Raw genomic sequence first — 57,417 nt, forward strand, 5'->3', positions numbered from 1 at the left:
CATAATCAATAATACTGATGAATGGAAGGGTTAGCCTTTTCTTCTCTCATGTGGTAGCTTGTTTATTACATAGACATTTTTATCAGCCTATGGCAAGACACAGATCAAGAAGGCAAGATTAAGAGTTTCTAAAGGCAAAGTTGAGTTCCAAACTTCACCTGACAAGTAAAAAACTAGATATAAAAAAGTTCACAAAAAGCATCATTTTAAGCCACAACAGCGATCATTCAACTGATCATAATATTAGATACTACAAAGTATCTAGAAATATAATCTGGGGCTAGCCAGATATCTAAAGTGCTTGGAGTGATTCTCAAAAGCAACTACTTACAATTAAACCCAACTCATGTCTAATGTTTAACACCAGTCTTTAGGGCTGTTTTTAAATTTTAAGTAGGAACATGCCATGTAGTATTTAGCAATATTTTCCCAATAGCCAAAAAACTTGTTCCTCCAGATAAGCCCTGATAGCTAAAAAAAATTCATAACTGGTTGTTTATCAAGACAAAGATGTAGACAATGATCCCATGTCACTCACCCCAACTGTAAACAAGATGCAGAGTCCCTGACTTGTCCTGTTTCAGTAATATCTCTTAAATAAAACATTGCTAAATTGTCAATGCACATTTAAAAGTATCACCATTTTCTTTTTTTAAACATAATGTCTACTACAGGTTAGCAGATTAAGATAGGACAATTTTAAAAGTGGCTGTGCGCTGAATATAGACCTTTGGCTCCTTTGTCATCTCTTGGAATTTTTGACACCAAGACCCATCTGCTGAATAGATATTGATGTTTCACAAATCAAACAGCGATGAATTTGGCAGATGGACAATCCCTTCCGCAATGGTAGTTATTTTCCTCCCTTCTAAAAAGCTTATTCCTTTAGGTGGCTCCTTTGAAGTGTAGAAAGTCCATGTTAACTTGCATCTTCTGAAACTTTGTTCTTTGAGCAATATGGAAAGTCTCTCCCAAAAACAGAGTCAGATTCCCAAGTTGGTCTTTTTCTTATTAAATATTAAATAGATTGTACACAGCTAATATGCAGCCAATATACATTCTGAAATACTCTGAAATCAGTATAAAAGCCAGGATTTTGACAAAGTGAAAATTACTCCAGTTTCTTCTGAACTCATTTGCTGCATTTGTCTTTGGTTAGGAAATTTTTCCAACAATTGGATTTTCTCTGTAAAAAACAAACACAAGTTGCACTTGACTCTTAGGCAAACAGCAGCTTAAAAATTAGAACAGATGGCCTGACTTTTCATTCACAAAATTGCTCAGTGATAGATGAACTCCCCAAACTTGAATTGTTAATTAAAAGCGTCCTCTTGGAACACACTTGAAAAAAGCTGATTTTTTAAATCAAGCCTTTTAAACTGATTCACAATGTAAATCAAGTTCTGCGCATGTGCAAAATGTGCCATTAAAGACTGCTGTTACTCTAGTCATGGGCACTAGTTGTTTGCAGCTGCGGCAGAGCCTAACAAATGCTCCCCAAGGGGCAATTATGGCTCCACAGACTGGTGGAAAGTCCAGAAAGTCCTCTTCTTGCCTGACCACACTCAGAGAAGCTTCTCAAACCAAAAGCTAATGGTTTATGCAAAGGCTTTATTTATTGTATTAGTCCCCCACCAAGCCGATATTTTATTTGACCTTTCTAATTTATGATGAAATTACATTTAAAATTAAATTAAATCAAAAAATTAAAGTTGCTCTCAAATGCCAGTCTGAAATCCCACTCTCTCATTGTAAGCTCTACAAACATGGAGCTTTATGGGAGCAGGTCATGAGCGGATAGCATTAGACATGCTCTAAGTATGTACGTAATAGAAAGCAACTTAGAATCAACCATTCCGATTGAGTAATATCATGAATGACTCCAGTAGCTGAGATGAAGCACTCACATGAACTGCCCAAGATTCAAGCAAGAATTTTTTAAATTACCTTTTATACAAAATTCACCCCACATAAAAACATTTGCCATGCCATATTAAAAAGATTATTTCAGCCCTTGCCTCTGATGTTATACATTGTTTTACACGAGGACCATTTTCATCTGGGCACGTTTTTCAAATCAATTCTTTTCCATGTCAGATTTGAGGTGACACAGTCCATGTGATGAATATTAAAGCACATGTGAACTGCCCTCAAGTTCCTTAATATGGGGAATTGATCTTCCTTTAGGTATTGCGCCTGACCCTCTTTACCCAAATAAAACTAAACAACACACATTAAGTGCAGGGCTTTACACTTCAGCACTTCATAAAAAGAGTTGTATGGAAACTCATAGGCGGAGGCATTTGGCACGATTTGGATAGAATGACCCAATGAGGTGTTGTGGTTAAACTGTCTTATCAGAACTCAGGTTCATATCTCCACTCAGCCATGGAGCTAGCTGAGTGTTCTTGGGCCAGTTGCTCACGCTCATCGTAACTCATCTCACAGGTTTGTTGTGAAGATAAGATGGAGAAGGGGGAAACCAGGCATGTTGCCTAAGCTCCTTAAGGAAGGGCAAGATAAGAAAGCAACAGACAGATAACAGGCAATACACAAAATGCCAATAGAAATGTAAACTTTTTTGAAATTTTTGAAGCCAGTTAACCACCTTTCCCTGGGAAAAATGGAAATGTTAGGGAAAACAAATACTAATCAAACTTAAAATTTATTTTACTTCTTTAACTGCATAAAATGCAAAATATACGATTTTACATGCTAATGAAGGTATACTAGTTGGCACATTTATGGAATTTAGAATTACAAATGCCTTCAATTTCTACATGCAGAATTGTGAACATAACCAATACTTGAGAGGACAAGCTGAAAGTTGATGTATCTTATACTACCTCTGCACACAAATATTAGTTTTTGCTATCTGAGAAGCAGGAAAAAATGGCAGTTGGAAAAGGAAAAACAAATTATGAATTAAACAAAAGGAAGTGCATTATAAAAACTGAAAGTTTCATACAGTCCCACCAGGACTAACAGAATAATGTGTGTTGAAGTTAAAGGACAAACGTTTCAATAGAGTATCATACACAGATGGTATATTAATTGTGGACATAACCGGTCATGTTTAAATAAACATTTTTGAAAACATGTTGCATATGCTTATAGTGAACACAAGATTATCTAATGTTGTCATATATAACAATTTTCACATACATTCTGATTTTAAAAATCCCACCTTAAAAACCATTTCGCTAACTGAAAGAGAAAATATTTCATAGAAGTTTTTTCCCCAGAGTGGTAAAGGCTTCAGAAAAAAATTCCCTCCCCAAATTTTTCTTAGGCCTTCATCTGTATCTAAGAGTGAAACATTTGGGTTTTATTCAGCCATTTCTTTTCACAAGCCACAATCATGTATGTGCAATGGCAAGAATTTTTGAGTGATCTTTTAGAATATGGTGGGTGAGGGACAGCACCAGGATATATCCTCAAGTTGTCAAGAGCTGTATTACTCCGAGGGTGAAATACTTACTCACTGCCATACTTAGCACTAGATGACCTCTTCTTCTGATATTTGTCATGATGTTCAGACAACTTATCTATTACAGATATTATTTGTTGAAGTGTCTGAAAAGTTGCTACGGAGTCCTCAATTGTGAAATTTGAATAGTCATCTGGTTCTTTCCGTGGACCCTGATAGACTGCTATGCTTCCACAAGCCTCTAAAAATAAGAAAAAACTATTAGAGAACTTTTCACTTTCATTAAACAATGCTTCTCCATTCAAAAGTGGAACTTTAACGAAACAAAATATTTTTAAAAGTAAATAAAGGAAGAAGCGTATTTACTGAGCATATTTCCCATTTACTCTGTATTTAATTCTCACAGATTTAACAATTTTCTAAATAAAATTGTACCACTACTAAGGCACCCATGGGAAATAAACCACTAACTTCTTCTGTCAGAGCAATAAGATTTAAGTATGTTCCGTTAACAAGCATGTAAAACCAGAAGAAATGTTAAATACAAGCTGTGTTCACATTTACAATCTGATTTAATGCAGCAAGTGGGATATACACCTGTGGAGTGCTTTGAGAAGCAGAGCCTAAAACAGCTGAAGGGGGGACTGTTTGGTTTTTCATGTAATATTAGAACAGAATTTTGTCCAAACTTTATTTTAGAATAAGCTGGACATAGGAAATATATCATAGGACTTATTTTTCACCAGTACTATTTTTAAGAAGCTGTTGTTGCATTAATGAATTGCTATATCAGTACCTTGCATCTTCTGCAGCTTTGGCATGTTGACAGCAAAAAGCGAGTAGATTCTCTCAGTTTCTCTGTCTCCATCAATCTCTATTTGAATATCAGCAGGTGAACCTCTACAATTAAAAGGTATAAAAGGAACAGACTATTCTGTAATGGAGTTTAAATATCTTAATACCAATGTTCAAACCAGACATTATACAGGAGACTAAAAAAATAATTTTGACAAAAGTGACAAATATACAGCATAATTATCAACTTGCTTCCAGAGGGCTGTAATACTGCTATAGAAAGTAAATGACGTTAAAGAAGTGAGGTGGGAACACCCCAAGGAACAAGTCACAATGGGTAAACGTTTTGGGGGACAAAATTACTAATGTAACACTGGCAACCCATGGAAAATTCCTGCTAACTGAAGTGGGTCATGGTTTTTGCTGATTACCACTACTACTGCAGACCAACATTCCCATGCTTATCCTGTCCCCCAGGAGCAGCATTTCAGGGGCATTTTGGGCTGTAGCAGCAGGGGAGGAAATACCCACTCCAATGATGAAAATCCTTTCCATTAGCAGATATTTTCCACAAGAGTCAAGCCTAAGACATAATATTGCAGTTGTTATCCTGCAAGTTAAAAAAGATCCAAGGCGAGAGTAGTGAAGACTGATCCATGTGTCTAGGAAGGCTGATCTCCCCACCCCCCGGAATTCTGCCAGTTCTGCTTTATTCTCTTCAATGCAAGTATCATAAAGGGAGCTACATTGCTGTCTTAAATTGGGAAAACCAAGAGAATCCATTCTTGAGAGCTAACTGAATTCCCCATCTCAGGGATGACTGGGAATTCAAACAGCACAGGGGCTCACGGGGAGCAATCAGCACTGCTTGGGTCAACTGCAGGTTCTCACCTAAGCAGTGGAAAGGGGGCTCTGACAATTAAGAGTTGTCAACCACTCACTGAACCCGTTTGTGCTCTTTGCCAAGACGTTTCTGTGTAAAACAAGACAAGATGCTTTTACTCCATACAACAGCAATGAAGTTAAGCTCAGAGCCCACTGGCACTTTGTTAAGGAAACCATCGTGGGCAGACCTTACACAATGGACTACAGATCTGCTTTCCACACTTCTTTTAATATCCTATAGCAGCTAAGCCTGATGAAGATTCCTGGTGGGCCAGTATGGTTGGTCCTAATAAAAAGAACTACATGGCTTTCATTCTGCAGAAAACATCCATTACTCCTTATTTAATTCTGGAAAATCAGGCCCACATAGAATTTTGTCATGGACAGGCTGTAGGAGGGAATAGTGTTTGTATTGCTGTAAGAATTCCATCTCTGTTTTCTGATAACTTTCTACACCCCCAAAAAAATGCAGGCTAAGAGATTTGGAGGTGTACCTTGCTATACAACAGGCTCCCTGGTTTTGGAGGTAGTTCTGAGAACTCTGGGTGATTACAGCATTCATACTGAGGTCACACTTAGAGATGCATGCCAAATGTTTGTGGCAGTTGTGATAAACAATCTATCCTTAACCAGGCCAACCCATGTTGGTGATCATATTATTGCTATAATGTTTAGTTATGAGTAGATGGAGGCTGCTCTGTGGGTGTAGACACCTAGGTTGTTTCCACTTTCACGAATATCACCATTCATAGTTGTTCTTATGGTTTGCATCTGGATCCGACAACAAGTGGGTGCTCAACACACCAGGGCACAGGGGCTAATGAAGGAGAGACGAAAGTTTTTAAACCCAGAAGCAAAACTGAGAAGTGGCCTCCAAACATACTAACATTTCCTTATTAGGTCTGGAATCACCAACTTAGACGTCACTGCAAAATAAAGTGGATCTTAAGACATGTATACATCTCTTTCTTTGAAGAAAGTACTTACGCGGTGCATGGTGTACAACCCACTGTGTTCTCTGATGTGGCCTTACAGCAAAGCCAGTTCCCATTCAAGAAAGCAGAGGGATGGTAAACACTCAGTCTCCTTTGGTTGCATCTGCTTACCCGGCAGAGAGCTTCAATCCACTCACTAGCTTCCACACAATTATTTGCTTGCACATAAAGTGTCTTCTCAACATGTATCACTTGAAACATCTGAAAAAAGCCAAGATCCTTTTTTATTAAGCTACTAGCTGAGTTTAGTTAGGAGATATCAATGCGAAGAAACAGAACAATTTTTCCTGCATAACTGTTTTATTTTACAGCTTTAGGAACTTCATTCTCTCAGTATCAAGCTGGAAGGCACCACCACACATTCCCGTTACTCTCCTCTGGTCTCACCGAACAGCTATTTGTCACACTGCCCTTTTCCTTGTCCAGAAATCTATTTCAAAATCTGGGAACAGTTAATCAGAGTGCCCAGACAGACATTCATTATCCTAATGCTTAAGAAGCTCCTTGAAGAATAATTGGAAGCAACAACAGCAGCATCTTCAACTGTGCTACACCTACCAATTAAGCACCTCTTCAAGAGAAGCTTGAAAGTAAAAAAAGGATCCCGAACTCCCAGAAACAAACCAAGACTTCAAAACATGTTTTTGTTTGCTGGGGTTAAGCTGGCTGTTAGTTTTTACAGGAGACATTTTAAGTGTTCTTCATATTTTAAAGGACTTTCCAATGTATGTGTATATATTTCATGCAATGTATGTATTTTTAGCTAGTATTTCAAAAACAGAACTTACGTTTTTTTTGTTAAAGGAGCTCTCATCAAGTTTTTCCACTGCAAGGATGTTTCTAACTGGAACGCTGTAAATTGGTTCCTTATCTGTGTAAAGAATTAAAAAATTGGTGTAAGCCAGCAAAACATCATTTCCTGTGCTAATGATCTTGCATTAGATAAATGATTAGCATAATATGCAGGACCTCTGTGAAAGACCCTGGAGAGCTGCTGTCTGTCAGGTAGACAATAATGACCTTGATATAATGTCAGACCCACTGGTCAAAGGTATTTTCATACAGAACCATACCGTAATGAACTCAGTTACCTTGAAACAGAAGAACACAGTTTGCACAAATCTAAAGAGACCATATTGTATAACTTGGAATGCTAACATCACAAAAAGCAGTATTACTACCTTGTTGCTTGTGATATGTAAGCTCTCTACTGGTAAGACAGAACCAGCGTTTCTTGAAATTTTTTTTCCCAATACGAGTTCTTCCTTGTGCTCTTTTGTACATTTCCCTGTAAAAAGAACACAAAGGAGTCACATGTGGATGCTTTCTTTTGTGTAAAAGAATTTTGAGAGTTTCCAAATATGGCTAAACACATCCAAATTAAAGGGATGCAATTTAAAGGGTGCAATTTCTATATGTATGAGAAGGAAACCTTGCCCAGGAAATTACATGGACAACATATGCAAGCATTTAAGTAGTATCTGGAATAAGGAACTGACAGATGCTGAAGGATACCTAGGAATATTAACTGAAAGTGTATATAGCCACGGATGCATGATGACATGTGAATACCAGCCATACATGAAATAGAACTATCTTCAATTAAAAGTTTAATTCATTTGAAGTATTTATATGATGATATTCTCCTAATGCAGCATTAAAAGCAGCATAGAAAATGACCAATTAAAATGAAGTTATAATAATACAGCAAGCAAGCTGTATGGCAGCAAACAGCAGCTGAATGGTCCCAGACTGTCCTAGTTAGCCTTCTGAAGTCTGGGACAGCAGGATGCAAAGCTTTCAAATCGATTTAGTTTACATGAGACACTGCTCTTTCTGGGTATAAAGGAATAGGTTTGCCCATACTGTTCCATTTCCCCGGCAGTTTTAAAAAAGGATGCATCGAAAACATTGCAACTCTGAGCAACTGTAGTCTCTTTCCATCCTTTAATCTACAGAAAGTGTGGTAGAGAATGGGCAATGACAATACAAGAAAGGTTGTCAATATACAGTGTTTCATGTTTCAGTTACCCTTCTTTTAGATGCACTGGCTGACTCATGACATTTGGCTCTTTACTCTCCGTAGATGATACTTCATCTAAAAACTGAACATGGAGAACATAAGAATGTGAGTTATTTTTCAGAATTATAAAGCATCCTTTATTAAACCCTAAAGTACGCTCTTATTCATTTATGCTTTCAAACTGTTTTCGTATTTTCCCTTGTAATTTGTAATTTTAACTATACAGAGCATTATATTTAAGACATACCTCAACAATATATTTTGTTGGAGTTAGTGGGGTTTAGTTAACAGGGTATAAACCGCCGTCATCTTGTGGGAGGAAGGGGCATCTCGGTTACATCTATTGGCTATAAATTGTTGGGTTAAAAGGTGGCAGCGGTGGCCAGAGGTGCCTTTCACCATTTGGCCCTTCCTGGATGGAAAAAGATCTTTCCACTGTGGTGCATGCCCTAGTAACATCTAGATTAGATTACTGCAATACAATCTATGTGCGGCTGCCCTTGAAGATTGTCTAGAAACTGCAGTTGGGACAGAAAGCTCTGGCCGGAGTGTTGACTGAAGTGGTTTTTAGGGATCATATCATTCCTGTCTTGTTCTCTCTTCAAGGTGCTGGTATTGACCTTTAAAGCCCTGTATGGCCTAGAATCAGCATACCTTAAAGACCACCTTCTCCCATATGAACCTACACATTCACTCTGGTCATCTTCAGAGGCCCTGCTTGGTTGCCCACACCATCTGAGGATAGATGGGAGGTGATCTGAGAAAGGGCTTTCTGGGTCATGGCACCAAAACTTTGGTACTCCTTCCCCAGGGAGATTTGTCTTTCTTCTTCCACCAGCGGCTTATGACTTCTTTTTTCATTTGGCATCCCTCCAGTAACATTTACTGGCCCTCTTCCCTGGTTCTGGTAGGGTTTGTTTTTACAGAATTATTTTATAATTTTAAATGTTTTTTTAACTGTTCAAATGTTTGTATGTTTGCTACCTTGGGGGCCCTAAATCAGGTGGAAAGGCAGCATAAAGATATTTTAAATAAATAGAAATGTATTAACTGTTGACATAAGTGCCTTGAGCCACAAAGAAAGGTGGGATATAAACACATTAATAATTAAATTTAATAAATTGTAGAAAGAATGCTAGACCTGGGCAGATGTGGATTCCAATTCTATCCTGCCATTAAACCTGCTGCGTGACATTTGAGCCACTCACTCTTTGCCTAGTCTACCTCACAGCTGTTATGAAAACCAAGTGGGTTAACCCTTACACACACTGCTCTGAGTCCCCTGGATGAAGTGCGGCATAAATAAAAGTATCCTTCAAAAAAAAAAAACTACATATGCACAGGTAAAATACCTTTTTGACAGCTTCAGTATATTCCTCGTCCTGAAACATTCTGAAAAATTCACACATAAATGTTTCCTTGAAGCTTGACTGAAGAGAGAAGATGTATATCAGTAAGTCTCAACAGTACAACACCAGAAGCAAGAGAAAAAAAAGAGGGAAAGGAATAATTATGCACTTACTAGCTTGCTTTTGGACAAACTTCCCCAGCTCCCCAGTGTTTGGATGGCTTTCGATATGAGGGTTAACGTTCTAGATGTCTGTGCATCCTGGAAGCAGCATTAGGGAAAGCCGTAAGTTAAATGGATAGTTTACAGTAGATAGTAAAGTTCAACTATACTGAAGAATGCGGCCAACAAATATACTTTAACTGACATCATACTGTTACAATGAAAGTAGTATCTGCCAAGCACATAGTCTACATGCCAGTAGGATACACATGGAGCTCTCACATAAAGCCTCACTGAGATGAACATAGCAGTGGTTTGTAGACTGCATCCAAAATTGCCTCAAAAATATATATAATGCAAGACAAATTCATACATTTATATTTGCTAAATCCCTTTCTACAAAAAAAAAAGTAAACTAACTGCACAAAACAATAAGCTTTTTAAAGACAGCTCAAAGTCTTATATGTGATCAAGGCATTAACAGTATGTGCTGGTTTAATGGCATCCAGAGCTAGTATTTGACATTTAAAAGTTTAATCTGAGTAATCAAGTTTATTATGCTTTAATGTAACATTTAAAGAACACATTAGATTTTTCTTATACTGCATACACAATTCCAAGTATTCATTACAGAACATACTATATTTCATTATTTTTCTTAACATGCCATTATGAATTTATGTCATATCAATGGAATGAATATTAAATACAGCTTCTAATGCAGCAATTGATACTACACACTTAAAATTACCGTCTCTTCAAACTAATTAGCTAACTAGAGTTACCAAGTGTCTTGCTAACAAAGGACAGAAACCTAAGCAGAGGCATGAGGGCCAAGAGTGAGCAGAGACAGTGGTGCAATAGGTGAAAATGAGTCAATAGGCACAGGCATATGTGTGTTGAGCTGAGAGCATTGAAAGTACACTGCTCCAAGATTCTAGAGCTACACACTAAACAAAGGAGCAGTTGGTACTATTCAATGTCATTTAATTTAAGGACAGTCATTGCTATATTGAGTATATAACAATTTGTCCAAATGTAATATCTTGGGCCCCAAAACTTTTAAATTCTGCTACGAAACATTCTTCATAGCTATGCTGCAGGAATTGTGATGACCAAAGAAATTCGCACCAAGAGTTCAACAACTATTACCCCCCTCCTTAAAAAAAAGGATTTTGGAACATTTTCCCTTTAGGGATTATTAGTGCAGCCTTCTTGTTCTAGCCTTGACCATTTTTATAATGCATTTACACTGGAATATGTAATTAAATTTTGGTGAGAATAGTCCATAATGGAAAAAAAAGATCCTGATCCTGAAAGGCTACTTCATGTATTATGCACCTGCGTGCAGGAAAAGTCATAACATATGCAGACTTTCACAACTATAATTTTCTATATAGTTCTTAGCAAGGCTATCAGACAAAATCAATTGTCAAAAATAAAAGCCACACAGCTTCTTATACTCTCCTTCAGCCTAAGCTCAGCTTTCCCCTTTAAGATTTGCTGTCAATATTTTTCTTTTAAAATAAATGGAAAATGCTTACAAATAATTGTGTTAAAATGATCACTGTCATCTGTCAACTTGATATTTTCAGCTAAACAGGATGCCACCTAGTGGCAAGTGCTTTCAAACATGAAGATGGCACAGTGCAATGTTGATATAGTTATCTGGAGTTAACTTAGTAAATCTTGGCGGCCTGCAAGCAATTAGTCTTTCCCCTTCATCTTACAATGATAAATTAACTCCCATGTTAATCTTCCTAAACTACCTACAAAGGTTCAACAGAACGTCATCAAAACTTACTGGATGGTGAGGTCGTAAATGGAAAGTATGAGGCGATACTACAGCTACAGCAAAGAAACGAAGAAACACAAAGCTGCTCACTGCAGAATACTGTACATGAGGGTCATCTGCAGAGAAAAACCATGAAATGTAAAATGTACTACAACTTAGTACGAAATGAAGACAGTGAAAGCCATAGCAGGACATCGGACTGGATCCAAAGCTTGTTCTCCACTGGTGGAATAGCATTCCACGGATTTTTTGCCAGTTCTCATTCATACTCCAGATGGTGCCCAGAACTTTTCTGGGAGATTCCCCTGTCTCTTGGGGAGCAGCATTCTAGAGGGTGTAGTGGGCTGTAGCCAGAGGGAAGAGGCAGGAAAACTGTGTTCTGCAAGCAGAACTCAGTTTGCGATATAGCTTGGATCCAACTCAATGTCAATAGGCAAGAATTAGCAATTAGCATGAAATGACAATATGGTTATGATGGAAGATGTGCCATGTGTCAGCCATTATTTTTCAAGAAATACATTGTTCTAGTGGCTTTCAAAGCAGAGGTATTTGCTTTCATCTATAAAAAGGGCAATCCCGTTTGGTGATTTAATACAGTATATGCAGAAGCATTGCTTTACTTTTTCTATAGACAAAACTACTTGTTATTCACAGCTGCAAGTCACAAATGTCAATAAATGATCAGTTATATAGCAGCAGTTCAAAATATTACTCACTACAATATCTTAAAGCACCATCTATTTTTCTGTAGTCCTTCTCTTGTGCATCGTTCTTTTCGAGTCTGCCCTTTTGCATATAGGTGCTTCAATTCAGTAAGGATGCAGATTCTACTATACCCAAGACTACTGAATGATAAAACACATGTGTGGTTTGTGTATAGTCTAAGTAAGGCTAGCAGTGTTTACTGTGCATAGTAACTCCAAGAGAGTTGCAAAATACAAGCTAATTTTTCAGCCATTCCCGGACTCAATTCAATGGTAACATTTCCATGGACTTCAAGAGACTTTAATAAGTCTTATGTCAGTTCTAAACAAAAAAAAATGCACACTTACTGGGGAATCTTTCAGCAGCCAGACTTCTCAGAGAGCAGAATACGTCACACATTAATGTAGGGCAACTTATACTTGACTGTACAATTGTACCGAATACTTTGTCGACATAGTTGCGTAGGTTTTCCTGCAAAAACAATTTCAGAAAGCCATGACCACAGAAAACCTATGAGTTTTACCACATAAAGTAGTATGGATTGTATTCTATTTCCATCAATAACTTTCACTTGGGTTTGGATCCAGACTGAATTTTCAGTTGGCAGAATGGACCTTCCCTGCCTCCCCCTTCCCACTGCAGCACACTAATCACCATGAAATGCTGCTCCTGGGGGACAGGGAACCCTGAGCAATGACATGAAGGGGGTCTGCAGTAGAAAGGGGGAAATCAGTAGAAATAGCCACCTTAGTCTGGATCCAACCCATGGTCCCCTTCTCCAATAAAGACCTGTGAAAAAACTGACAAAGTAAATCAGGCACCCATTTATAGAAAGAGAGCCCTAAAGGACTTTAAAAATGAACAGAAACTATCAGGCATAGACATATATACAAAGATTTGTCCACTCTAGAGTGCTATACCAGCTGCAGTATTCCCTAAGCACCATGATTTGGCGACAATTATCCATGCAATTATCATATTCAGATTACTGCAATTGGCTCTACATGGAGCTGCTCTTGAAAGCAGGTTGAAAGCTCCAATTAGTACAAAATGTGGCAGTCAGATTATCTGGACCTCATTAAAGAAACTACTTTTGCCAATATTGAAGGAATCTCATTGGCTACCTATTTACTTCTAGGCACAATTCAAGATGCTTATTATTGACTTTAAGCCCCTAACTCAGTGGTGTCACATATAAGGCCCGGGGGCTGGATTCAGCCCCTTGAGAGCTCTTATCTGGCCCATAAGCCAGCTGAGGCAGCCACCCATTCCAAACCAGATGGTGAGCCTGCTGCAGTCTTGCCTCCAAGGAAGCCACCACCACCCCTGCTCCTGAAGTGTCAATTATCAAAGACTGTTAAATAAAAGAAAATACTGTAAGAGTGTTATTGTTTTAAGCATGTTTGTAAGTTAAGTAAAAAATAATATCATGAATTGGCTTTGCCTGTGTCGGCCCAACCAAATGACATTTATGTCATATCCAGCCCTCATAACGAATGAGTTCTACACCCCTGCCCTAACTGGTCTGGGACCAAGATCTCCTTCTACAAGATCTTCTGAACAGGATCTTCCTTCTGTGTGCCCATGCCTTTTCAAGAAAAGTGTTTGCCCACTAGTGAGAGGGCTTTTCCTTTGGCACTGCCCCATTTCTGGAACCACTCCCTCTGTAGACTCTCCTGGAAACTAGCACAGATAGTCTTAGTTGCCAGGCCAAAATGGTATATCTTGGCCAGGCCTTTAATTGCTTTTTTAAAGTGGTTCATCTGTTTGTGGAGCCAACTAGATGGCATCCCTGAATTTTAATTTCGATCTTAACTGGGTTAGAAGCTAATATTTTATTGTTGATTCTTGCATATTAAATTACCATTTAGCAAAACTTTATGAGATGGAGACTATTTGTCAATGTTTTCCACTTACAGTGCAGTTAGAGTATATTAACTTGCCAGGGAAGACCAAATACATCAATAATGACAGATACTACACATCCATAGTACTTTTAGGGTACAATGAGGTATATAATTTATCTCTTTGAGCTCATTAGTATCCCCACTTTATCAAAGAAGAAGTAAGACTGAGTAGTAGCAACTTGTAAGGCCACTTAATGGATTGCTTGCTGCTGGGATTTGACCATAAATGTATAAGGTTTATCTACCATTCCATCCTAGTTCTGTTATTAATGCAGAGTTCTACACAATGAAGTTAAAACAGAACATATTGGTAGACAGAAAGCAATGCAGCAAGGGGAAGAAAAGTTTCTTAGTAATCTTATTTGTTACCAACAGCAACCATTATAATTTCCAAGTAAGCCATTGATTCCAGCTTCTAAGTATAAACAAAAAATCTGTTACCTTGTGAATTTCAGCAGAATCAGCTTCTTTCAATTTCAGGGGATCGATTTCACAAGGCTTAGAATTCTCACATATCTGAAACAAAAATACAGTTTTGCTTGGTTATGACAGTCGAATTATCCAAACCCCTTCTCTCTTATTGGGCTGGAGATGAGAAGAAAAACAATCCCCAACCAATGACAACTGTGCCAAGACCTTTTGGTGAGGCAGGCTACAGGCATTTGCCCCAATATTTTCATGGACTCTGCCAAGTAAATTTTTCATGACCCACACAGTAATCCCCTTTATGTATAACAGAAACCCCAGATTTTCTGTGTTATGATAATCAGACACTTTCTCCAATATATGAAGCAGCCTTTAGACACAAAAATGCATGGCTCTTGTCACTGCCTGACAAATAAGAAATAACCTTGTACTGAATAGCTGAGCAAGACAGCTGAAAGTATAGTGTTTATAAAGGTCCTCAAACTGCTGTTGAGAATTCATCCCTTCAAACTGATTTTGTTAGTAGGGAAAGCGTAGTAAGGACAGCATAGAGACGGGAGAAAACTATGCTCTCAACAGAAGCTGTAAGAGTATACAGGAAGGAGAAAGCAGCTGTGATGGAAAAGGTGATATATATATATATATACACACACACACACACTTGAGATTTTTCCAGCATACTCAATAAACCACCAAGCATTTCAAGCATAATATTCCATACCTCATCTAGGACTGATTTTAAGGTAACCTTCAGGTAGTGCTTTCCCACTATTTTCATCATCTCATCCAGGCATCGAGTAACTAAGGAATTTCCTCTGAAGATTGTATTTGCTTCCCTTTAATACAAATTGAAGAAATGCTCAGGACAGAAGAAGTTTTAAAATCATAAAATGAGAATTTCTGCTGAGAAGTTTCTAGAAACTTTTATACAGTATTAGAAATATTTTTAAATTAATGTTTAATATTGCAAAGCTATATTCAGACAGTGTCAAATGACCACCTAGCTATCTAGCTTCAAGTTATCCCTATGTTGAACTATATGCAAAAAGCCGTCCTGTGCAACATCTACACAACTGACTATAATCAATAGGAAAAGCAGATCTATTCACTATTAAAGCAAGTTTTAAAAAACAATTCCTACAATAGCTCCCATTCTCTTGAGCTGTGCAATCAACCTCCAGCAAGTCATTTTAAAAAATGAATTACAATTTTTTAAAAAGACATAAATTTCCTTATACATAGATACTTAAAATATCAGATCAAAGTGAAGATGACAAACAATGCTGGATCAAGAAAAATTACCTATAGTTATGGGGAAAACAAACATACTTGTTAATCTACTGCCAAAGACTTACAACTCCTATTGGCAAAATTTCATAGAAAAGATTGTATGACAAGTTTCATGCAGATTTGTACACACTGCAGAATCAAATATTGAGAGGAGTTGAGGCAAGAGAAAAAAATCAAACACTTACTGGGTATCCTTCAGTTCTAATTCTGCAACTGCGGTGATAAACTGTACTAGTTTATGATGATGAAGCAACAATCGTACAAGAGGTATAATGGTATCATATTTATCACGACATACTTCAGCCAAAATGTAAGCAGTAGAAGCAGATATTGGCTACAAAAATGGGAAAAGAATTACAAATATCTGAGAACAGTAATAAGCAGTAAGAATTTCAATCAATCTTAAAATACAGAAATTCAATTTTGTAAGTTGGCACTGAAGTTACTTCTACAGAACACTCTTGAAATTGAATCTAGGACATTTGCCATGCATTAGCAACTACCCCAAAGTCCTTCCAAAGTCACAAAATACATTTACGTTCTAGATCTGCCTGATGTCAGAATAAGAAGTCTGGCTTACCCTTTTGTTCAGCTGAAAGAAGAACTAGTAGAAAGTTTCTGTCACTAAGAAAAAAAATCTAGGCAAAACCCAATTTCAAACAACCAAACAAGGGTGAAAAGCAACCGTGATCTCACAAAAATTACAGCATAATGGGAGCACCTGAAAGTACCTGGCAGATGAGCCATCCACAGAGGAAAGAGTCTATTCTGAAAACACTTATTAATGCAAAGACTGTGGTCTAAGAGATAGCCTTACTAGTGTCCTTGGAAGAGTGTTTGATGCTCAAAAGCAACCTAAGTGGCGACAAAACTGGCACAATAACTGAAGGGCAATGCATTCTGTGACCTCTTTGACAACTGTTGATCCAATAACTTTGGCCCTTTGGTAACCAGTCTTGTAGGATGAAAGAATGTCTTTAAAAATGCCTGAATTTGTGTGACCTTATGTAAAGCCAGGAGGACATGCCACAAGCTTCTGCCACAATTTCTCTTTTATGCAGTGAAGACTGGGGCAGAAATTCGGTAAAATTAGTTCAAATCCAGTGGATAAAATAAATGTATCTCTGGAATAAACAGGCCAATATGCAAACCATTGCTGTCCACCTTCATAGAAATCACATAGTTCTTTTCATCCAAAGTGTTCCAATTTCACAAAACCAGCAACACTGCCTTTCAGGTATGATCTATAAACAGAATGGGTTTCAGAGCAATGAACAGGAATCCTTTAAGTATCATGGGAATCTGATTAATAATGGATGACGTAAGGGAACTCCCCTTAGAAAAATTAAATATTTAAATGTTATAACAGAGAAAACTCTTCTGACTGTTGTAGTATGGCTGTAGCTTGATTCTTGAATGACACCCTAATCCACAATTCACAAATTCTAGACTTGTCTGGCTAAGCCTGAGTGAACTGTCCCCAGGAAGAAGAGATCAGCTTGGATCTGAAGTGGCCAGGGGCTAAGCATTTTAAGATCTAATTTGAAAGCCAAGGGTTCTTTGTTCCTCTCTGACTGAAAATTATTTATTTACCAAATTTGTATCCTGCCTTTTGGCCCTTACAAAGGTCCACCAAGACAGCTAACTTTTAAACAGACATAATTAAAACAAATTAAAAACAGAATTAAAATACACACAAAGCATAAAAACAGTAATTAAAGCATTGGTTAGGAAGGAGGGATCACTTCTACCATTGGAACCTTATTCCTTTCACACGGCTTTTGCTGATAGGTGAAGACAAGGACTTCCTTGTCTAAAACTTGCCAATTATTTTCAAGGATCTGAGAGGTAAGTAAGGCAGCGGCCCTAGCTTTTAGAATAAACAGCTTCAGGGGACAGCCCTTCAGAAGCATTTCGAGCACCATGAATGGTGACAAGTCCTTGGTTTTGTCTCCTTCAATGTTTGCTCCTGGTTTAAGGCCTGAAATGTAAGCTTAAGAAGAGAGAATCCAAGGACAGCCACCACCAATTCCCATGTCTGTGGACTTTATCCTTCTAGTTCTGGGACAATACTGCAGCCATATCTTTTATAACTTTGTAGCTAATTCACTGTAAAAATCCTGGGTGGATTTGCTCTCTCCAATAATAGGGATAAGGTGGGTCTAATCTGGTCAGTCCATCAGTGTGATACATAGAGAACATGAAGAAGCAAGCAGGTGGCTGACCATTACTGTAGGTCCTATTTTATCAGGAACTGGGTTTTGAAGTTACAACACACTTGTCAGAGTACAAAATAAAGCAGTTCCATGACTAGTAATATCCAGAACTACTTTTAGGCACACAAGTGCTGATGAGGGCCTATAATACACTGCCTTGGAAAATGTATCTGGAAAGATGGAATATAAGCATATATTACACGGTGTATTTTGTACTGCACCTTCCATGTCTCAGCCACATCACAAATGGATTTTGAAACACACAACAGCCTGCTTTTCAAAACAGTTAATCTCTCCCATAAGTATGTAGTATTCATACAATTCCCTGGACTCAGTTGCTCATCTGGATAACCTTTTAGACATTTTAAAAGCAATGAATGCAAAGTATACTTGGGATACTGCTAAAACAGGTAAATGTGGCATGAGAAGTGGCAGATTTGCATGCACTTCCTCAAGCACCAGGCAACCCTCCAAAAAGCACTACTCGACTACCTCAACTTCTGTTGACTTTAGCAGCAAGTTCCTGAGGGGGGTATAATACTCAGATGGAAGCACGCAGTCTTCACTATAACATATATTCAGTCTAAGTGATCCAAGATCTTCACTTTTAGAGGACTTATTTCCATTATCTCTTGGTTGTAGAAGGTACCTTAAAAAAACACAAAGTAAAATGCAAGGCTCGAGTCACATTCACTTACAATCTGTTACATATTTGTCCCATCCTATGTCCTAGTAGCAGAAATGCCCACTCCCCACCATTTTACCATTACATCAGTTCTACCAGTCCAAGTCTGACACCAATCGCTATACCATGCTGCCACGCTAGGCCAGTTGGGAATCTCTAGTCAGGACATACACACATTTAGCATTTACTGGCATGACAGTTATTCTATAAACATTACTGTTTCAGTTTTGAAATATTTACGCTCACCTCCATGTATTTATGCTATACACCAGGGGCAGAAGATACTGCGATCCACTGGTGGGCCACCTACAACCTGCTAGTTGATGAGATTCTTGAAAAGAAAAGAATACTGGACAAGGTCAACTTTTATATTTCACTGCTGAAGCAAAAACAACAAAAAACTTTTCCAGGGTAACTTGTGCTTTTAAATTTAAACACATAGTGGAACACAGAGGTTCAAGTCAGCTTGTTAGGTACTACCTGGCTGCTGTCCCTTTCTTTTGATTTGCCAATGTACACTGAGTAGCTGCTTACCAAGCTTGGAAGGAATCACTCCCCAATGTCTTCACAGGAATCTTAACTTCTCCCAGGAAAAGGTCTTGCACCAAGTTCCCATTGTTCCATAAATCAACCCTGAAAGTTAAATCATAGTTAATCATTGATTTTGTTACCTTATGACTTCTATATCATTTTAATCACAGGTCATACTTAATGGAAATCATGTACAGCACCACAACAAATCAGCATGCACACAAGGTTAGACACACACCCAATGTTTCTTCTACCCCGAGAGATAGAAAATGTCTTCCGTAACAGGCAACCAATGCAATAAGTCAGTGTATTGGCTAAAATGTGAGGCTGTGTCAGTAAAAGAAAAGCAATAATGGATGGTACTTATGCATTCAAAGAAAAACAGTGACACAACCATATTCCTCTCAGGCATCTATAATTAATTTTTACTCTTACATTTCCTATTTATTAATTACTCTGTCATATCTGTAGCACTTCACTGACACATGCTTTTTTAAAATATAAAACATCTCAAGTTCTCACAGCCTAAGAAGCTACTGCAGACTTTCAGAGGCATGCACTCTGAGTTCTTGAATCTTACCTCACCAACATTTCTGCTAAGACGGCACATATATTAAGAAGAAGAAAATAAAATCCAGATGTGTTGTAGTATGACTGTTTGCTTACCTCACAAGAGATGTATCTATTGTGATATATTATTAACTGGAATGTCCCAAAGTCTATGACATTCAGTTGAAGGCAAATTAACAAATAAGCTATTCTTTACATTCAGATGATCTTTTAGATCACAGCTATGCTAGCATACAAGAAACAAACACAAGCTGAGTCGGTTCAGACGTAACACAAAACAATTATTTTAGCTATAATGGAATGGCCCATGCTTAGGCCAGTCACGCTAAATGCAGTTAGCTTAATTAAACCATGATTTTGTGCAGTGTCTGAACTAAGTAAGTGCCTTTTGCAATTATATCTCATTAAGAAGTTATCCTCCTTCCTAGACACAGCCAATCTGTCCACACTGAATCATGATCCCATTAGCCTCTAGGCTGGATTACTACTATGTCCTCTATTTTGGTTGCCCCTGAAGACAATGTGAAAGATTCAGATAGTGCAAAATGAGGCTACCTGACTTGTTGCTGTGCACAAATTACATTGTATCTCAAACTACATTGGTCACCAATTAACTTCTGTGTTTACCTGAAGCTTTACAGCCCATCACAACCTGAGGCAGACATAAATGAAGAACTGCCCCTTTTAGTATGAGCATGCACATCCTCTCAGGTTTGTCCATCATTTCTTGCTAAATGTCCTTTCACTACATGATGTACATTTGGCCTCTGCTCAAAATCAGCCACCTCTACTACTATTCCGGTTTTGTTGATGGCTTTCCAGAGGCCATGTGCAATATCCCTTTCATGATGGACTTCAGTTGTGTTTTTCAAGCCATTCTAAAGTCATCTTGGAAAGGACATCTTGAAACTGCCAAGACAGTTGATACAGTGTTTAACAGAATGAGCCTGTGATGTTTTAATGATGATGCATTTGCTTTTATTTATGCATTACAATTCTTAAAAGTTCTGTTAGCCTCCTCAGGCCTGAGTGGAAAAGGTGATTTTAAAAAAAGTAAAGCAAGTAGGAGACTGGGAATGAAGCTTCTGGTTACTCACTCCTTCTCTCCCCACCCCAAGAAGAACCTAAGAGCTAACAGCAGATCCCCAGTATCTTTGCCCACTCCCTTTATTGTGGGGCTAAGAAACCACTCAAGTCTTGGGCTGATCCATAAGTAAGTATGCAAGGCAATATATTCTCTTTTTGTCAAATATACTACACTTGCCATATCACAATCCGATTGTGTCAACTGAACTATCAAAGTTCAAAAACATTTTAATGAGTTCAAGCAGTTAAAAAAATTAGAGGATTTCTTTCCCCAAAATGGAGGACTGTCTCAAGTTTTCAGCAATTATTTGGTAACTTCTATTTTTACTATAAAACAGCACTGACTGTCTCATATAATATACTAAAGAATGTACCTGACTTCCAGCTTCTCAATATCTTCTTCTTCCACTTGAAACTGTGACTTTTTGGTGTAACTACTGGACCTGGTTACCTGTAAGTAAAACTCAGAGTAATTTGTTTCTCCTTTTGCAATACCCATTTTGAAATCTATACCTTCCTAAACCTAGTTATGTTCTAGAAAAGCCTTCCCATATCACCTGAAATATAAGAAAGCAGCCAAGCTAACATAAGAGTTTTAGAACCATCTTCTTAGTAATGGTCTGATCTATGATCTTGTTCTGGATTAGTAAGCCTTGTAGGATTTACATGAGCAGCTAGAAGCCAGTGAAGGAGAGCAACTGGCATTTGTTCCCCAAACGACATACAAATTACATATTAAGAGCCATCAGCAGTGGTGTTTTGATGGCTGCCCTGTAGCTCTGATGTCTAAAGGACGTTTGCCTTTTAACTCAAAGGGTAATTTCCATAACTCTTGCATGACATTCTAAAGGGCGACAACATTGAAATCAAATTCAAGCGCCTTTTAAGGAGATATTTTGGGTTTGTTTTTTTGGCCAGATAGGGGGCAAAGCCCAATATTGTGCTGCCATCACTACCATATTTTAGTGTAATCAGAACCTTTAACTTTTAATTTGATTTTAGTTACTGCAGCAATCCACCATAAAGAATTCCTGAAATGACTCAAGAGAACATTACCTGCATCTGATCTCCAATGGCTTTCCCTAAACTCAGGTATCTGATCCTAGAAAAGAACTAGAAGTTTTTTAATATTTAGGTAGACCTCCCAACTTACACATTTCTGAAGTAGCATGTCTACATGCAGATACACTGCAAGGCCTAAAATACATGTTACGACAGGAAGGCCGTGGAAGGGTCAAAATTATCCCCTGCCTCTTGCTCTTATACTGGCTTTGGCAGTAGACAGTGCATATAGGAGACAGAGCATGCAAACACTAGCAGGAAGGGATGGTGCTAATTTTAGAAGTGTAACTCACTCCCACCAATAGTTGCCTCAAGTGTAAAACAGTTTATCATTTGGCATATTGTGTCTGGTCCCAAATCTCTCACCCTTCAAATTGTTTTAGGACAGAGACTTTGGAGCAATTGTTATTGGATAGGGTTTGGGAACTAAGCGGGAAGAAACACAAAGGTATATTACTTTGCCCTCCTTTCTTCTCCTCATAGTTCATTTACCTTAAAAACTTTTGATCATGTCATTGCAACACATTTTTAAATCAGATTTGGCAGGTGGTCCACTTATTTTGTAAATTTTTAATATGTTTCAGTGAAATTTAATGAACAGAGTAATCCCGAGGAAGCTACACTGTGCAAGGAAGCAAGGACTCTCACACTTCAGTCATATTAAGAACTGCATTTCAAGCCATAACAGAACATTTCCACGAATTTCTAATTATCGTTTTGTTGGGCAAGACAGCTGGACCCAAAAAATATGAAGCAAAAAACATTTTCAGCAGTGGAAAACAAAATAAAATGTATGACAAAAGAGTGGGGAAAGGGCAACACATTGAGCCATAGTTAGTTCACCAGGGAAAAGTTAAACCCCCCCTCGTGAATTACACACAACTCAAACAGCTTCAGATTTTTATGGACTTTAAAAAGTTCTTTATGTTATGTTGTGCAACAGAATGGCCTCTGCACTTAATTCCCAATCATATTAGGAATTCACTTCTCCCATTTGCCTTCAACCTCCTAGAGGCCACTGTTCACTTTCTTGGTTTTTCCCAACCCTTGATCACCTAAAATCTATTCTCTGTACTCCACTGGAACTACCTTTGTTCAAATCAGACAATTTCCACTTCCAAACTAACAAACAAACCTATCCTTTCTATTTTTATTCTTCATGACTTCTCTGTTGCCTTTGATACAACCAACAATCCTAGCTTCTTCAGCCCCTTAATTTTCCATGACTGTTAACTAGTTCTCTTGCCCTCTACTGCATACTCTTGTCAACAATACTTCTGTGGAAGTGCCTCCTCCGGCTTCCCCTGACCTGGTTCCCTGATGTTTTTATTACTTTCTCCTCATCTGTGATCTCACTGAATTTCATGACTTTCAATGCCACTGCTCTGCTGATTTGTACACAAAACACAATTGCCCATGCATTGAATAATGCTACAAAGAAATAACAACGCTCTGGCTCATTCAAACTCAATTTGTCCAAGACTAACTACACATCTCCCCAATTCTTCCTGCTTTTAGTTACACCTATCAACATTACTATTTACCTTGTTGACCACAAACATAGTCTTCTTGGCTAGGTTTGAATCTTCTTCCTCAGGTTCAGTCAGTTGCAACCTATACATCTCTAGAAAAATCAATTTCTCTCTCCACCCCTCCCCCAACTTAAACCGTTAGTTCATGCTCTGGTTTTCTGACTACTGCAACCTTCTCTGTGCCCTTCTTTCACAATCAGCCTTCCCACTTCTACCCAAAGGCGTACAGTCAAAATGATTACCCTCTCCTCTGGCTCAAACCACGTAAAGCTCTTCCTTAAATCCATTCACCAGTTTCCCTTCCTCTTCTGCATCCCCATTGACTCGTCTTGACCTCTGAGGCTCTCCATGACCTTGCCCCACATTAGTTTTTGGACCTTGTTCCTCTTTATACCCTCCCCACCTGTAGCATTCACTCATCCATTTTATCAATCTCAGCTGTCTCAAAGGTCTCCTATAGTGCAATTCTATGCAGAGTTGGAATCAATGGGCTTGGGCTGGTGTTACTCTACACATATTGCACTGTTAGTCTCTATCTCCACTCATTCGCCCCGCTGCCTCTTTTGTATGGAATTCCTTCCCTCAATATGTATTAAGCACCCCTTTTCCTTACTTAATAAGGCCTTTGACTAAGCATCTAAACCTTGCTTCCAACTATAATTAAGTTCAGTAAATGATTCTGCTGACATTCATCACATGCCACCCTTTTCCTTCCATCCCCTCCCCTTGTTGCTTTCCTCAGTGTCTGCTCTGGATTGGGTCCTATTTCTTGCCTACAATATTCTTAGGTGCCATGCACATCAATTATGCTGCACAATCAAGATGTTTTTTGCTTCACAGTTAGCATTTCAACAGCTTGGGAGAAGCTTAAAACAGCACAAATAGGCAACACACCAACAGGTTGATAGGAAATTAGTTACCTCAAAATAAAATGTTTCATTAAATTGTGGGTTGCTTGTTTTCTTCTTTACTTTTGTCTTCTTTTGGTCATTCCTGTTCCAATATGGTACAGTTTTACCATACAGAACTTAAACACACAGTCATAAAATACTGTATTTACATGAAGGCACTATGCAGTTTAACAATATTTTTGAAGACAGATCTTTCATCAAAGAGGAATGCATTCTTGGTAAACTGAAGAGTGCATTACTGGCTACTTGAAATTCTGTAGCCCCACTGAAGTCAGTGCGTACACCAAACATTAAAACCAGCTAGATAACTATATTTAAAATCTGTATTTATATATGCTGACATATTACTGTAATTTTATTTGTAGATGTTGGCCACAAACTATATGCACTGAGGCTTTGGAAATGCATTAGTTATTAGAATATGATACAGTAGCCAAAACTGACCTAGTCTCTACAACAACCACACTCCTTTTTCATCGGATTTCATGTTTTCAAAGGCAGCAGCAAGTGGCCTTCCCTAAATCAGACAGCCCAATATGTTATAAATATTCTAGTTTTAAGTGAAAAAAGTTATTCTCCAGTTACCTTAAATATCTGACAGAAGCAGAATAATTGCATAATAAAGGCATTATTTGTCAACATACAAAATCTTCTCCTGACATGGTGCTTAGCACCACATCCTCTTGTTCAATAAGACTCTGAAAATTAAAGGTTCTAAATCACCAACAACGGCTTGCATTTTAGGGAATAGCTAGCTAAGACATTAGTGATCTGTGATTCAATAACCCATCCCTAAGCCTTTAAGTAGCAGATGAGGAAGGAGGGTAAATTTAGATTAGGACTGTGGTACTATGAGATTTTTAAAAACTTCCCCTCTGTGCACTGTTCTCAGATCTACATCAGACCACTGGAAAAGGTATTTATTCAGTTTTCTCCCTAATGGACCAAAAAGCACCAGCAGGGGAACAATTTATATCAGGCAGTGGCAGGGAGAGGTCAATACCCAGCAGTCCAATGCAAATCCCTTCCTCCTCCCGTTGCTATTTACCAAAGAGATGGGAAATCCAATCATGGACATGTAGTCTCTCATGAAATTTGGCCCTTGGTTCAATATATTAGACTTCAATACATTTTAAAATCTTACCTTGAAGGGCCCACAACAGACACTGTAGCATAAGGATCACAATTTTGTCCATTGATAAGAGGCAGCCCATGGCATTCCTTCAAGCTACAATTGGGGGGGGGGGGAATCAAAGTACAAATTAATCCAGTCAGGGTTCGTTTACAATGTTTCAAGTCTGATGGACAAAGACTCATTCAGTCACTGCAAATTCTACATTTTAAACTTTGCTACATTTGCAAAACATTCAATCATCTTATGAGCATCGCTTCGATAAAATAAAGCATACAAGATCAGATGCCTTTCATCTTTAGTTTTCATTGCATAGGCAATCTTAATGCCAAGTGGCTGAAAATTCAGGCTCCGGGTATATGTTACATTCATTGCAGGCATTAGCAATGCCATGGATATGGTTGTAAGGCATAAGATCGAGCAACTTTGTTGAAACCAAGCAAGTAAAAGTTTGGTCAGTGCATGAATAAAAGAATTCCTGAAAACGTGTTAAAATGTTCCAATAAATTATTCAGATGATATTTATTGCTTGTGCCTTACAGTCATGTAGTTTGTTTGGATGAACTGGACAATGTCATCAAAGCAATCTGCTCATTTAAAATGTCTCCACATATTATAGAAGATATGAATGCCTGAGACAACTCAAATGATTCTGAAATTTCTTCAAGTGCTCATATTCCATTCCTTGGAAAAACATGCATAAGTTTACAATTTCATACAATGCCATCCTGGATGGTAGATGTGCTAAAACTCCAAGGGACTGATGTCAACAAGCACATGGCAGAAGACTTTCAAAGTTACAAAGCACTAAACACCTTGTATTCTCATGCGCATAATTTCCCTAGTGCCAGATTCTTATCACAATTCTTTGAGGTTTCTGAGGATAATTTTAAGAAGGATTGTCATCCAGTGCTTGACTATGATAAATGTCACTTAATGTATGTTTGATATAGTAGCACAAAAAATATTGAATCAATTCTGTGCTGTGCTTCGGAGATTACTTGTTCTAAGGTTTCACTGAGTGTAAGAATAGAAAATATCAGATCATAAATATATTTGAATCAAGTTGCAATGTTCATACTTGCCTTGTGAAGCTTGAGAAAGTAAAATTTTCCCAATATAGCTTCAAAGTGAGATTTATGATCATCTATGGTCCTTGTGTAAAATAAAATAATTCAAGGCCAGTGAGACTGCAAGAAATTCTGCAGTAACACAGATGACTCATTTTGGAGCATTGTTGGCAGACTTTGTCCATTGTAGATAATGTCCCTGAAGCAGTTTTACCACACCCTTCAATAGCAAGCAAAACGAGAATAAGAATTGATAAATATTCTTACTGTACTACTAGCTGTTGGCAGACTGATCCATTATCTGTAATCAGTTCATTCAGCTTTAATTCAAGATGAACTTTTCCCTGTCAATGACAAAAAGTTTCATTTGAAAAAGCCTGTATCAATTATATAACTTAGCATATAACAAATAAAGCTCTATATGCTTTCAAGTTTTTTTCTTGTTTCTACAAGGTTACAGAGGGCACAAAGCACTGAAGCATCAGCAGGAAAACTAGCAGTTCTATTGCAAAGGGCTAAAGATACTAAATTTGCCGTTGTAGATTCCTAGGGAATCTTATATGATAATTTCTGTACTGTTGGCCAAAGAACTACCACTAAATATCATGAGATCAAGCATACCATTTCACTGCAAAATCATAACCTGTACTTTGTTGTCTCTTCCAAGTTATATATGTACATGACATAACATGGAAGTTCACAATTCATACAAACTTAATGGCAAGGCTGAGCTATGACAGTACATTAGTCCTGCTTTCTCAAGTCATGTAGCTAAAAAAATAGAATTTACCCATTGCTTCATCTTTCTTTCTGTGGTTTAACTTACATAAAGGATGAACTTAAGGGTGTCAAATGACTTGAACACAGGTACCATCCAGCAGATTTACATTTTAAATGTCTAACATATTAACCTTTGCCACAGAAGAATAGGAAAGTAATAATTGATTGTTAGAGGAAGAAGTATCTCCACGATAGGTTTTGGGATTGATACCATTTGGCATACTTGAGAGCAACTATTATAATAACTATATTAGCTTAGTCTAATGGTGTGGGGAACACTGCACTACAACCAAGCAACCACCCTGAAATGCCTCCCAAAATATGGAAGTGTGAAGACACCATTTGGGTTTAAAACCAATGGCCACATCCATGTTCAGAAACAGCATACCTTTGATATCAGATGACCAGTGATAAAGCAAGACAGAGTATCACAATCATACCCTAATTTGTAACAATCATACCCTAATTCCCAGGGCCATCTTGCCAGTTTCTGAAACTGAGAGCCTGATCAGATAGATATTTGGCCTGACCCAGCAAGGAATATTTTGTGTTAGCAAACAGTCATGCAACATTCTTGGAAGCAAACCTGGGCACCGAGATATGTAGCTATATTACATATTCATATGATACAGAAATTGCTAGGTATATTTTGACAAACAATTCACAATTTTGTTCTGCTAAAGAAACAGTTACCCTCACACATCTATAGGATTTAACACACACTTTGAACCCAAATACTGTTACCATATCTGATATGGTACAAATGCCACATCTTACAAAATGAATCTTGGCTTTTGACAGTATTTAATTTTTTGCTATTTGGTTTCTTACAACAGAGTATTTACACTATCGGAATTTAAAACATGACTTTGGCTCTATATACCAGGAAGTTGCTAAACAAGACCCTCCTACAGAAACTCATAGTTATACTTCAATATGCTTTGTAAATACCAAAAAGTAATCTCAGAGCAGCTTTATACAAAGAGGGCTAAGGTAGTATGGAACAGATTTATAAGCATTACGTTTTTAAAAATGGCCATAAACACACAAACACCAACTAGGAATTAAATTACTTGTAGTACGATGTGCATGCACGCACACCCTAAGCAAGCTAGGCTTGTTATATAGGAAGCAATAAATAAGTCACTGTCAGAACTCTTCCGGGCTCAGACGCTGAACATCTCTATAATTAACTGCTATTAGTGTACTACAAAGGTCTTGCAAAATGATTAGCTATTTCAATCAGTGAAGGTTATTTAAAACACTTCAATTCCTAAAAAGCCAGTGAAAGCTCAGCTCCCCTGCAAATAATTAGCACAAGGTAAGATGATCATTAATACATCAAGGGAATGTATCTGGTATCAGCAGATTAAACTATCTAGTCAAAGTTAAGCATGTTCTAAATGCTCTCCCACTGGAGGAAAACAGACTTGAATGGGTCCAACTGTGACTGGAGTGCTGCACTGGGACCCACGCTGGCCTCCAGTGCCCAGTCGAAGGTAACTGGCGTGGGGGGGTTCCGCAAAGGGGCTCACTTGATGCAGCTTGTGGAGGGGCTGTGGGGAAGACCTCAGCTGGAGACCCTGGAGAGCTGTATAGAGGGGCCATGGCTCAGTGGTAGAGCATCTGCTTGGCATGCAGAAGGTCCCAGGTTCAGTCCTCGGTATCTCCAGTTAAAAGGACTAGGCAGGAAGGTGATGTGAAAGACCCCTGCCTGAGACCCTGGAGAGCCGCTGGCAGTCTGAGTAGACCATACTGACTTTGATGGACCAAGGTTCTGATTCAGTAGAATGCAGCTTCATGTAATCACTTACCTGGCCCCAGGTATCACATCTTATTCTATGCAGCTTAGAGCCAAACTGGACATGACGTATCCACAGATCCAACCCATGGATGCCACCACCATTTTAAACCTAGTGCTGCAAGGGCACACGATTCTGATCAGGCCCACAGCATGGCAGGACGAGCCCCCCGCCCCCAGTTTTTAAGTGCCAGAACAGCTTTGGTGGGTCTTTGGATATATTAGACCACTTCAGATATGATTGAAATGCTAAAAAAAGGAAGTCTGTTCTATTAACAGATGTGTTAACATTTACAGACAAGAAGCACATTGTAAGCTAGACTTACAGCCCAATCCTGCAAGGGGAGGAAGATCCTCAGAGGCTTCTCGGCAGCCGTGGAGCCAAAAATAGGTTAAAAAAAATAAAAGTAGAGGAAATGAGGAAAATCCCCCATTGCCTATACCGCAGCAGTGCGAGGGGGCGTTCCCGGGATGAAAGCGGTGAACCCGAACCTCCCCCCCCCACGCCAGTGCGGGTCCACAGCACCCAGCCACCAGCGTGTTTGCCCCCACGCTGGCTCCTAAGGAGCTTTGGCTTCCCCCCTTTAGGAATGGACTCTTAAATCCTTAAACACGGATTGAAATCTCCCCCACCCCAACTACTATGTAACATAAGCCTCTCTGGGAAGCATTCACTGAAGGGCAAAATTACTATGGATGTCTTAGTTGCAAAATTGTGGTAATATACAAAATAAGAATTATTTGAACATGAAGTGTCTACACAGCTCTATTTCCACTCAACCAACAGTCAATATGCCAAGCAATTCTCTGGAGTAGGAAACCTGTACATATCTCCCATATGCAGTTATTACCACACCACTCAATCAAAGTGTATTTTATTCTACACCTACACAGTATTTATAAGAACTATCACAGAACCCAGAAAATTTTAGTACCGCTGCTGCTGCTAGAAGAATTATATGGGTTAATGCAATTCATATTCAACATTAGGGAAATTCTTAAAATAAGCAATCCTGACTTTTAATACATCTTATGCTTTAAGATTGCCATAGGAGTCAGAAAAATAAAGTTGTTGTTCTGAGTTCAATGTTTAAGATAGGTTTTAGTGGACAATGGCCTGGATCCTAAGTCAGTTTCTAATGATAAGAACACATGTGCTGGTGGAGGTGGTGAAGGGAATTTCTACTGATTTCCCACTTTGCCCCCTATACTGTTCATAAGGATCCCCCCTTCCATAAGGACAGAGTTTTAGAGCAGGGGTGGGGAACCTTTTTCCTGCTAAGGGCCATTTGCACATTTATAACATCATTCAGGGGCCATAACCAGGTGTAGATCTCCCGGCGGGGGGGGGGGGGGAGGCTAGGGTTGCCAGGTCTCCAGCCACCACCTGGAGGTTGGCAACTCCAGGGGAGGCCATGCAGAGAAGGCCTGGAGGGCACCCCCACTCCCGTCATCCTCCCCCCCAGGCGGGAGGGCAGCCAGCGGTGGGCCCGAGCAAACGAGGCACCAGGGGGGCGCAGCCCGCAGCTGATCCACAAGGAAGGAAGAGAGGAAGGAAAGAAAACAGAGAAAGAGGAAAAGGGAGGGAGGGAAAAAGAGGGAGAAAGGGAGTAAGAAATGGAGGGAGGGGAAGAAAGAGAAAAGGACGGAGGGAGACAGACAAAGAGACAGAAAAGGGGAGAGAGGAAGAGAAAGGAGAGTGACAGAAAAAAAGAAAGAAAAGCCTTCCCCCCCACACACACACCCGTGCATGCCGGCCCCACGCGACCAGGCCCCAGCCTCCACGCCTCCCACACACACACACACACCCGGCCCTGGAGCTACCGAGGGCCACAGAAAATGTCCTCGGGGGCCGCATACGGCCCCTGGGCCTGAGGTTCCCCATCCCTGTTTTAGAGGGTTATGTAAGATGGGGAGGCAGAAAGCTTCTGTAGGCATCACCCTGAAATCTCCAACTCATTACACAGGACAGATCCAAAGAAGGAGACCCCAACACAGATATCAATGTGGGTAGGGCTTACCACAATAGGGCCAGGGCTTACCATTCTGAGCAGCCAACCCCAAATTCTATTTAATACAACCCAAAATTACCTTATAACACTCAACCAGAGTATTGGGAGGCTGCAATATAGACTAAAGTCACAATACAAGGGAGGGTATATCCACCCAGGCCAGACCTTTGCCACTTCTCTTTCCTGCTGCAGTACACTGAGCTCCCTAAAACATTGTTCCTGAGGATCAACAGATACCAGAGACAAACTGGGGGGTTGCAGTAGAAGGGGAGAACAGTGGAAATTGCTGGGGTCCCCCCAAAATGCAGGTGCCATTCAAATCTCATGATTGTGTACAAGCTAGTATTAATTCACATACACAATTTATGTTTGAGAAACCTCAAGAAAATAAATTGGCTATAGTCATTCTATTCAGCACAGTGCAGTTTTATAGTAAGAGCAAGACAGTTATATAGGTGAAGGGGCTATGTTATAAAACATAGCACTTTAACATTTGACCAATTTTACCTGAACCTCTGAGTTAGAATCGACAGGCTGAAGCATAAACCACGGTTCTTTGCCAGCATATCCGCTCAAGTCTTCTTTTTTTATAGCTACTTTTCCTATAGGAGAGAACATAAAAATGAATAATAAACACCGTTGCCTGTTCAATGTGGGTATTGAGACTTTAAAACTGACATTTTCACAATTAACCAGACCTAGATGGGGTTAACCTTTCCATAGTAGATTAAGAGCTTGGGGTACTCCTGGACCTGGCCTGGTGACTGGATAAGACCTGTGCTGTTGCTCCTTTCAGTTACACCTAGTAAACTGACCTGTGTTGATCCATAACTTCCATAACATCCAGAATAGGCAACTGTAATGCATTCTACCTGATGCTGCCTTCAAAGGAGTCTTGCAAGCTTCAGTTGGCACAAGAGGTGGCAACAAGGCTCACTTCCAGAGTCAGCTACTCCAAACACAAGGCTGCCGATTTGCTTCGAGGCCCAACTCAAAATGCTGGTTATTACTTTTAAAGCCTTTCATGGCCTAGGGCCTTCATATTTACTGAACTACATTTTCATACATACTCCCTTACGCTCATTACATCCTGAAGGCAAGAACTGCCCAGAGGAATAAGCCTTTTCCATGGTGGGCCCAATACTCTGGAATAACCTGCAAGTGTGGGCAAGTAGCGTGCCTTTACTCGCTAAATCTGGAGGAGAGTAAATTGGTCCATTTGGAGGAGGGTAAATTGTTGGCTGTGCTGGTTTTACTGCCGTGTATTTCTAGTTCTTGCATATTTTAAATCTTGATTGCTTTCAAATTTGCATGTGTTTTAAGTTTGTTAACAGGACTATTAAAATTTGTGTACTAACACACTGTTTGCTGCATTGCCTGCCACCATAAGTCTGAAGGCAGAAGTGTTTCAAATAATAATTTTAACAAGTATTTGCATTTTTCACAGAAAGAAGTTAAACATTATTACACTGTATATCCTAAGCAATTTTCTGCAAATGCAGTCATACTGTGTAAGCCCTAGGGGTATCCCTATGGCTAGATAGATTATTCAAGTCAAGTCTGCAAGAAAATATCTACACTGTCCAACCTGCAGGTCCAGCTGGAAGAAATGAAACACAGCCTAAAAATTATGGCAACTAACAGTGTGCAAACAGCAACAACATGGGCTGCAGAAAGTCATGCTATAAATTGATACAGCAACCCTGGTATGAAAAAACCAAAAGGACATCAAAGGTTGTGGCAGACAACACTTTAACTAGGCGCAGACCCAACTGATCAATACTGGGGAAGTGTGAGTTACCCTATCATACTCTATAGCAGGCTTGCAAAGCCACAAATCTCATTTGCAAATTCATGAAGTATACAATCCAACAGTTGTACCTCACTGAGAATTATGTTCTATTACTTAAACAGCCCGATGCCATTTGAGACATTTGGTTCATGTTTGGTAGTTAATTCTCACGTTTTTTCCATAGAGAAAAATGAAAGACTATTCTGGGCATACAGAACTTCCCAAGCTACCCATGAAAACCTATCAGGTTCAGTTCTCACATGAGAGTCAAGACATCTTTTCAAACAGAGATTTGATTAATAGTTAACATTTCAGGCTGTTTTTTTTTTTTACAACATTTCAAACCACTGACAGGCATCCTGGTCTCTCTGCAGAGAGAATATTAACTATCCAATATTAACCATTAAAGAAACAGCTAACAGAACAAATCACTATCTTCTATTTGTACCAAGATCAATCACAAAAAATCTTCTTTGTGCTCCTTATTGAAAGGCATGCCCCCGCAATTATTCCAATGTTAATTACCACTGTCTGAAACTGGTTAACTATCAAAGCTTTAGAATACGAGGCCTTGAGAATAAGAGGCCTTAAACTAATGAAACTATCACAGAACAATTACGGTCCTTGCCTTTTTAAGTGATGTACAAACTTACCTATCCGTAGGTCCCTCTGTATAACACTCTTGTCATAAATATAGAATGATAAGAACTGGAATGTCCTTGGTATCTCAAAGTAGAACTCTTCTCCAAAAAAGGGGCTAGAAAAAGGTCAAAAGCAAAAGAGCTGATTACAGAGAATTATGTTATGTAGAATACTAATTTACAAAGCAAAATTCTATGAAGAACTTTTCTAGAACACTAGCCTTCTTTAAAGAATTAGTTCTTCCTGCTCAACTTAACCTAGGTCTCACAATGCACTACTCTTATAGACTTCATTATGATATAAACTGTCTAAATTTTGAGCCAGTTATGAAAAGAGATTAAACAAATTATCCTTGTGGACAAATTCGTCATTGTTAGATAAAATTAAGCTAATTAAAATGTCAATTATAACTAAAACAAACTTCCTGTTTTGAAACACTCCTATAATAATACAGGAACGAGAGTTAAAATTATACAAAAAAAGTTTAATTTCAGCTGGAACTATAAGAAATCTAAAGTTAATATGCAGGATGTGCAAGACATTCCTATTCCTAACCGCCCCAAAATACTGTTACTCATCTAGAGTTGGATGGTTAATTACATGGATGAAAGCAGATAATGACTCAATGTGAGGAACTTCATTTTGTTAAATAACGCACAGCTTTTCTACAGACCTTACTTTGCTTCATGAGTTCTGTCCATTCATAAGCTGGTGTCTCATGAATCTGAACTGCAACAACTTCTGCAATCTCCAGCCTCACTTTGAAGGAGAGTAAAGTCAATGGGATAGCCCTCCCTACAATGTGGAAGTGGTTTATTGGCCAAAGTGAGCAGTGACATTGCTTAATATGCTACATCCTGCGAATGCATCCTGTTGGTGAGTGTTTGCGTCATACAAGAGGCAGACCAAATAATTCAAAAGTACCCTGCCTCTTCATTACTATCCATCTGTCTGTTATATTTTGAACTTATATAGATATGTTTAATTATCAGAAATTACACGTACATTTAGACAACCTACAGAAACAGACTACAACTCTTCAGCAGAAATTACAATGAAATGTAATTTACGATGAAATTACAATGAAATCATGTACAAGATTGATTTTGAGGTCAGTGCTGACAGCATTTTTATAAAGCAGCCCTTTATAATTTTTCTTTGGCTCTAAGAGCCAGCCCAAAAATGTAGAAGCCAGAGACATTTTTCAGCCTCCAAGGTTTTGTATTTTAATGATCACATATGCTAATTATTGCTATCACAAAACCTAACCCTAACCTACTCTTCACAGTTTCTCATAATTTTATTAAAGCTATGACAAAGTGTTTTAATATATAAACAAACATGGGAGTAACCCTGGTTGTCATCACAACAAAATCTAACCTCTAACCTATCCTACCTTCTCCCTAATTTCTCATTACATTACTGCTTTAAATGATTGATTTAACTAAAAACTGGAACCAGTATAGGAAACAACCAAATGGTGTAAAGTGTACATATAAACAAGCAGTGACAAGAACTTCATGCACACTTATTTTTAAGACAACAGAACACCCTGATGTGGAGTGATAAACAAGTTCTGGGTGAGCTCCAGCCAATTTTTTCACTTACCGGTAATGGCTATTCCCCTCCTTATTACAGCCCTTGTTCCACATGGTCCATGTAGGTCCCATGATTCTAAACAGTCTTTTTGGTGGTCAACAGCACAAAATCCGTTTGGATCCAGTTCTATGTACTTTCACTGAGAAGTGCTGTGATATGCTACTATAAAGACATTCCTAAAAATACTAGATACCACAATCAAATTTCTGGGTGCCATGGCAACTTCAGATTTGTTGAACCCTGTTCTAAAGTGACACCCTCAGGTGCACATGGGATGAAATGCTGGAATGAATTATTCTTACCACCTTCCATAGGAAAGTCTTATGAGAAGTATCCAGCAAAAATCTTTAAAAGGTCACTAGCAGGATTCATTTGGAAAATGTTATGTCATAATTCCAACATCAAGTTTTCCTAGGAGTCAGTTCAAGTTATCCTGTGAACAAACAGCCATTGCATGATTTAGATATTACACAATGATAAACAGCTTACCTTAAGGATTTCTCTACTACCTGAGTACGAAAAACTTCTTCTTGATCTAAATTGATTGTACAAAAACAGTCTCTCATCTTGTTTGGTCCAGAGTATGGCACTAAGTTTTTGGCCTCACCTAGCGAGACAAGAAAATAATTTTAAACACCATAAAGGGGGAAAAATGTAATTGGCTTACAACATTACAGACACACTGCAGAGCTTTTATTCAGAAAGGAAAAATCACAATATTATAGTATCTACAATTCATTATTTTCTGAATTAAGTGAAAATCCACAGAAAGCAACACAGTAAAAGAAAACATACCACAGAAAACAGAGAGATTAAAAAGGAAATTTCATCACAGTCAAGACTTGTGCTTACTCCTTCTATGACAAGAGCTACCCCCTCCAGAATAGCACAGCATGCTAGGAACAGGTTCAGTAGTGATATACACAGAAGGCTTCCTCCTACAGGCTCATTAACACCACTTCCTGCCACACCTGCACTTTCCTTAGAGAGGAATCCCATGTTGGTAACCGGTTAGGCTTGACACAGCTTGTTGTAGCAGCCTAAAGCTATATGGCTGCAAGTCACAACACAAAGTCACAACACAAACACATAGTCTAGATTAGATGTTAACCATCTCCTATTCCTTTTTCACAAAACACTATCTAATTTAATAGTCTATTATAAAGACCCTGATAACTGAAACTTCCCTTACTAAGTATCCATGATTATTTAATTTTCAGTGAGAGTCTGCACAATTTCTTGAAATGTACTGAATGAATAATCAGACAACCAAGCTGTTCACACATTACAGTGGGGGAATATATGATTTTTAATGAGGAAAGATAAGATAACACCCTGCCAGTAAAATATGCAAATAAGCCCCCAAAGAAAATAAAGCAAATATGCCAACTTTATTACTAGACCATCTTACTTGGGCAATGTATTAAATTCCTTATAAAATGATATTAATGCAACTGTTTAAAAGCAGGTAGTAGAGAGGAGTATCACTTTCTCAAAAAGAACATAAATAATGCATTACATCAGTTTTTCTACTAACTCTAGGGAAATCATTCCACTTGGGATCTGCCTAAATTCAGTGCCTGTACAAAAACCTATTACTAACAAAGCATCCCTGTCAAATAACTTTATTACTAAAAATGAAAAGGCCTGTAATATTACAGGATAGACATAAACCCACGTGATTGGTCTCCCTCACCAAGAAAGTAAAGAAATGAATAAAAAATGTAGCATGACAGAATTATTATAATCAGTGTTGTTCAAACTATAAAACCCTGATGTTCTTCAAAAGCTTATTAGGCATTCCTAGACCATCTGTAATGCTGGACAAGCTTCCCTTAGAACACCTTGTGTGCCACTTTCACTCTTTACTGTACAATGGGGAATTGGATGCTGGAGTATGCTCGATGTGTTCTTGGTCACACTTACAGTTCAAGTGAGGCAACAATGAAGTCAACAGGCTTGACTAGCCCATATGAATTGAATGTGCTCACTGCTGCATGCCCTGGAATCCTTTGCAAAGCTCTGGGGCTCCTCAACCGAGAAGCTGATGTGGAAAGGGTTCCCTGAAGGTAGAAAGTTCCACATACATTGTTTGATGATTTGATTATTTTAAGCCATAACTATTAACAGCACTGTCACTAGATAACCTGCTTATTCGCTGTTTCTTTCCCATGGAAGGAATGCAGTACCTGTAAAGAGCATTCAATCCACTGTGTTTCAGTGGTTAATGTAGCAATTTCCACAGAGGAGGTGGTGATTTAACAATATCCGACCTCATTTGGCCACCAAAAGAGGCTGCAATGGAGCCTCACATGTTCCGCAGACCTCACATGTTCTGCAGACTGTTGAAGGAGGACCTGGGATGGGTTGTACTCAGATACAGCAACCAGTTAAAATATGAACAAACAAATAAGAACATAAGAAAAGCCATGGTGAATCATACCAAGGTCCATCAAGTCCAGCAGTCTGTTCACAAAGTGGCCAACCAGGTGAAGACCAACACAGTGTACTTGTCAAAAAAGTGAAGTGCAATTTGGAGAAAAATCTAGCTCAAATCTCAGATCAACCATGAACTTACTAGGTGCCCATGGAACTTAATCCTAAACATTAAGTAAGTTCCATAGAGTTCAACAGGATTTATACCCGAGCATGGACTCCAATCATTCTCTCTCTCAGCCATCTCTCCTGGCCCTTCTTTATCTGGGATGACACTATCAAACTACACAGAATTGCTGGAAGGATTACTGTGAACTGTTCAAGGCCTTTCTAAATTATGGAAGCACTATATAAATACTAATTACTACTACAAAAATAAGCAACAAATGTACAATTAAAAAGAAAATTTAGGACACAATGATGCTAGACATGTCTGCAGCCCAGCATGCGACCTAAAGCTCCCTTGGTAAATCAATGTATTTAAGACACCTGCAATTTATAAACATTTATTCTCTTTCCAAATACGAACAAACAAATATGAACAAACACTTGCAACAATGCATGAAAATACATGTTTAATGCAATGATGATACATAAAGAACTTGCCTCATAACATGAGGCATCATTACGTTTTGAGCCATTATTGCCGAATGCTAAAATAATTAATGAGTGCTTAATTTATCAGTGAAGAGAGTTAATGTAATTTTTAAGGGTTATTTTGGTTCTGTTGCATTATTGTCACAGAGACTGAAGAACATGAACTTTGATCCTGGGGTTCATTTCCAATAGTATAACGGCATTTCCATCAGCAGATAGGGCGATTTCTGTTAATTCCCCCAACACACTGCATTCTGTCACCTTGCCCTCTATGCTGTCATGAAGATCCCTGACTTCAGTGGGGGTAGGCATCACTTCTTGGACTGCGGAACAGCAGGAGGAGTAAACAGCAAGCCCCATTCTCATAGAACCCAAAGCGTAATGCCATTAGAAGGAAAAGGCCACCTTAAAAATAGTGGATTTTAGTGTCAAACCAATTCCTTCAATATATCAAAAAGACAGCCAATTTGTGCCTTTGGTAATACACAAGTTCAAAGTTACCTAAGTAGGGGAAATTATTTAATTGGTTGACCACTCTAAAGCAATGTTCCAATACCATAATAACCATTACAAGATAGGACTTTACATATTTGGGTTTTAAACAAAATCTAAACGTAAGTTAAATCTAACAAAGATTTTATCAGAGGCAATTTGTATGCAATAGATTTTAAAAATATGAAGAGCTATAGTAAATGAATATGATAAAGATTCGACATGTTGTATGTACATTAGAACGATACTCTAAAACTACTTTTCTATATAGAAGATCATCTTCAAAGGAAATATTATGAAACCTAGTTCCACATCAAAATGGATGTTAAAACTGCTGCAAGTCATTCTGTAGAAGACTGAATAAAAGCGTGAGAAAGGAAGTGGGTTACGTTCAACTTACATGAATGTACTTCTATTCCCCCCCACCTTCGGAAAACCACTACATCCTGTTTGTTCTAGCTACCCTGAAATCCATGTCAGCGCCATCACACTTATTTTCTTGCCCCCTGAATTTTCTGATCGCTCTGTCTTAGGTTTTCTAGCTTCCTAAATGCATAATCTTCTTTGCCAACATTTGGCCAGGTTAACATGGATACTACTGCTCTCCATCCTATTAAGGTACTGAAACAAGTAACAAATAACCACTTCCAGAACATCCTGTACAAACTTCCTGCTATATCATATGTTTCACAAGATTCATACGTATTTCAGTATTTGTTCATCAGTTTATTTTAAAACATTAAACAAATGTTTACACACAGATGTGATGCTCTACACCAGGGGTCCTCAAACTACGGCCCGGGGGCCGGATCCGGCCCCCGGAGGGCTTTTGTCCGGCCCGGGGACCAAGAAAGCCAGTCCCCCCTTGCCCCCCTCCCCAGAGCTTTTCTGGGCTTCCTGGCCGCATGCGCCCAGCCGGAAGCCTCCCTTCCGCCCCAGTTGCCCCCTTCCCTTCTCCCTCTCCAGCCCAAAACCCCCTTTCCTGGGCAAGCGGGGCGTCTTGCCGCCTTGTGCGCCACCCAGTCGCCCCCTTCGCCCTCTCCCTCCCACCCTCCCCGGCCCAAAACCCCCTTTCCTGGGCACACAAGGCGTCTTGCCGCCTCACACGCTACCCAGTCGCCCCCTTCACCCTCTCCCTCCCAGGGCCAAAACCCACTTTCCTGGGCCCGGTCGCCCCCTTCTCTTCCGCAGCACGCCCCCCCAGGAGACTTCACCCATTGCCTAGCTTTGTGGCTGCCTGGGCCTGGCCTCCTCGAGCTCCATGCAGTTGCGCCTGGTCCTTCGGGCCCTCCACGATGCAGCCCAACGTGGCCCTGGCGTTCCTAGTCGGGCAGCGTTCTCTCTCTCCTCCCGGGGCTATCCTTGTTACCTGGAGGTAATTGTAGGGGGCCCCTTGGGGGGGGGCTGGGCATACCTCCAGGGAGAAGAAGAAAAAGACTAGTAGCCATTTATGCACAGGAGGTTTTGCCTTGGATTTCCCGCTCTCCAGATGCACATTTTCCCCATCCGAATTCTCAGAACTAAGCTCCCCCCACCCCCGGGCAGAGTTTGGAGAATTCGGATGGGGAAAATGTGCATCTGGAGAGCGGCAAATCCAAGGCAAAACCTCCCGTGCATAAATGGCCTTGGTTTTTATATGCCGACTTTCTCTACCACTAAAGGGAGACTCAAATTGCCTTACAAGCCCCTTCCCATACCCTCCCACAACAGACGCCCTGTGAGGCAGGTGGGGCTGAGAGAGCTCTAACAGAGCTGTAACTTGCCCAAGGTCAGCCAGCTGGCTTTGTGTGTAGGGGTGGGGAAACCAACCAGGTTCACCAGATTAGCCTCCGCTTCTCATGTGGAGGAGTGGGGAATCAACCCAGGTTCTCTAGATCAGAGTCCCCGCTCCAAAACGCCACTCTTAACCACTACATTTGTAAGGCACAGGCACTTGCCAGGGACTCCAGCCTCTTTATTCCCCATTAACTCGCCTCTGTGAGTGCGTGCGGAGAGGGCAAGGGAGGCCGGGGCAGGGGTAAGGCCTTGTCTGCCGAGGGAAGGCCGAACCCCAGAGCGAAGAGGGAAGGTCCGGGCTCTGGAGGAGGATGCTTTTCAGGAGAGCCCCCTCGCGCCTCCTCCTCCCCCAGACACGCGGGGAATTTATTCATATTTTTTTCAAACTATAGCCCGGCCTCCAACAGTGTTTGAGGGACAGTGCACTGGCCCCCTGTTTAAAAAGTTTGAGGACCCCTGCTCTACACTGTCAAAAATGACATTTTCATTTTAAGTAATGTTACTTTAATAATGACATAGATCAAAACACTGACAAGCATTTCCCACCTAAACAGCAGCCATGTCATTCTATCAGCTTTGAACTGGTTCTACTAGTTTTATTTATTTTATGCCCCACCTTTCTTCCACTGTGGAATTCAAGGTAGTACATATAGGATTTTCAAGAGGTCTACAATTGAAGAGACCCACACCTGCTGAGATACAGCAAGCTTTTTGTATCATTTGCCTTCCAAACACCTGCTGGGACCACTACAAAGTATACACTTGTCCAGCTGCTCTGCCAGTTACAAAGGCAGCCTTAAATAGAGCCAAGACCACCAACATAGGCACACTTTCAAAGCCCCTCCCCCACCATATTCACTATGGCCATCTTACCAAAATAATATCAATAAAAACCCCAGACCCTTAACCTGTGCCATTCCCAAACATAAAGTACCATTATACACCTGCATCCTCGTTATGTTGATATCTTCTTCTTGAACTAATCACAGGGTTGCAGCTCAGGTTCCCGTCAGCACATCCCAACTATCTATTGCACTGACAGGTTACTACATCACAACATTAAATCTGCTTTCACTCAATATCTGACCCAGCAAGATGGTTTTTCAGACACGTATACATGGTCCAAAATTCATGTAAAATTTTTCTTATGCAAGATATCCCTGACCTCCCTTAAGCCTATCTGATGCAAACAATTATGCATAGGCTTCTCTTACTTTATTATTGTGTATACCACACACAACCTCCCCCCCTCTCTACGCCCATCCCAACAAGGTTCTCACACACTTGTTAAGCCTCCCGCACGATATTAGCCATCTTCACACACAGATTAATTGCCAGCTAATGAAGAAAAAAACGTGTTTTGAATGCCACAAGTAGGAGAACAGAGTTCTTGGGGTTACTTCATACATACCACATTCTAAGTGTGCCCCTAAGTGTGACCACAACAAACAATTTGAGACACATGAAGTGAACCAATACTTTCTTTCCTGACGTTTTGCCAGCAGCTGTGGCAGGCATCTTCAGAGGAGTAACACTGAAGGACAGTGTCTCTCAGTGTCAAGTGTGTAGGAAGAGTAATATATAGTCAGAAAAGGGTTGGGTTTGAGCTGAATCATTGAACCCAACCCTTTTCTGACTATATATTACTCTTCCTACACACTTGACACTGAGAGACACTGTCCTTCAGTGTTACTCCTCTGAAGATGCCTGCCACAGCTGCTGGCGAAATGTCAGGAAAGAAAATACCAAGACCACGGTCACACAGCCCGGATAACCTACAAGAACCGATGAACTCTGACCGTGAAAGCCTTCGACAATATTTTGAACCAATACTGTTCTCAGGAATGCAGGGGTTCTCAGTGAAGTGGACATTCAGCAGCAAACGAGGATTGCCACCACTTAACGTGTGAAACAGTTCCTTGGGTATCAGCTAGGATGTGGGAAAGAAGCGCTTGCTTCACCCAGCACTGAGAAAGCATGTCAGAATGGCTTTGCTCAGTGCCTCAATCCTTTCTGCCCTCGCCTTCCAAAGTTACCCTCCCCAGTGCTTTCACAAGAAGCTCACCATCCTCCTCTCCCTAGGCAGACAACCCCACTCCTAGGCTTTTGCCAGAGATCCAGTGTGGTGAAGTGGTTACTGTCAGGCAAGGAGCTGGAAGACCAAACCCCCACTAGTGCCTTGGAAACTAACAGAGCCCCCTTAAGCCAGTCACACACACTCCGCCTGACCTACCCCGCAGGGTCGTTGCGAGTATAAAACGGGCACAAGGAGAACCATGTAGCCGGCGCTGGGTTCCCGTGAAGCAATTAAATAAATAACGCCAACCCCCATGCCCACACCCTCCCAACAAGATCCTGCCCTCAGGAAGCCGCATACGCTTTCCATTTTGATCCCTCCGCTCCTTTGTCGCCACCCACAGGTGTGCTTCACCTACGAACCCCCCTCCCTGCTGCCCAAGGCCCTTTCCCCTCCCCCTCAGGCAGCCCAGTCCTCCCCTCGCCACCACCCGCAAGGCAAGGCAGCGCCTCAGAGCGAGGCAGCGAGGGCTGGACCAGCGCGGCGGCGGCTGAGTCAGGGAGGCCGCCTCGAGGCGAAGGCCCTTCCTTCCGGCTCTACCCTTCCCCCGTCCCATGCCCCCCAGACCAGGCTGGACTTCACTCAGCCTCTCCCCGGCCACTCACAAATCTTCCCGCGGAGAGTCTGCAGCACCCGCACCTCCTCGCCGCTCCCTTCGCCGGCGGCCATGGCGGGTGGGAGGGCAGGGAGACCCACCGCACGGCCAACCCGGGACGGGGAAAGGCCGAACGTCTCCCGCACGCGACTCCGCTCGCCCAACTGCCTAGGCAACTGCAGCGGCCCCTGCCCGGCTAGAGTGGCAACAGCAAAGGCCCGGCCCGCGCGGCCCCGCCCACAACCCTCGGCCCCTCCCACTCCTCTCCTTTCATTGGTTGGAAAAGGGCAAGGTGGGTGGAGCGGGGGTGGTGGCGGCGGCCGGGGAGCCAGCTGAGCGCATGCGCCTTGGCTCCTCTCGCCCCTGCCCCCCCCTCCCGCCATCTGGAGGAAAGGAAGGAAATGTGTAGCGGCAGCAGGGAGAGGCGTTACTTTCTCTCCCCCCCTCCCTTAGGGCAGCGCCTGCTTCGCTGCCCGGCTAGGCGTAACTGACAGGAAGGTTGGTTGCTTGGAGTCGGAACGGTTGTTCCGGCAGTAGAACCATCGCACTTGAGTAGGAGAAACGCGGCCACGCCCCTGCAGTGTGTGCCTCGACTGTGTTCTGAGCTATTGGACACGTGGTAAGGGCAAGCTCCCTTAAGCGAACGGGTCCGGGTTTAGTCATTGCTTGAATGGGGGACGGAGACTCCCATTTCGGAAGAATCCTTGATGTACCAGGTGGATAAATCACAGTGGGTGGCCGTGCTAGTCTGTCTGCAGTAGTAGAAAAGGGCAAGAGTCCAGTAGCGCTTTAAAGACTAACAAGAATATTTTCTGGTAGGGTAGGAGCTTTCGTGAGCCACAGCTCACTTCTTCAGAAAGCTCTTACCCTACCAGCAAATATTCTTGTTAGTCTTTAGTCTTGTTAGCTGTGGCTCACGAAAGCTCCTACCCTACCAGGAAATATTTTTGTTAGTCTTTAAGGTGCCACTGGACTCTTGCCCTTTTCTACAAGTGGATAAAGTCTGGCCTAACCGAAGAATATTAAGACCCCTCAATAGTAGAGTGACCGGGTCTCCTTCTGAATTCCCGTTCTTTTTTCTTCTTTTCCCCCATGTGGACATACGTTCTAGAAGAAAGTACTTCTTTGCACAAATATCTATCTACGCAGTTCCACAAGTTGTAGTCATGGTTTCAGCAGCTTTAAAAAGAGACGTCTGTGTGGCAGCTGAATGGCATATGTTCAGAGGCGCTGCCCCTCCACCAGTTGCTGAGAGGTCTTCATAAGGGGAGAGCTGCTGACTTCTAGGGTAGGAAGCAGCTGGCTGGCTACTGAAAAACAGGGTGCTGCCCTTGTGTTCAAACACAAAGTTGGGGGACGGCATAGAGGTATAGAGTAATGTGCATGTAGAGAAAGTAGCCTCGCTCCTTTTCATTTATTATTTATTGCAGCATTTCTTCCCTCCATCCTGTACAGCAGAGGTGGGGAAACTTTTTTCTGCCAAGGGCCATTTGGATATTTATAACATCATTCGTGGGCCATACAAAATTATCAGCTTAAAAATTAGCCTGCTATATTTGATCAAACATTTAGCCAAGAGGCATGACTGGAGATGGCTCTGAGTGTCTGCCACACAGAGCGATTCGCTTTTGAGCTCTGCCGTCCCCAGCTGGGCCCAAGAGATTCACGCAAGACAGAGTGAGTGACAAGCCGCTCGGGGCTTGTAGGTGAAGGAGCCCGGTCCAATAACACCCTGATCCAGCAGTTTCCCAGACGTAGAAGGGAAAGAACCAGAAGGGAGAGGGGGTACTGACCAAGCCCCAAGCAGGCAGCTGCCCAGATGACCCCCCTGTGCGGGCAAGCAAGCAGGCATCCAACCGGTGGCTCACTCATCCACCTGGTGGCACAAGATGGTCTGTTGCACCAGCCAGGCGTAGCCATCCAGCCGCACGCCGGAGTTGCTCCTGCTCCGCATGGTCGGGGTTGGATTCTACAGCCGGCTCCTGCTACCTCCGCCTGCAGGAATGAAATGAGGACACACTGGCTAAGAACTCCCCCCCCATGTATTCTGGCCCTGCCCCCTTTAACCCCCCCCCCATTGTCACCACTTCTGCCCCCAGCCCTCTTGCAGCACAGAGGGAATATGTTTCTCCACAGCCTGGGTGGGAAAGGGTTAACACAGTTTCTTGGGCAGTCCTGGCAGCTCCATAGCTAATGACTCTTCTGCAAGGGGGAAAGAACATTCCGGCAAAACAAACTCAGATCCTCCTTGAATAGAGGCTACTCCTGTCCACGGGAGGGGGTGGATCGCCAGTCTTAGATCCTTCTGAGCTAGAGATCTGCCAGGACCCATGAAGGGCCAGACCAAATCATTCCCGGGCATTATACGGTCCCCAGGACTGACGTTCCCCATCTCTGCTGTACAGAATCCCAAAACCAATATTAAAAAGGAATGAATAAAACCCACTCGCCATAATGGAAAGAGAATGTGCAGTATAAATATTTGGAAGAAAGAAAAATGGGTCAGGTGGCTAATTATGTGAAAGACCTCTGCTTGGGAGCTAGGAGAGCTGCTGCCAGTCAGAGTAGACAATACTGACATTGATGGGCTAAGGGTCTGTGTTCAAAGGAAGAAAACAAGCAGATTAACCTCAGAACCAGCAATAGTAAAAGTCGGTCATTGTTTCGTGGCATGCTTTAAATACCATGGGTGACAAGATGGAACCTTGTGAAATTTCACAAGCCAAAGTTCATGTCAAGAGAAACCATTTCATTATGCTACCTTTTGAACTCTGCCCTCCTGGAAGGACTAGAACCACTACAACATAATACTTCCCAGTCTAATCCCACAGAATCATAGAGTTGGAAAAGACCATACAGGCCATCTAGTCCAACCCTCTGCTTAATATAAGATCATCCTAGAGCATTCTAGACAAATGCTTGTCCAGCCTCTGCTTAAAGACTGCCAGTGAGGGGTAGCTCACCACCTCCCTAGGAAGCTGATTCCACTGTTGAACAACTCTTACTGTAATTCCCCCCCCCCCCAATATCCAGCTGGTACTTTTCTGCCCATAATTTAAACCTATTATTGCAAGTTCTATCCTCTGCTGCCAACAACTGCTCCCTGCCCTCCTCTAAGTGACAGCCATTGAAATGCTTAAAGAGAGAAATCAAATCCCCACCCAACCTCCTCTTCTCCAGATTGAAGATTTCCAAGTCCGTGCTGACTTCCCTGGATCATGAAGTTGTCCTTCAAATGCTCACAGATTGATCTCTTTTAAAATCTGCTCCACTATCTTCCCTGGGAGACAGGTCAATCTGATTGGCCTGTAGTTTCCTGGGTCATCTCTCCTTTTTTTAAAACTGGGATAACATTCGCCCTCTTCCAGTCTTGTGGCAGGTCTCCCATCCTCCAAAAGGTCTGGAAGATACCCTGGCATGGAAACGGAATACCCTGGCATGGAAAAGTAGGGAGAGATATCCAGAAGATGAACAGAAATGTATTTCCCCATCCATCTTCCAGTGCAGGTCATCAGCTAAATTAATCAAAATCATAAGGTGCCAAAACTGGAAAACAGACTGACAGGGTTCCAGATAATCTGGGCAGTCCTGCAGTTGAGAAGCCATTACCTTGTGCACTAACGGTACTAGGCTAAAGTTGGTCAACAGTGCAGTCCTAAGTAAAGTTATACCCTTCTAAGGCCATTGACTTCAGTGGATTTAAAGAGGGTGGCCCAGGCTAGCCAGATCACATCAGATCTCAGCTGCTAAGCAGGGTCAGCCCTGGTTAGAATTTGGATGGGAGACCACCAAGGAAGTCCAGGGTTGCTATACAGAGGAAGGCAATGGCAAACCACCTCTGTTAGTCTCTTGCCTTGAAAACCCCATAAGGGGTCGCCATAAGTTGGCTGCAACTTGACGGCACTTTACACACACACACAGCTCTGCTTAAGAGTGCACTGTAAGTCTTCCAGGATGATTTTTCCCAGTAGTGGTTGCACCATGGTTTTCTTTCTTAATGAGGCATACTTGCAACCTTTCAAATATATCTGGGCCCAAATATGTACACCGTTATAATTTCTAACTCTAATCAGCTTCTTTGTGGCTTTTGTAGCTATCCATTTCTGTTTTGCTCTAATGATGGGTCCAGGGAGATATTTTAAAATGATGCTAGTTAATGACTCCTTTGAGTGAGCTGAAAGTGTAGCATATGAAACAAAATGCATATGGCATAATGTAAAAATATCCACATGTTTTTGGAAGAGGTTTTTTTAGCAGGATAGGAGTAGGAGGATGTAAGCAGGTGGTTTCAGAACATTGAGTGCAGATGGATATATAACTGTTGGATGCAGCCTCACTATGGAAATGGAACATTAACGAGAAAATATTCCTTTTAATAGGATATGGCTGAAGAAATGGAACATTTTTTGGAATTGTGCCTACAAATTTAGTATCACTTATCAGTAGTTATTGGGATTTATTTAATGTCAGTTCTGAAAGGCAGTCTCAAGCTTTCATCAATACTACATAGCTGTTTATTACTTTAGTTTTTATTGTTGCTTTAAGGCTGCTTCTCTTAATTCTTATTGTATTGCTCCAGTTTAGTGTGATTTTTACATTATTATTTTATATAATGTAAGCTGTGTTGAAGTTGAAAGACAGCATTAAAAAAATAAAGCTACCACAAATTTTATTTGGTAGACTTTAGGATTGACAAGGTTTGTATACATTTTATATTGTTACTTTTATTCCATAGTGGTTGCTTCTAGAGGGATATAATGAAGATCACTGCACTTGGATAAAATTTCACAGTGGTAGCCATATAAGTCTGTTGCAGCAAAGCCAAAAAAGAGTGTTACAGTGCAACTCAAAGAATTGTATCCTGGGAGTAAGCCCCATTGACTAGAACTGAGTAGGATTCTGAGTAGACCTGCTTAGTATTGCAGTTTTGGGTTACCTTAAAGACTTGACACATTTATTGCAGCGTAAGGCTCTCAAGTTTATGCCCCTGTCTGTAACAGCCCAATCCTAACGGGGATGGAGGTGGTGGATAAGGGGTACCCGGGATGGCGGAGCGGCTTGCTGCCAAGAGCAGCAAACCGAAAGAGTAATTATGAAGAAAACCCATGGAACTCTCCATAGAGTTCCATGGGGCTAAGACTCCCTTTTTGCAGGTGTAACTCGGCACCTTCGAAAAGAGGTGTACGCAACCCGAAAGGGGTTAGGGAGCTGACTAAAGCCAGCTCCCCCCCCCCCCGGGAATGCCCCTTTTGATGCTGGCGCATGCTTCTGCACTGAGAAAATGCTGCCAGTGAGGCTGCACCAGTGCCTGAGACTCGCACTGCTGTGCAGCTTCCCCAGAGCCACCTTCAGTGCCCCAGCGCCGGCTTTAGTGCCACTTTAGCCGGTGCAAGTGGCACAAACGCTGGTGCTGGAGTCATGCTGACTCCTAACTTGGTTCATCCCCCCACCCGCGTTAGGTTTGTGCTGTTAGTCTTTACAATATTGCAAGAGCTAGATTCAAGTACCACAGCACCTTAGAGACCAACAGGATTTTCCGGGTATAAGCTTTCAAGAATCAAAGATCTCTTTGTCAGACACAAGTAGGCATAGAGATCTCTGAGTCCTTATATCCCCAGAAGGTGGGAGGGGTGTTGCAAAGAAAGGAGTCAGGATGCAAAGGTACAATGCAAAATGTAATCAGCTTGAACAGAGCAGGGGAGAAATGTATAGGGGCTGAAAATTAGCATCTTTAGTGAGCTAAGAATCCCATGCCCCTATTCAGTCCTGGGGGAGCATTGTTCTGAATTTGTGAATCAACTCAAATTCAGTAGTCTCGGTTATAATCTCCCCTTGAAGCTTCTCTGTTGGAGGACTGACAGCCTTAGATCAGCAATGGAATGTCCTGGAAGATTAAAATGTCCCCCCTCTGGTTTTTTAGTGTTGCAATTTTTTATGTCAGATTTATGCCCATTTATTATTTTGTGGAGTGGCTGACCTGTTTATCCGATGTAGAGAGTGGAAGGGCATTGCTGATACTTGATGGCATACATACACTGGAAGAAGAACAAGTGTCATGGATATTGTCATGGATATGGCCAGAAATATAGGGGAAGAGTTGCTGGATTTAACCAAAAATATGGTCTTTTTAATTAAATGATAGGGATCCCAAGGCTGTGCTCAGGTTTGATTCCCTTTACATCCAGGTTTTTTCCTGAGAGGGTGGTATTGAGGCCCAAACTCCAATTTCTCCCTAAGATGGTCTCCAGATTCCACCTGGCTCAGGTGATTACATTACCTGTGTTTTTTCTGAACCCACCTTCTCCAGGTGAAAAAGCATTGCATACTTTAGATGTAAAAGGGTATTTATTGTATTTGCAACACACACAATGTTTTTGTAAGGAGTTGACTTTGTCACTTAGGCCCTCACTAGGGCACTTCTGCTTCATCTAAAACTCTTTCAGGTTGGATCGTTCAGACCATTAAACTCTGTTATCAGCATGCTGGTGTTGCCTGTCCGCTTTACATATGAGCCCATTCCACCAGGGCTGTGACTTCTTTGGCCGCCTTCCTTCATGGTGTTTGCCTCTTGAACATTTGCAGGGCAGCAACATGGTCTTCCAGTGACACCTTCATTACATCAATGCACACTGGGAATCAGCAGTGAGAAAGGTTCTTTTACATTCTCTGTTTGTTTGAACAGCTCACCCCACCTCCACTGATGAGTAGCTTGTTAGGTTCCCAATGTGGAACTGCACAGAAAACAAAAGATGACAACAGGTTTGCACTTAACCTGTACCTGTTGTTCATCACGTCTTCTGTGCAGGCACACATTCCTTCCCTCCTACTCTTCTGTGAGCTGTCTACATGTTATCAGAGTCCCAGTGGCTTGGGAGAACTGAGGGGAAATGGCGCTTCTCTTTCACGGCACGTGACGGTTTTGGCGGGAAAGCATCGCCTTGTGTGCCAAGGGCAAGGAGTGCCTTTTCAGTCACCAAGAAGCTAGAAAGTTCTGGCCTGTGCATGCGCAGTCCCAAAGTGGGACTGCACAGAAGAAAACTTGATGAACAACAGTTACAGGTAAGTGCAATCCTGTTAAAACCTTGCTATGCTGACAGTTTTAACCCTCAGAATCATTTAAGCATGATATGCTTAATGCTTCAATTAACCTAGGCAAATATTTGGAGGTCAGAGCTGGGTGGGTCAAGTGGGTGTAGTACTATCACTTTTGGGGAAAACCAGCTATTGCAGATTTTTTTAAAAAGAGAAGCGTTCCTCATCTAAGAACAAGAGCTCATTCTTGGAAGCTGCTGTGTGACAAATTAAAAAGCCTGTTTTTTTAAAAAGGTTCTTAGGTGGGGCAATTCACCCTCTGGCACTACCCTGGCTATAGCCCTGTGGCTGCAGAAGAAAACAGGTTGTCACTAGTATCATGTAGCGTAAGTGAAATATTACTTGGATGAATAAACTGAACGTCATCTGTAATGTATGCGGGTAAGTCTGGTGATTAAAGATGAGAGACAATACTTATAAAATTATCACTAATGTTTATTTGCAATCTCATTTATAGCAAGGAAAACGACTAAAACAAATTTAATGTATAGCTTATGTAACATACAGCCTAATTCTATGCATGTTTGTTTAGAGCTAACAGGATGGGGTTGGAAGTAATTCCAATGGGGCTTATTCCCAAGAAAGTGTGCATATTACAGTCTTAGATTATAAAACTCCAAAGTTCTCTGATGAATACATTGTTTACATCCCTTTAGTAGTTTATGTCTTTGATATACAGCAATAATGCTCTGCAGTGATACTGCAATGAACTATTTCTCAGTTCCATGCTGGGGGCTTTTAATTTAGCCAGTTTGGTACTTAACAGCAGATCCTATTGTTTATTCGGGCCTAAGTCCCACTGAGTTCAGTGATTCTTACCTCCATAGCAAGGGAGCCAGGAATCACAGCCCTCAAGTCCCATTGAAAGTAATAAGAATTATTTAGGCATGTGCTGAACTTTCCCAATGAAATAAATGGGATTCAAAATCGTTTAACTGGATGGCACACTTGTTTTATATATACGTCTTAAGCATCAGGCTGCAGCCAGTCCTGGATCTTTACAACGTGTCCTCTGACCAACCAGTGAGTTCTCCAGTAATTGTCATTCCTGGGCCGCTGAAGAAAATGGAACTGTCATTTGTATTTTATGCACGGTTTCATTCAGTAGGCTATGTGTCATCCATATGTGTCGTGAGTCTTCAGCACAAAAGGATCTAATTGCACTAGTAAAACTGCCACTAATTCTGTGAAACCCTTTTTTCTTGTAGAACAAAAGTTTTTTTTATCACATATCCTTCGTTCTACCAACTGTCAAAAGATCAGAAACAGCTGGCATGCCATGACACTATGTACTGCTCCTCCTCTGCAGTAGCTGTCCTGTTCTTCAGAATGTCAGATGCCTTTAAATTAAGTTTCTAGTTTAGTGGGAACAGAGGAAATCTCAGTGACATGTACCCTTTGTACCCAGTGTATGATTTCTTTTTTATGTCATTGTTCCCATGCAGAGGTTAAGTCAGAAGCCTTGTCTCATGTAATTAAATCATGTATTAGTTTATATTAACCTATTGAAGGTTGAGTTATTAGAAGTTGATAAGTGTAATGCATCCAAGGAGAAGGTTTTGTGGGCAGTCTGCTCCACAAAATTTTTGTCATACTGAAGTTGACTGCTGATCAAGATGTTTGTGTCTAACCACATCATGTTCTTTCTGTAATAGTTCCTAAGTTCAGTTTCAAAGACAATAGCTGATATCCAATTGAAACAAATGGGGTGTGTGTGTCATACTGAAGTCTGTCCCCACCTTTACAAAAAAACCAGGGTGGATGTGTTTGCCAGGACCAGAGAGGGGAAGTACACAGCTTTGAAGAATGGACCTCCCCCCTACTTTATTATCAAACTGCTCTGAATCTTCCAGCAGCTGGTTTGCTGATTGTACACCATCAATGGGATAATTTTATTATTGTTGTTGTTTTAATACTTTTTAATTATGAGAGTGACTGTTTTTATCTTTTTATTGTAATAAATTTGTTGTGACCCACCCTGATCCTGGCCTTGGTTGTGGGTTGAAATAAAAAATAAATTTAAAACATGGAACATGGTGCCTTTTTCCCCCTACCAGAGCTTAAAGCAGACACTGAAGACCATTTTTGATCAGGAAACAGTATGGGAAAAGCTACTCTCCCCCTTCACCAGCACCACAGCTCCCATTCATATTGCCCTTCCCCCATGGCTGCTTTTTTAGGCCAAATATAAATCCAAATAGTACAAATACCCCTGTAGTGCCAGTCACAGATCTCCAGTGTCATGTGTGTTTAGAGTGTCATGTGTGCTATTTGCAATGGGAGTTTTTGGTGTACTGTTATTATCCCCATCTCAGCAATCGGCTTTATCCAGAGATCCCAGAAGCCAGATCTTCATTATTTTCCTTTGTATACATACTGAAAGCATCAGTAATATCCCCTTCAACAACTCTATGCTAATACAAACAGCCACCAGAACCATATGGCACTTCCAAACATTATTCTGACTGTGCAATACTGCCTTAGGGGATAAGTTGTGGCTCACTGGTGGCGCATCTGCTTTGCATGCAGAAAGTACCAGGTTCAATATCTGGCATCCCCAGTATAAAAGATTAGGTAGTAGGTGATATGAAATACCTCACCTTGAGACCCTAGAGAGCCGCTGCGAGTCAGAGTAGATAATACTGAGCTTGATAGGCCAACAGTCTGAATCAGTATAAGGGGGTGCCATGTGTTCATGTCTCACTGTCCAATTGTGCATTGTCCAATTGTGTTCTGTCCAATCATATGTTTTTTTCCTCAGTGAGGCTATTAATGGTTCAATTGACCATTAAAAGAATCAGTACAAAGGCATGGTTCATGCAGCAATATAACAAGGTGGGATGGAAGTTGATGTTATCTGATTGGCAACTGGTTTTTAATAGGGGTCACGTTTTCTGTTGAACAAGGACTGAAAGGCCAGTAACTAAGGTTGCCAGATCCGAATTGGGAAATACCTGGAGATTTTGGTGATGGAGCCTGAGGAGAGCACGGTTTGGGGAGGAAAGGGACTTCAATGCCATAGAGTTCATCTTCCAAAGCAGCCATTTTCTCCAGGTGAACTGATCTCTGTTGCCTGGAGATGTTGTAATAGTGTGATCTCCAGCCACAATCTGGAGGTTGGCAACCCTACCTGTAACATAGTGATACCAGCCTTCAGGTAGGACCTGGGGATCCCCCGGAATTACAGCTCATCTCCAGACTACAGAGATCAGTTCCCATGGAGAAAATGGATGCTTTGGAGGGTGGACTCTATGGCATTGTACCCCACTGAGGTTAATGTCCTCCTCAGGCTCCATCCCCAAATCTCCAGGAGTTTCCCAACCTGGATCACCCCATCCCCCACCAGTGGCCAAGGGGGACCTGGCAACCCTAGTAACACTGTCTCCACTCACAACTCACTCCCAAAGACTTGGAGACTCAGAGCCAAACTACATGCTACAATGTATGTGAATCCACTACTGGGACTCACGGCCATATTGCGTTTATGAGTTCTTTAAAGCAGGAGATGCTAGGGATTGAACCTTCTGCATGCCAAGCAGATGCTCTACCACTGAGTCACAGCCCTTCCTTCCCACTCCCTGAAATACAGTTCCTCCCATGTTGCCTTGTCAATCCATATTCTAGCTTCCAGATCCCCCAGTACCACAGAATAATTATTGCAGAAGCTGTATTCACTGAATAAGTGCCTAAATGACCAAGTAGTAACCTTCCTATGATTATTCGTCATTCCGTGATAATCAGTTTTTCAGGATTTGAAAAGAAGAGTTAGTTTTTATATGCCGACTTTCTCTACCACTTAAGGGAAACTCAAACCGGTTTACAATCACCTTCCCTTCCCCTCCCCACAACAGACACCCTGTGAGGTAGGTGGGGCTGAGAGTGACTTGCCCAAGGTCACCCAGCTGGTTTCATGTGGAGGAGTGGGGAAACAAATCCAGTTCACCAGATTAGCCTCCGCCGCTCATGTGGAGGAGCAGGGAATCAAACCTGGTTCTCCAGATCAGACTCCACCGCTCCAAACCACCACTCTTAACCACTACACCACACTGGGTCTCCATTGCATTGCCACACTATTATGCTAGTAGGATTCTCACGTTAGTCTATATATAGACAAGTCATTAGGCTTGAGGCACACATCTGTTGATTTGTCACCTTCATTTCTCATATCTGACAGAAGGAGCTTTGACTCTTGAAACCTTGTACCCTGAAAATCTTGTTGGTCTCTAACGTACTACCAGACTTGAATCTAGCTGTTCTACTGTACACCAATATGACTACCCTCTGAAACTATCTTCATTTTTCAAATCACTTATTTCAGAATAAAATTTTTACCTTTAATTTAGTGCCCTCTTAGTGAGCAGTTCGAGGATAGCAGATTATGAAAAGAAGGCTAAAATAATCTCTTTCAAACGTTTTTCCAAAAACAGAGACAGGTTATTTTAATGAAATAAATACAAAAAAATAAAATTGGATTATTTTCACAGTTCTGAAGACCAGATAGTCAAAATTTTTAAACAAAAATACAGATGCCATTATGTAGCAATCTACTGTCATTAACAATATGTACCATAATTTAGACTTGTTTTAATTTTATCAGTAATATTTTATCCATTACACGGACATAGTAAATCCCAACTATAAACATGATGCTGCCATCTTAAACCTGCTTTTCTATTAACTGTAGAGAACATACAGAATTACAAAGGTATTGTAATTTATCAAAATATACAAAGCCCTCAAACATAACACAAGATATTTCTCATATGAATTACACAATTATAGAAAATACTTGTAAAATTATAGCTATGTATAAATATTACACATTATTTGCTTTGGTCTAGAATAATTAACGTACATGTCATTTTTGAAAATGTCATTATTTATTTGAGATCTCACTAAAAGTAAGACTATATACATATTTAATTGCAAGGGTACAAAGTGGCTATACAAGAAACTAACAAACAAAATGTTCATATGGAAGGGGAAAAAATCTTTCAATACTGATATCAATTGTGGGGTATTTAATTTGCATTATTTTCTTACAAAACAACTACCAGGTAAAAATTAAATGTTCTAAGGGTTGGATGCAAAGATTCCCTTCCATTCATGGACAAAACTCGGAGAGGAAGGAGGTGGTCTGTGAACAGAAGGGCTTGATCCAACCCTGTATTTATTAGGATCCTAGGATCTGTGAACAGAGTGATATCTTTGCCATACTCTTGAGCAGCCCAGCACTGTAATGAGGCAGCCCCCTACCAAACTCATGCTGTGTTCATACAAGAGTAGGTTTTTTTTTTTTTTTGCTAATTCCACTTCAGTTTCAAGATTTAATACTGCAACCTATTCTGATAGGGCCTCCAATCCCAAGCAGGAATGGAGAAGTGGCAAAGATGCCTTCCATAAATATAATTCCATTCACTGCTTTTAGGATCCAAGCCATTTATTTTAAATATAGTTATGAAAATGTGTCAGGTGCAGTATTATTATTTAGAGTGTTTCTAAGCTATAAATTGTGGGCTGCAGACCTTCCAAGACTTTCAAATGTAAATATCTCCCTTTTCATAATCTTACAAAACAATCTCAGGATTGCACCAACAAAATCCCCCCCATTACCAGCACAAAACAATGATAAACTCGTCTTATTGAATGTCTCTTGACATATTGGCTCTTTTTTTTTGGCAATTTCTGTACAAACTTTATTTGTAGCCATAGACATCTCAGTGAATATGCTGCCATAAGTAACAAACCTTCACAAAATAGGCTATTTGTGGCTGACCCTCCTGTAACTAAATATGAGATGGCATTGATCAACACAAATAAAATGTATAACTAACAGCCAAAGTCCACAGATGTTCTTCATTAGAAAAATGTTCATTATCTGCTGAAAAATCTTCCCAAAAGTGCTTCCTAATGTAGATAATCAGTTCATGATCAGATCATCAGTATGCAACCCGATGTTCCAAAACCAAGAGTGAGATACTGGACAAAAACAGCCATCACTGCTGTACGGGGGGCACAGAGATATATGAGCGGAATAACCAGTGTTTCAATCCCATAGGGACCTATAAGTATGGAGGCATCCAGAAACTGATATTTCTATCCACTTTTTGCATTAGTTCTCATATATGGAAGCCAGATGTTTGGTCTGTATCTTCCTGGTGAGAGACAGGAAATTCAGAGCAGCATTAGCTGTATCAGGGGATATCTGCCTACAGCAGTCAATTACTAGGCTTCTGTAAGGGCAGCAAAATGAATGAACTAATTTTATAAAGATGCTCTAAGATCAGAAAATGACCTCTTCTTCCCTGCACCTTTCTTGTCTGGCCCTTGGCCATTCACACATAGGAGCTCATGCTCCAGTATGCCAACCGTGACTTTAAATAGGAGGTTTGTTTACATTTCCAATATATGCATGCCATTACTCTTTTTCACCTCTGGCTATTAGCATGCATATTAAAGGTAACGGTAGTCCCCTGTGCAAGCACCAGGTCATTAGTGATCCATGGGGTTTACAATGTTTTCTAGGCAGACTATGGGGTGGTTTGCCATTGCCTTCCCCAGTCCTCTACACTTTACCACCAGCAAGAAGGATACTCATTTTACTCTTGCTCAAAAAATGAGTAACTTATGGATCAGGACCCTGGGAAAGAGAAGGATGGCTCACTAGAGAGGCACACATGGGTTTCCCACTGAAAGTAATGGTCTCTGTGGTATAGTTAATGGCCAAGGGCCAGAAGGGAAGAAAGGGTTCCATCTAATCCTACATCATTCAGATGCACATTTGGGGCAAGAAGGATCATGCCATATGCATTTGTTTAACTCTTTTCTTGATCGAGCTGCCTATTAGCACTAACACATAAAGAGCCCATAACACACTGCAGTTCGAACTTAACAACATAAAGATTTATTATATTCAACAGTCCTCAAGAGGCTGTTTCCTAACAGTGTATTCAGAGTTTAGAACTGCTGGAGCTACTTTTTCAGATGACAAATATTAGCATCCAAAAGCTGTATATACTGAACTATGGCTAAATTAAACTTTCAAACTGCAGTATTGAATTTTGGGAACAAATTAACATTAACTTCTGATTAGGAATACCTGGTTTGTTATTTTCTATTTCTAGTATAAATTCACCAACATTATTATACTCTGAACCTATATATTTTACC

General features: G+C 40.7%; 1 protein-coding gene across 2 annotated transcripts; it reads right to left on the reverse strand.

The window, feature by feature from the left end:
• Window positions 1-1,018: 1,018 nt before the first annotated feature.
• Window positions 1,019-43,247, reverse strand: RASA2 (RAS p21 protein activator 2). 2 transcript variants are annotated; one of them, XM_056849324.1, is made up of 24 exons: window positions 43,166-43,247; window positions 35,672-35,789; window positions 33,595-33,698; window positions 31,657-31,751; window positions 26,824-26,900; window positions 25,499-25,582; window positions 24,364-24,436; window positions 21,224-21,300; window positions 19,197-19,295; window positions 18,470-18,626; window positions 15,947-16,095; window positions 15,193-15,307; window positions 14,487-14,561; window positions 12,486-12,609; window positions 11,443-11,549; window positions 9,651-9,737; window positions 9,481-9,558; window positions 8,137-8,210; window positions 7,287-7,393; window positions 6,894-6,976; window positions 6,098-6,306; window positions 4,227-4,330; window positions 3,482-3,671; window positions 1,019-1,186 (listed from the first exon to the last, which is right to left on the reverse strand). In XM_056849324.1, exons 1-24 carry the CDS (start codon window positions 43,227-43,229, stop codon window positions 1,156-1,158), a joined length of 2,481 nt encoding a protein of 826 aa, XP_056705302.1. In that variant the 5' UTR covers window positions 43,230-43,247; the 3' UTR covers window positions 1,019-1,155. The 2 variants fall into 2 exon arrangements, with proteins under 2 accessions (XP_056705302.1, XP_056705303.1); XM_056849325.1 differs by lacking the exon at window positions 43,166-43,247 and adding an exon at window positions 34,257-34,378 and having other exon boundaries at window positions 35,672-35,744.
• Between the last annotated feature and the right edge of the window lie 14,170 nt (window positions 43,248-57,417).

This window comes from Euleptes europaea, chromosome 5 (genome assembly GCF_029931775.1).
Source record: "Euleptes europaea isolate rEulEur1 chromosome 5, rEulEur1.hap1, whole genome shotgun sequence".
NCBI classification, from domain to species: Eukaryota; Metazoa; Chordata; class Lepidosauria; order Squamata; family Sphaerodactylidae; genus Euleptes; species Euleptes europaea.

What these genes read in the sequence shown, in the direction of transcription:
- RASA2 (XM_056849324.1), bottom strand. Translation starts at nt 43,229, where the DNA reads ATGGCCGCCGGCGAAGGGAGCGGCGAGGAGGTGCGGGTGCTGCAGACT. An exon ending in TGCCAACAGCTAGTAGTACA is followed by an intron (nt 25,583 to 26,823) that starts GTAAGAATATTT and finishes CCCCAATTGTAG; the next exon opens with CTTGAAGGAATGCCATGGGC. An exon ending in TACATATCACAAGCAACAAG is followed by an intron (nt 6,977 to 7,286) that starts GTAGTAATACTG and finishes TTCTTTACACAG; the next exon opens with ATAAGGAACCAATTTACAGC.